This window comes from Echiichthys vipera (genome assembly GCF_963691815.1).
Source record: "Echiichthys vipera genome assembly, chromosome: 11".
Taxonomy (NCBI): domain Eukaryota; kingdom Metazoa; phylum Chordata; class Actinopteri; order Perciformes; family Trachinidae; genus Echiichthys; species Echiichthys vipera.
In genome coordinates this window covers 29,619,185-29,691,273 of record NC_139836.1, presented here as the reverse complement: position 1 = coordinate 29,691,273, position 72,089 = coordinate 29,619,185, and the positions used below count along the sequence as shown (strand labels likewise).

The 72,089-nt window shown below is 42.6% G+C and overlaps 1 protein-coding gene across 1 annotated transcript; it reads left to right on the top strand.

Moving 5' to 3' along the window:
* Positions 1 to 23,862: 23,862 nt before the first annotated feature.
* Positions 23,863 to 68,121, top strand: eno4 (enolase 4; the record flags this gene model as incomplete). The annotated part of the gene is made up of 13 exons (XM_083922491.1): positions 23,863 to 24,030; positions 28,101 to 28,229; positions 42,610 to 42,794; positions 47,008 to 47,150; positions 47,939 to 48,108; positions 48,196 to 48,324; positions 49,929 to 49,991; positions 50,469 to 50,633; positions 50,774 to 50,899; positions 62,549 to 62,723; positions 64,591 to 64,652; positions 67,090 to 67,207; positions 68,042 to 68,121. 13 exons carry the CDS (start codon positions 23,863 to 23,865, stop codon positions 68,119 to 68,121), a joined length of 1,713 nt encoding a protein of 570 aa, XP_083778617.1.
* Positions 68,122 to 72,089: the final 3,968 nt, after the last annotated feature.

Below are 72,089 nucleotides of genomic sequence, written 5' to 3'. Positions count from 1 at the left end.
GCTCCTCCTAGTGGTCCTTGCGTTCTCAGTACCCCCGTACCTGATCCGCCTGATTTGACTTCCATACCTCCCGTGTACCACGATCTGGCTGAGGTCTTTAGCAAAACTAAGGCGCTTTCCTTACCTCCTCACCGTCCTTACGACTGCCCCATTGAGCTTTTGCCGGGATCAACTTTTCCCACAACTCGCCTATATAATCTGTCTGGTCCCGAACATGAGTCAATGGAAACATATATAAATGACTCGCTCAAATCAGGGATCATCCGTCCCTCGTCTTCTCCACTGGGAGCAGGGTTTTTCTTTGTTGCTAAAAAGGATAAATCCCTACGCCCCTGCATAGATTACAGGGGACTTAATAATATCACCGTTAAAAATAAATACCCTCTACCGTTGATCAACTCCGCCTTCGAGCCGCTGCATGGCGCTACCGTTTTCTCCAAACTCGACCTCCGTAATGCCTATCACCTTGTGAGGGTGAGGGAGGGGGACGCGTGGAAGACGGCGTTCAATACGCCACTGGGTCACTTTCAGTACCTTGTCATGCCTTTTGGCTTAACTAATGCCCCGGCAGTATTTCAGGCGTTAGTCAATGACGTTCTTCGGGACATGCTCAACCGCTCAGTTTTTGTGTATTTAGACGATATCCTGATCTTCTTTAAGGACTTGAATGAGCACGTGGTGCACGTTCGTCAGGTTCTTCAGCGTATTCAGGAGAACCTTCTGTTCGTCAAAGCCGAGAAATGCGAGTTTCATGTTTCATCCGTGGCGTTTTTGGGGTATATTGTCGAGAGCCGACAGGTTAGGGCTGACCCTGCCAAGGTCACCGCTGTGACTGAGTGGCCCACAGCTACCTCCCGCTAACACCTTCAGAGGTTTTTGGGTTTCGCCAACTTCTACCGCCGGTTCATTCGCAACTACAGTCAGGTAGTTTCCCCGATGACCATATTAACTTCTCCCTCCACTCCTTTTTTCTGGTCCCCTGCTGCTAACAGTGCATTCTTGGCCCTTAAGAAGCGTTTTTCTTCCGCCCCTGTTCTCGTGCAACCATACACTGGTCTCCAATTCATCGTTGAGGTGGACGCTTCTGACCTTGGACTGGGGGCAGTCTTGTCTCAGCGAGCGGTTTCCGACAAAGAGATTCACCCTTGTGCCTTTTTCTCTTAAAAAACTTTCCCCAGCAGAGAGAAACTACGATGTCGGAAACCGTGAGCTATTAGCAGTCAAACTAGCACTGGAGGAGTGGCGTCATTGGCTGGAGGGGGCGGAGGTTCCATTTGTGGTCTGGACAGACCATAAGAATTTGGCATACATCCAGACAGCTAAGAGACTCAATTGTCGTCAAGCCAGGTGGGCCCTGTTTTTCGGAAGATTTTACTTTACCTTGACCTACATTCCAGGAAGCAAGAACATCAAGCCTGACGCACTCTCGCGGCAGTTTGGACCTTCCCTTCGTCTTGTGTTATGGCTGCTTTAACCTGGGAGATCGAGACCACGGTCAGGCAGGCGCAACGCTCACATCCTGATCCTGGTGGTGGACCACCGGGACGCCTGTTTGTTCCTTCCAATGTTCGCTCTCAGGTACTCCAGTGGGGACACTCGTCACGGCTCTCCTGTCATCCCGGAATCACCAGAACTCTGAATCTTGTTCGTCGCCACTTCTGGTGGAACTCTATGGTACCAGATGGCAAGCAGTTTGTTTTGGCCTGCACCGTCTGCGCTCGAGGGAAGGCTTCCCATCGACCTCCTGCTTGCCTTCTGCAACCTCTCCCAGGTCCTGGTCGACCATGGTCACACATCGCCCTGGATTTTGTTACCGGACTTCCCATGTCTCAAGGTAAAGACACCATTGTGACGATTGTGGATCGCTTTTCCAAAATGCTGCATTTTGTTCCCCTACCTAAGCTGCCATCCGCCATGGAGACTGCTCAGATCCTCGTGGACCACGTATTCCACCTACATGGAATACCTGCGGACATCGTCTCCGACCGTGGCCCTCAATTCACCTCCCGGGTCTGGAAGGCTTTCTGCCAAGCATTAGGGGCCAAGGTCAGCTTATCCTCTGGTTTCCACCCCCAGTCAAATGGTCAGACGGAGCGGGCGAACCAGGATTTAGAAACTGCCCTTCGTTGCATCTGTGCGCGCAACCCTTCTTCGTGGTCTTCGCAGCTTTCCTGGGTCGAGTACTCCCACAACTCCCTAACCAGCACCGCTATAGGTATGTCCCCCTTCGAGGCGTCTTTGGGTTACTTACCTCCTCTGTTCCCGACCCAGGAAGCAGAAATAGCCGTGCCATCCGTCCAGCACCATCTCCGCAGAGTGCGTCGGATTTGGAGGGAGACCCGCGGGGCGCTACTCCGTACGGCAGAGCAGAATCGGAGGATGGCGGATCGTCATCGCTCCCCGCACCCAAGTACCGACCTGGACAAAAGGTTTGGTTGAACTCTCGAGACATTCCCCTGAGTATCTCTTCTAAGAAGCTGGCTCCCCGGTTCATTGGTCCTTTTGAGGTCGAGGCCATCGTGAACCCCAGTTCTGTTCGTCTCAAGCTCCCTGCGCCCCTCAAGATCCACCCGACCTTCCATGTTTCCCAAATCAAGCCCGTCACCTCCAGCACGTTGTGCCCGCCTGCCGTCGCCCCACCACCCCCCCGTACCGTGGACGGCCATCCGGCTTACACTCTCAGGGTAATCCTGGACGTGCGACGGCGTGGACGGGGGTTTCAGTACCTCGTGGACTGGGAGGGCTATGGACCAGAGGAGAGGAGTTGGATCTCGAGATCTCTCATCCTGGATCCGTCCCTTATCCGGGACGATCTGGTTCTGTCAGTGCCCTCCTCTCCTTTGTCTTGTGTGTGTTTGTCTCCCTCTGTCTGCGTTTCCCTGCATGTGCTTCTCCCTGTCTGTCTGTAGGTCCGGTAGGCGTTCCTCCAAAGCTGCAGCCTGTTTCTGATTACACCAACACCTTAAAAGCCTGAAGCTGGCAGGCATGCAGCGCCGGACCGTCGTCGACCCAACCTTGGTAAAACTATTCCCCCCGGACTGGCATCCCATTTCTCGTAGTGATTTTCACGCTCCCCGTTGTAAACTTACTAATCGTGTTTGTGTTCTGTTTTTCTCTCCGTAGTTCCCGTTTTCCCGTCCGTCTCCCGATCTCCCGTCGTCTCCCCGTTCCTGTATTCCCGTGTTCGTTTAGTTAGTGTTGTGTTTGTTTATCTGTAGTGTTTTTGCGTTTGTTCCGTTTGTTTCATTAAACGTTTTATTTGTAACTTTATTTTTGTCCGTGTCTGCATCTGAGTCCACCTTTGTGTTATACCTGTACCGTTCATGACATTCATGGTCACAATAGCTGTGTTTGAAATCGTTCCTTATCATAGAAGTAGTGCACTATGAAGTGTGTACGCCATTTTGTAGTGGTGTTCAAATTCTCTGTGGTTAATTTCATTCACTATATAATCCACTATAAAATACCCACAATGCACAGCTGATTTGACATTGTACTCCTGTATACCACAATGCAATGCGGTCACGATTTACTGGAGAAGAAGAAGAAACAGAAGAGGTGCTAACAGTAACTAGGTATCTGAGAGCTAACTGTTACCAACAACCATTACTCACAAGCTGATTGGTTTCTCCAATCTTACTACTTTTACTGGCTCATGATATGAATAAACAGTGGGCTATTACAGCTCACAATCAGGACACACAACCATTGTTAACAAAACCACACTTTAAAACCATCGAAATTTCAACAATTTTTGGGGATTTAACATTGAAATTAACATGAACATCAATAAAACCTTTGACTGTCCTCCTGAGTACAGGTTTGTGTCTTAAACAGACTGTAAAACGGGTTTACAGCTCTGTTTGTTTACATGATGCTGAACACACCCCCTTCCATCACACATATATCTGTCACACATATATATATCTGTCACACATATCTGTCACACATATATCTGTCACACATATATCAGTCACACATATATCTGTCACACATATATCCGTCACACATATATCTGCCACACATATAGCTGTCACACATATATATATATCTGTCACACATATCTGTCACACATATATCTGTCACACATATATCAGTCACACATATATCTGTCACACATATATCCGTCACACATATATCTGCCACACATATATCTGTCACACATATATATCTATCACACATATATCTGTCACACATATATATCCGCCACACATATATCTGTCACACATATATCTGTCACACATATATCCGTCGCACCTATATCTGCCACACAAATATCTGTCACACATATCTGTCACACATATATCTGTCACATATATCTGTCACACATATATCCGTCACACATATATCTGCCACACATTAATCTTTCACCTTATATATCTGTCACACACATATCTGTCACTCATATATCTGTCACACATACAGGTATATCCATCACACATATTTCCGTCACACATATATCTGTCACACATATATCTGTCACACATAAATCTGTCACACATATATCAGTTACACCAATTCCAGTGTAATGTCCAAAATCTCGTTTGGTCATTCCCTGTACTATAGTGCACTATTTAATAAACACTATATAGGGGATAGTGAGTTAGTGAATGAGGGAATGATTTCAAACACAGCTTATGTGTGTTGACAATTTTTTTTTTGCTCTTTTGCAAACTTCATTGAAACACATTCACCTCTCTACTTCCAGTCCGTCTCCTATATGTTCCCCTCTTAAATCCATACGCACACACGTTCCTATTACACTTCTGCCCTTACTGCAAGCCTGACTTAGAAGATGGACTTCCACTTTCCAATTACAAGTGGTTGCAGCATAACTGTTAGTGACGATCTGGGCCGACAGACCAATGGCTCTCAGCAGCGTCACTACCATGGCAGCTTATCGCGAATGTTGCCACAGACACGGATAATGGAATACTCTGCAAAAAGGCAACAAGTGCTTTCATTAGTGGGTCATATGTTCAACCACCATTGTTTTAACTCACTATTTGATAGATCTTAACTTAAAAGACAATTGAATAGATGGAAATCTTAGGGAGTACAACTTTAAAGCAGCTCTGTGGGAAAAGTTGATGTCACTTTTAAGGGAGGATGTTTGAACCATAGGCGTGGAGTTGCAAAGGGGACAAGTGGGTTTGTGCTGTAATTTGTTGTGATTTATTTGTTTCCATCATTTTTGTATGTTTCCATGTATTGTGTTTGTTATTTCCACTTATTTCCAAAGTGGAAATAAGTGTTCTAGTAATGCTTATCAGCGCTATCCTCTGGGATTATTGTATTGTAAATCATAATACTCATTTGAGTTGTTGTGCTTTTCATTTCCTAATAAAAATCCAATCAAAAAGACCAGTACTTTTCATTTCGGTGGCATTAGCCAATTTACTGACACCATAATAGGGTTGAAGCATGAATGAAATGTTTGGTTGAGTAATTACCTTTTGCAGACATATATCATCATTAAGGAATGTTGATTCAAAGCCTCTTCATACATTAATTGTCCCTGGCCTGATTTGGCATGATCCCATTGTTAGACAGTGTCATCATCATCTTGTTGATGATGTAGAGGTGTCATAGATTTGTGGATCAAATATACATGGCATGAAACAGTTTTCAAATCTAGTAAATCTCTCAACGATATTTTGGAAACAACTGTTTATTAACATTACACTGCAATACACTGCAAAATATCCTGCAGCCCTTTGCTGCATTTCATCTACTTTCTCTCCAGAGTTTCCTGTCTACCCGTGTATATCATCAAGCCAAAAAAGCCCAAAAAGAATCTTTAAAAAAAGCAGTTCCATTTTTTTTCAATTACAATAAAAAGAAGACATGTTTTTTATCCTTGTTTCAGGCGGTTAATTAAATAACAAGGCAATAATAACTCCATATTAGAAGATTAACTAAGGTTAGCTTTTTATTTTTTTTCTAGGTATCTTTTGAAGACTGGGAAGGAGCGTTCTGAATGTTGTTATGTAAATTTGTGTGTTGTCGTAGCTATGGTAACATATGTTGTTGTTTGAGCCAGGGGATGCATGTAGATATTAAACAGAAGAGGCCCCAGAATTGAATGGGGAACTCCATATGTGATTTTTTCCACAAATGTGTGATTACTTATAGACACAAAGTAATCCCTGTCCAAGTAAGATCAAAACCATTATAATGCTGTCCCACCCAGTTTTCCAGACGGTCTAGTTATATGTTGTGATCCACTGTGTCAAATACAGCTCTGAGATCCAGGAACACTAAGCCTGAGATTTTGCCATTGTCCGTGTTTAAATGGACTACTACTACTACTAGTCAGTTGTAGGCTAGTCTTCTCCTACTACTACTAACACTACTACTACTACCGCTTCTACTTCTACTAATACCTCTATTACTACTGCTACTACTACTGCTTCTATTTCTACTACTCGACTGCTTCTACTTCTACTAATACTACTACTACTGCCACTACATCTGCTACTATTACTGCTTCTACTTCTTCTACTACTGCTACCAACACTACTGCTGTTGCATTAAAGGAACCGAATTAAGCTAGTTTAAGTCTTATTTATCAGATAGATCTCAGTTTGTACATGTTAATGACAAATCCTCCATGCACACTAAAGTCAGTCACGGAGTTGCACAGGGTTCTGTCCTTGGACCGATTCTATTCAACTTATATATGCTTCCCATGGGAAATATTAAAAGGAAGCACTCCATAAATTTTCATTGTTATGCTGATGGTACACAATTGTATTTGTCGGTCAAACCAGAAGAAACCGATCAGTTAGCAAAACTTCAAATATGCATTAAGGAAGTAAAAAGCTGGATGGCCTGCAATTTTCTGATGTTAAACTCAGAAAAATCTGAAGTTATTGTACTTGGCCCCAAAGGCCTCTGAAACTCAATAGCTAAAGATATTGAACTTAGGGGCCAAGGTCAGCTTATCCTCTGGTTTCCACCCCCAGTCAAATGGTCAGACGGAGCGGGCGAACCAGGATTTAGAAACTGCCCTTCGTTGCATCTGTGCGCGCAACCCTTCTTCGTGGTCTTCGCAGCTTTCCTGGGTCGAGTACTCCCACAACTCCCTAACCAGCACCGCTATAGGTATGTCCCCCTTTGAGGCGTCTTTGGGTTACTTACCTCCTCTGTTCCCGACCCAGGAAGCAGAGATAGCCGTGCCATCCGTCCAGCACCATCTCCGCAGAGTGCGTCGGATTTGGAGGGAGACCCGCGGGGCGCTACTCCGTACGGCAGAGCAGAATCGGAGGATGGCGGATCGTCATTGCTCCCCGCACCCAAGTACCGACCTGGACAAAAGGTTTGGTTGAACTCTCGAGACATTCCCCTGAGTATCTCTTCTAAGAAGCTGGCTCCCCGGTTCATTGGTCCTTTCGAGGTCGAGGCCATCGTGAACCCCAGTTCTGTTCGTCTCAAGCTCCCTGCGCCCCTCAAGATCCACCCGACCTTCCATGTTTCCCAAATCAAGCCCGTCACCTCCAGCACGTTGTGCCCGCCTGCCGTCGCCCCACCACCCCCCCGTACCGTGGACGGCCATCCGGCTTACACTCTCAGGGCAATCCTGGACGTGTGACGGCGTGGACGGGGGTTTCAGTACCTCGTGGACTGGGAGGGCTATGGACCAGAGGAGAGGAGTTGGATCTCGAGATCTCTCATCCTGGATCCGTCCCTTATCCGGGACGATCTGGTTCTGTCAGTGCCCTCCTCTCCTTTGTCTTGTGTGTGTTTGTCTCCCTCTGTCTGCGTTTCCCTGCATGTGCTTCTCCCTGTCTGTCTGTAGGTCCGGTAGGCGTTCCTCCAAAGCTGCAGCCTGTTTGCTGATTACACCAACACCTTAAAAGCCTGAAGCTGGCAGGCGTGCAGCGCCGGACCGTCGTCGACCCAACCTTGGTAAAACTATTCCCCCCGGACTGGCATCCCATTTCTCGTAGTGATTTTCACGCTTCATGCATTAAAGGAACCGAATTAAGCTAGTTTAAGTCTTATTTATCAGATAGATCTCAGTTTGTACATGTTAATGACAAATCCTCCATGCACACTAAAGTCAGTCACGGAGTTGCACAGGGTTCTGTCCTTGGACCGATTCTATTCAACTTATATATGCTTCCCTTGGGAAATATTAAAAGGAAGCACTCCATAAATTTTCATTGTTATGCTGATGGTACACAATTGTATTTGTCGGTCAAACCAGAAGAAACCGATCAGTTAGCAAAACTTCAAATATGCATTAAGGAAGTAAAAAGCTGGATGGCCTGCAATTTTCTGATGTTAAACTCAGAAAAATCTGAAGTTATTGTACTTGGCCCCAAAGGCCTCTGAAACTCAATAGCTAAAGATATTGTTACTCTGGATGATGTTATATTGTCCTCCAGCACCACAGTAAGGAATCTGGGTGTTATTTTTGACCAGGATATGTCCTTCGATTCTCACATAAAATTAACAACAAGGACTGCATATTTTCAACTGCGTAATATTGCGAAAATTAGGAACACTGTGTCTCAGAAAGATGCAGAAAAATTAGTCCATGCATTTGTTACTTCTAGGCTGGACTACTGCAACTCCTTATCAGGCTGCTCCAATAAGTCTGTTAAAAGTCTCCAGCTGGTCCAAACTGCCGCGGCTCGTGTACTAACTAAAACAAATCGAAGACAACATATTTCTCCTGTATAAGCCTCTTTGCACTGGCTACCTGTAAAATCTAGAATATAATTTAAAATCCTTCTTCTTTCCTACAAAGCTCTTATTGGTCAGGCTCCGTCGTATCTTAAAGAGCTCATAGTACAGTATTACCCGACTAGATCGCTGCGCTCTGAGAATGCAGGGGTACTTGTCATTCCTAGAGTCTCCAAAAGTAGAATGGGAGGCAGAGCCTTCAGCTACCAAGCTCCTCTCCTGTGGAACCAAATCCCAAGTGTTATTCGTCCCCATATTTAAAGTTAAAACTTTCCTTTTTTATAAAGCTTACAGCTTTAAAATTCCTAACAATGTTGTTATTTTTAAAATGATTTTGTTCTGCTTAATGATGCTGCTATAGGCCTAGTCTGCCGGGGGATACTCCTTTTCCTGATACTCTGAGCTTCTCTCCTCTCTGTTTGTATCATTCATGTCTCATCAATGCATGTTACTAATTCAACTTCTTCCACGGAGTTGTTTGTGCTTTGTCGTCTCACAGGTCTCTTCTGATCGTGCTGGTGCCTGCTGCCGTGGTCCTGCATGATGCTTCCTACTACTACTATAAGTATAAGTCATATATACTATTAATAGTCTAATTAACTATAAAAATTTGTAGCCATAAAAGCACCATGAGTGGTATGTCTGACTGTATCGTAGCTGCTATTGCCACTACTCATCATTGATCATGTTTGCCACCATAATTATTATCATTGTCATATTCTATCATCTTAGCTGTGCTTGTTTCTACTATTCTGCTATATTAACTGCCATAACATGTAAGTCATATTCACATTACTATAGATATTATTATAGTTACTGTTACTCTTTGGTTGCTTGCATCTCTGGAAGTGTATCTGTCTCTGTCTTCATGTCTGTCCTTGTCTCTCTCTCTCCATCTGTCCGTCTTTTCTCTATTTCTTTCTCCCTTTCTTCCTCCCCAACCGGTCAAGACAGATGGCCGTTCCTCCACAGAGCTGAGTCTGTCGGACGTTCCTGCCTGTTATATGGAAGGTTTTTGTTGCCACCGTACTCTACAGGAGGATTGTTGGGTCTATGTAAATCATAAATAAGTCATAGAGTGTGGTCTTTACCAACTTTGTAAAGTGTTCTGAGATAACTTTTGTTATGATTTGGCACTATAAATAAAATTGAATTGAATTGAATTGCTACTACTACTACTACTACAGCTATTACTACTACCACTGCTGCTACTACTACCTCTTCTGCTTCTTCTGCTTCTTCTCCTACTGTTTCTACTACTACTACTACTACTACTACTACTACTACTACTACTACTACTACTACTGAGCAGGGGGTCGTGACAACCTACCAGCCCGAGAGAAGCTCGGCGGGGCAACTCCCTGGTCAGGACCACCCGCAGCTCCTAAGCCAGTGCCACAACCGCAATCCACGCCTTCATCAAAGAGGGACCTGTCCGCAGGGCTACCAGGCGTGGCAGCATCCTCCAGCAGAGCAGTGGGCAGGGAAGGGGTGAGGAGGTTCCTAGACGGGCCCTCCAAGGGAAAAGCCACAGGCAGATTGTAGCACCGCAGCCTGTCATAGTGGGCGGTCTGACGAGGAGGCTCTTCCCCGAATGGGCTACTAATCTGATAGGTGGCCCCAACCTCATCATCCCTGTCCATTCGCCGTTGCACCAAGTATGGTCCCTTCCAGTGGGGACCCAGTTTACGACAGCTCTCTGTTTGGTCATTTAACCACACAAGGTCCCCAACATCATATGGTTCATGCCTCAACCTGGTATCATAGTAAGTCTTTTGCCTTCTGCTTGCCGCAATATTGTTTCCCCATGTCTGACTAAAAGCAGTGTCCAAGCGCCTGAGGAGAGAACGAGCAAAGTCCCCTGGGGACCCATCTATTGGCCTGCCCTGCACCAGCAGGCCCAGCACCACATCCACCGGTGTCCAGGCGTCCCTGCCGTGTGTGAGGAAGTAAGGCGTGAACCCGGTGCTGGAGTGTACACTGGTGTTGTATGCAAAAGCAACCTGCAACAGGAAAGAGTCCCACTCTCCCTCACATGACAAGAGCGTTTAAGCCAGCTGGTCAATAAGTGTTCTATTAAATATTTTCACCATACCATCAGACTTTGGATTATATGGAGTGGTATGAGTCTTTTCGCATCCAGCAGCCTGCACAAATGTTTCACCACATCTGATTCAAACTGCCTCCCAATATCTGTGTGCAGCGTTTCCATCACACCATGTTCCAATATGTAGTTCTAAAAGACACGCTCAGCCACTGGGGTGGCTTTCTGATCAGCGATGACATACAGATTAACAAACTTAGTGAAATAGTCCTCAACAACCAAAACATACTGGTCGCCTGTAGAGGTGACCGGCAACTCAAGTATGTTGGCCGCGACACGTTGGAAAGGTCTCTCCGCCTGTGAAGTCCTCATAGGAGCATGATGTCAAGGAACTGGGGACTTCCTCCTTTGACAGGCGTAACACTGATCACACCAAGCTTTAACATCACTGTACATAATGGGCCAATAACAAACACCTCCAGCACGTGCCAAGACCTGTTCATAAGCAAGGTGAGCCGTCAAAAGCGTGCCATGCAGGTGTCCGAGGACCTCAGAGACCAAGACAGCGGGGACCACAACTTGTGTTGTTTGTCCCACCTCAGACAGCCAACAACCCTGTACAACAGTCCATCAATGAAAGCCAGCCGGGGAAACTCGTGCCACAGTCTCCTTAAACTCCGACCAACATCCTTCAACCTCCACCTAGGGGGTCTCTGACCTGCCTCCAGCCAGGCCAACACCTGTCTGATGTCAGCGTCACTCTGTTGGAGCTTCCTGACATTGGAGCCATCCCGTGACAGCGTGTAGATTAGGACTCGGTCCACGCAAGCCTGGTGGTCAGAAGGCGAATGGGGGCTGGGGCTAGAGCTAGGGGCCTCTGTAGAGGTTGTGGTGGAAGGGAGAGTCTCTATGGTGTCCACGGTGTTGGGGTCATTGTCCATGACTGTTTGAGTACCTTTGTGCACAAGAGCAGGGATAGCAACAGGGGAGTCATTGTTCGTTAGCTCTGCACTGAGGTCGTGTCTGCGTGAAAGAGCATCCGTGTTAGTGTGTTGACTTCCACTCTTGTGCTCAATTACCCAATCATAAGGGTCCAGTTCCAGGGCCCAGCGGCTGCGGCGTCCTGTTCTGTCATTATCAATGGTAAGCTGTCGAAGGCCCAATAACGTCCGGTGATCTGTAACAATGGTGAAGGGGCGAAGACCCAAATAGCGCCTAAAATGACAAGCCCACACTATCGCCCACAGCTCCCTGTCATACGTAGACCATCGTCGTTCGGTGAGGGATTGACTAGCATAAGCCACCACCTTCTTCAGACCGTCAGCATCTTGTGCCAACACTGCCCCTGTCGCTACCTGGGAAGCGTCTGTGTATAGAACAAAACGGTGAATGAAGTCTGGGTGACACATTATAGGTTCAAAACAGAGAGCGTCCCGCAGAAACTCAAACGCCTCCTGGCAATATGCAGTCCACTGAAATGGGACATCCTTCCCCGTAAGGTGACTGAGGGGGGCGGCTCGCTGGGCAAAACTCCTCACAAACCTCCTGTAGTAGGAGCAGAGCCCCAGGAAGGCACGCACTTCCGTAGCTGATCTAGGCACAAGCCATGACTTCACCTTCTCCGTGTTTTTGGGGTCAGGGCGAAGCCCCTCAGCCGAGATGACATGCCCAAGGAAGACTACATGATCCCGGACCAGGTTGCACTTTGCCTGTTTGTGTCTGTATATTTCTCCTAAATTCACCAAAGTACGCTTGAGAGATTTGCATATATAAACACAACATTTCAGAAACAATTTAATACAAAAAAATAATAGTCTTAAAGTCAATCAATCAATTGGGGAAGTTTCATGGTGACATCTACTAGGAAACATGTCTACCCTATTTCCCTGTAGTGTATCAAAATGTATGGAGTTGAACAATATGTAATGTATCTTTAAAGGCTGTTTTCTCAAAATTCGTTTTTCTTTTCATCATTCTGAGCCAGAAATCTCCGAAGCAGCACTTACACACACAAAACTACCCATTTACATTTCTATCTTTATTCTGAAGGTTTTAACAGAGGCATTTGTTCCGATATCATTCAGAGCCTGATTTATACAACATTCTATTCCTAAAAGCATGAAGAAATTTAGATTTTTGTTTTTGTTTTATGGCTGTACGTTCTGATTAATGACGTGATAAAAAGAGATATCTGTAAAAACCTTTGACTCTTATTAGTCAACCAAATAAAAAACAAGAATTTGAACCTGGATTCATCAAATGTTCACATTTCTGTTCTGGAAATGTATGGGAATTAGCATATTTTTTTGCAATATCTATACATAAAATTTCAATTGCAAACTTGTACTTGTAAACTTGTAATACAAAAAAATATCTGTCTTAATGACAGTAATCAGGTGGGGAGTGTCATCGTGATACCTTTTAATTATTTTTGTTTCCTCTTCACCTGTAGTGTCTCCCTGTACACTCTGTTTCCTGGGGATGCTCAGTATACTGTGTACGTTGGGAGATGAAGTACTCAGTATGCATCACTAGAGGGCAGTACAAGTGTAGAAACTGGACACAGACCAGGCCTGCCAGCATGAAGTATTAGATAAGGGTTTGGACAAAGAGATCCTAACAGGCTAAATTAGCTGCATCGTAGACTCTTTCACTTACTAATCAAACAGAAATAGTCAAAAATATGAATATACACAGAACTGCAATCTGCATATTTGCAGTGTTGATATACTGTTCAGAGTTCAGTTTTAATTTATTCTTTACTCTTTGTTTTGTTTTGTTTTTTACTCATATTTAACCAGGTTAGACTGGTTGAGATAAATGTTCTCTTTTACAAGGATGAACTGTAACTGTGTGTAATTAAATATTATAATATTAAATACCACAAAATCAGCAGTGGTTTGTAAAGATGACTTCTTAGGGTTCATTCACTATATGTACATATAGTCTGATGTTCCACCTGTACATTTAATATTAATATATAACATTTAAACTTATGAGCTATATTTTGTTATAAATTTGAATAAATAGAATAAAAATATGTGTATTTACAGCATATGTCTGCTGTATAATATAAATCAAATAGAATTTCCTTTATCAAAATTGGGTGCGATCATTGTACTTTATATTAAGCCCTTTCTTACAGTTTCACGAAACAATGGAATATGGTTTATTAAAACAATGTCAAATATTTCCAAATGAGGTATAATTTCTCATTCATTGTTTTTGAAGAATATTAATTTAAATGTAAAGATCAGTAATTATGTGTTACTCAGCCTGCTGATATCTGGCCCGTCTAAAGTAACAACATGTATACCACACTTCTTCATGAAGTCATCCTAAGCATGTTGGAAAAGTGTTCATCAACGAGTCGGCCACTTAGCTGTCTGACTGAAAACACTGCTGAGCTACCTGCACATCTGCACTGATGATCTGATCTGCCCTCAGCTCCTTCGGCACCTCACACTAACAAGCCTTTTTCTACAGGTACATGTCAAAACAAGGATCTTAGAAGAATACAATCCACTCATCATTTTAGGCTTGATATGAATCATGAATCTCATTAAGCACTGTCACCCAGATGTGTGTTATAGGTTTAGAATGACAATTACGTTTAGAAAATTCTTTGTCCTCAGTTGGGGTGATTTTGATTGTGTTTACATGCAAAAATACTGATCCATGTTAAAAAGTCTCACATTTATGATATGATGAGGGCTTTTGTGAGACACAAAACTAATAAATGAAGGTGGTTTATTTTCTTCTGTTTTTAAAAAAACCCTTTAATGTTCTGCTCAACTGTTTGGTAGAGCACATTTTGAGTCACTATGTCTTATTGAACTATGTGTTGAACTTAACTCAGCCTGACTAAGGCATCTCTCCTCTTCAGTTTACGTGTTATGCTAAATAAATCCACTAGATGTTGCTGTGTCTTTAAATAACCTGCCTTTTCAGCTGGCCACCTTCAGGAAGTTAGTTACAACAAAAGTCAGACATGAGGGCTCTGTGTTGGGAAGGTTTTTAAAGGTAGACATGTTTTTTCAACGTATTGGAGGTGTCACTGAACAGATTTATGTAACTGTATACTAAAAAAAAAAAACTGAATATGGCTCAAATAATTGTCGAAAAACATGCTCCAAATGGTGGAATTGTCTTTTTATGGTAAAGGCAATGAAGTGCAGTTAAATTAAAATTAAATATTTTATGTATCTTTATAAATCAAAAAGAAATCTTGATCCTTCATGGTTGTTAGTGATACATTTAGTCCTAGTCCATTACATACATGCTGAAAGTATTTTAATAATAATTAAAACAATGCTTTTTTAACTGCCTGAAAACATGCTCCACCATGTCCTTTTATAATTCAATTCTTAATGAATAATTGTAACAAATAATTGTTATGAGAAGCAAAATAGATTTACTGTTGTTAATCGCATATATATAACGTTATTCTGTTGTTTATTTCATGAAGAAAAAATCCATCAGCATGATTTTTCACCAATTCTGAGATGCTATGAAAGTACTGTAATGGTAAATATCTAACATGAATACGGGAAATAACACTAGTACTGGTAATATTACTAACAACAGGGTAACACATTAACATATAATAACATACGGTATTACAGCATTATAATAGTACATGGTTTCTATTGTTTATCTTTTATTTCAGTTTTGCAAACAACTCTCAACCTTTTGGTAGGCCTATATATTTAAAAAAAAAAACTATTGTTAGTTTTGCTTGTTTTCTCATGAAAAGTTGTCATTTAGAACAGTGGTTCCCAACCTGGGGGGCCCGACCCCCCAAGGGGGGCGTCAAAGATCCAGGGGGGGTCGCGAAGCCCTCTTGATTTTAAGGGGTTTAATAATTTTAATGTAATTTAAGCATTTAATTCATATATGTGACAAAATCAACTAAATCCAAGGGCCACATTAAACATTTATTCGTGTATTTCAAATTTTAGATAAATGAATAAGTTATAGGCCTATATCACAAGGAACAGAGCGTTTGTGACTTGAACGCCTCACGTGCAGCAGTCGTTGCTAGGCGGAGCTAAGGGAGAGATGGCGAAGCGTCAGGTAGAGGAGACTGCGAAAAATGTCAAAAAGAAAAAGAGGGGCTACCGAGAAAGTTATATTGAGTTTGGCTTCATAGAAGCAATGGATAAAATTAGAGCAGAATGTATATTTTGCTGTGAGAAACTGGCAAATGAGAGTTTGAAGCCCTGAAAGCGACACCAGACAACTAAACATCCCGAGACGGTGGGTAAACCCAAAGAGTTTTTCATCAGAAAAAGAGAGCTTGTTGTCACTAGCAGGCCCCAAAACATAAAGGAGAGATTCTTCAGGGCGGGAAGCGACCAGAGGCAGGCAACGGTTTCATCCTTTGAGTGCTCTCTCCTAATTGCCCAAGCCGAAAAGCCACACAACATCGGAGAAACACCTTAAACCTACGTGCATTAAAATGGCTGAGATACTGTGTGGACTGCAGGTGGCTAACAAATTTAAGACTAAAAGTACAAGTTCTGAAGAAATATGTTCTTATCATACACAGGTTCTCCTGATTGTCCAATGCTGTTATTAAATAACTGAAATATAAAGTATTTCATGTAAAAGAAGTTATGATGTTCCTTATTTTATTTTTATTTTCATGGGGGGGGGGGGGGGGTTACAATGGTAAAAATATGGGTCCCTTAAGAAAAAGGTTGGGAACCACTGATTTAGAATAAAGGGGATTTTTACGGGATCTAAATGGTAAGGAAGACCAAAATAAAGATACAACTTACTGTTTTGGTGAATGACTTAGAGCTACATCTTTATCAGTCTGTACTATACTGTGTTTCTAGAACCACACACACACACACACACACACACACACACACACACACACACACACACACACACACACACACACACACACACAGCAGTAACACAGAAGTTTCTAACAATACCCTTAGCTCTCTGTATCACCATCACAGGCGATTCTTCTCCAGATACCAGTCTGAAACCAGACTTTTAAAGCCAACCAATGCTCCCATTCAAACCACACCTGGTCAAGTTTGAAAACATGACTAGGGGATTTTAATTAGACACAATTAGTGGTGGCGACCATGCGGAGAGCTGGATGCACCCCCTTGCTTTTTAGACCGTAGAAAAAAGAAGCTCTAATTAGGCCGGAGGCTACTTTTATTCATGTGACCTGTGGAGACCCCACGCAAGCTGTTTAACGTCACTGCTCTGACAATTCAAATGGGAATTCATTTGAATGAGCTGTGCATGTTGGCATAAACAGACACCATTAAATTCAGTGCAGCGGGATGAGTTGTCTGTGAGCTCTGAATGGCCTGCGTGAATGAACAAGCAGCAACAGGTGAGCAGAGGAGGAGGTGGATGGAGGCGGTGTGCAGCCATGTTTTTTTAACATTAACCTTAAATAGTCCTTAAAATATTAAGCCATGTTGATAAGATTTTGTTGACAAAATTTTCCTGTTATATATTCATTTACACAAGATTGCATGCAGCAGTGAGTGTGAGTATTTTACATTATTGTGGTATTTTTGTCATTAAAACACACCGATGTGGCTTAGGTTCTTTCTTTCTATGAAGCCTCAGGGCAAAACTTCCATTGTCTCTTTAAACTTCTTGGTGGAAAAAAAAAATATATATATATATATATTATATATAACAGTGTCATGTAATATATTTCTTATTTCAGGGGCCCCAACGAAGCCCCTTTAAGGACTTCCAGAACCCCCTCAAGGACTCCTATCGGACCCCCACAATGGGCACCAGCCCTTTAAAAACGGCATTCAGAGTTCTTCTTCCTGTGACAAATTAGCTATCAACACTTTTCATACAGCCCAATTTCATATGTCATTTGTGTCACTTAGAGCAAACTGGCCATCACACATGAATCATTTTCTTGGCAGCTGCTGCAGCTTTTTTGAAAAAGCCTGTAGGCACCCTGCTGTTGCAGCTTACCATCCTCTGGAGGAAAAAAACAACAAAAAGAATGGAATGATGGCCCTAATATAGCCTCAGAGTGTCCAGGAGGAGGCTGGGGCTCAACTTCATTGGCTGAGAGCTGCACCTTTTTAGGATTTAGCATCTTATAGGATGTCTCTTTTAGGCCGCTCTGAATGGGTTTCAGTATGGTGCTGGAAGCTTTGGCTCAAACCGCAGCTCGGCCTGCTGGTCCGGCTGTGGTAGGTAGGCCTGTGCCGTCTAGGATTCGCGGATATACGCTGTTATCATTGTTGTGTTTTCTGTGTAAAACATCTGTGAGTGTCTGAGGGTGAACGCTGGATTTAACAGACAAAAGTGATGCTTCTTCTCCTGTGCGTCCAGGCAGTGGCAGCAGTAACTTTGACAGTGTGACCTGACCTAACCCATTATGGTAATGCACATGGAGACACAACTACAATTACTCAACTACATTTATTTCATAACCTTACTGCTTACTTAACAAAATTATACAAAATATTACCAAAACATGAATTATGATGTTTTATTAAAGATGAAGATAGTATAAGAGTTTATCGATCCCCTGGGGAAAATGCACAATCTATCAAGCAGATACAGTTTATGAAATAGTTCAATGCTGCATTAATGCATTAGTAATTATAATAATATAATATATATTATTCTGTAACGGGCCATTGCTGCATGATACTTACTTTTACTACCCTGTGTAGAGGATTGAAATAGTACTTTTTCCACCCAGGACTGCAGATCTGATGTCAAGATTGGGGGGGACACAAAAGTGACTGTTTTTTTTTTTGCCCGTATGCAGCTCACACCATGTCACCATAAATCACAACTTCATAGAGGTTCATCATATCATTCAAAAAGTACTGAACATGGAAACACTTCCTGTTCTTACAGTTCTTGTTTATTTGTCCTAAACAGCCAACAAAGTATCACTGTTTACTGAACTGTTATATTAGTAAATTATCATTTTACTGAACTGTTATATTAGTAAATCATCATTTTACTGATCTGTTATATTAGTAAATCATCATTTTTACTGTTATATTAGTAAATCATAATTTTAACTGTTATATTAGTAAATCGTCATTTTAAATGTTATATTAGTAAATTATCATTTTACTTCACTGTTATTTTAGTGAATCATCATTTTAACTGTTTTATTAGTAAATCATCATTTACTGAACTGTTATATTAGTAAATCATCATTTTACTTCACTGTTATTTTAATAAATCATCATTTACTGAACTGTTATATTAGTAAATCATCATTTTACTGAACTGTTATATTAGTAAATCATAATTTTACTGAACTGTTATGTTAGTAAATCATAATTTTACTCAACTGCTTTATTAGTAAATCATTATTTTACTGAACTGTTATATTAGTAAATCATCATTTACCAAACTGTAAAATCAGTAAATCATCATTTACTGAACTGTTATATTAGTGAATCATCATTTAGTGAACTGTTATATTAGTAAATCATCATTTCCCTGAACTTTTATATTAGTAAATCATAATTTTACTGAACTGTTATATTAGTAAATCATTATTTTACTGAACTTTTATATTAGTAAATCATAATTTTACTGAACTGTTATATTAGTAAATCATCATTTTAACTGTTATATTAGTAAATCATCATTTTACTGAAATGTTATATTAGTAAATCATCATTTTACAGAACTGTTATATTAGTAAATCATCATTTTACTGAACTGTTATATTAGTAAATCATAATTTTACTGAACTGTTGTATTAGTAAATCATCATTTTACTTCACTGTTATAATAGTAAATCATCATTTTAACTGTTATATTAGGAAATCATCATTTTACTGAAGTGTTATATTAGTAAATCATCATTTAACTTCACTGTTATATTAGTAAATCATCATTTACTGAACTGTTATATTAGTAAATCATCATTTTACTTCACTGTTATATTAGTAACTCATTATTTAACTGAACTGTTATATTAGTAAATCATCATTTTAACTGTTATATTAGTAAATCATGTTTTAACTGTTATATTAGTAAATCATCATTTACTGAACTGTTATTTTAGCAAATCATTATTTTACTTCACTGTTATATTAGTAAATCATCATTTTACTGAACTGTTGTATTAGTAAATCATCATTTACTGAACTGTTATATTAGTAAATCATCATTTTACTGAACTGTTATATTAGTAAATCATCATTTTACTGAACTGTTGTATTAGTAAATCATCATTTACTGAACTGTTATATTAGTAAATCATCATTTTACTGAACTGTTATATTAGTAAATCATCATTTTACTGAACTGTTGTATTAGTAAATCATCATTTACTGAACTGTTATATTAGTAAATCATCATTTTACTGAAGTGTTATTTTAGTAAATCAACATTTTAACTGTTATATTATTAAATCATAATTTTACTGAACTGTTATATTAGTAAATCATCATTTACTAAACTGTTATATTAGTAAATCATGTTTAAAGGGCCGCTGTGTGTTGTAGTGGAGCCGAGCAGAGATGAATGGGATGGCAGAAATACAAGTGTGTCCCTCCTGTGTGTTCCTCCAGCGTGCTGTGTGCCCAGGCAGCATGTCATCATGTTTCTATGAGCAGATGTTTGTACAAGAAGTGGTTTCCGCTGCGGATGGGCAGGTTTACATAAAAACCAATAATGTGACGTCAGACACGGCTGGGAACCTGTGCACTGTACCGAGAAACGAGGGCAAACACGCGCGTTTTTCGTAATGCTCATGCCCTGTGCGGCCGGCACATCCCGAGTGTCGCCGGAGATCGAGTCAAGCCATGTTGACGCACTCGGTCCAGCCCGGAGCCCGGAGCCCGGAGCCCGGATTCCGGATTCCGGATTCCGGATTCCGGAGCCCGAACCCCCGGGTCATGCCTAACACGACCCTGACTCATGGAAAAGATGTTATATTATTTCACTATATTATAATACTGAAAATATAAAAAATCCTCTTTAGTGATGCTTTGCTTTATGTGCACCAAGTTCCATGTATGCATTAATTTACACTTCCAATGATTGTCTGGACGCGATGCTCTGTAGAACGGAATATAGAAAAATAAGGTGTCAAAATAACGAATGAAGTGCCAACAATTATGGACACATGCGCATTACACGTCATAAATTGTATATGGCCTGTGCCACATATAAAGGCCTACGTGGTATAAAATACTTTCAACACTCTGCATTCGCATTTATTTTACAATATAAACATATATTTAAATGAACATACTTTTCTATTAGGCCCAGCTGATTAAATACATTTTAAGAATTGTGGATTATACACTATTAAAGCTGCTGGGTCGCGGAACACTGTTCGAAAGGCTCCGTTTGGAGGATCAGGTGAAGTGAGAGCCGGACACTGTGCCTGGACACAGTCTGCTGTGTCTACTGTAAGAGTGCCTTTTTAGACTTCCGCCGTAAACCTTATTCTGTGTTCGTGAAGGAGCACTTGACTCACTGATCTCTCGTTCTTTCTGGAGGAGAGATCCGCTGCTGTGAAGCTCTCCTCCGGCCACTATCGCTGCCGCTGCCTCACGGAGCCGACGGAGCACCTCCATATGGAAGCACCCTGCTGCAGCTGCAATCTGTGCAAAGTCTGGACTTTAGACTAATTAACAGAGTGAATAAATAATAATAATAATAATAATAATAATAATAATAATAATAATATATAAACACAAGGCAGTGTGCCAGCAAGATCGTGGTCTTTCACGCAGGCGTGAAAGAGTGTGCATGAGGCCAGTGAAATCGGCCTGAAACAATGTGTGTGAGCCCCACTCTCATTCCTTTAAACAAGTGTGTGTGTGAGAGAGAATCGTCCAATATCTCCAGGAGGATCTGGAAGTCAACTCTTGCCAACTTCTGCAGGAAGTATTGAGGTGTCAGGCAGACACGGTCGGAGCACGGAGGGGATTACTTGGACATTTCAATTTCATGTTTTTGGTTTCTTTTTTTGAAGATGGAAAATATTTTGCTAGGGCCAAAATTATTATTATTATTATTATTATTATTATTATTATTATTATTATTATTATTATTGTTGTGGCTAGGCTATTGTTATCCGAGTGTCTGCCCTTTCAAAATAAACGGAGGCCGAATGCCTTGAATTATAATGGACGGGGGATATTTCCAGACTGTATTTTCTCGAGCCATTGTGTGGGACTACATTCTCTCTAATTTGTTCTTGCCTGTTTTTGTGAACAAACATTATATGCCCTAAAGTTTGGAATTCAGCCGGTCTTGTGTGGCCTTGTGGATATCCGTTGTGCGATTGAATGTTTGTGAGTTCAGTTGACAGTCTGGTAATGACTTGACCCTTAAACGCGCCAGGGTTAAGGCCTTTCACTGGGAGTGTGTGTGTGTTGGTGTGGATGAGCAATAGACTTTAATTGCCAATACTTGTATTGATATTTTCCTGAAGTTGCTCACAGCTGTGTCAATTGTGATAGTGTGTTAAATGTGATCAGTTCTATTGTAGAGCTTATCCTACTTTTAATGCCGCTGCTGTATTTGAACGCAGCATCAGGAAAGATGTCCAATGAAATGAGGCACCATTCCTATTGAGTGTGAGGGAAAAAACACAGTAAATGAAGGGATACTTCATTAAAACAGACAGCTGAACAATAATGAATGAAATATATAAAAACCCTATGTGCTTTGTATCACAATCATCTGTTTCCTGCTGTAGAGCAGTGAGTGGTCAATAGAATGTATTATCTGTCTGATAACAGCAGCTTTAGTCTTGCATCACTTATTAGATAAATGAATTTGTGAGTGTATTAAATATGTTTTTTTAACAAGGTTATTTTTTTTTACTTCATTTAGTTAATTCTGTAATTAATTCCTTATTGTATATTTTAACACACAGTGAACAAGCAAGCAAATCAAAATGACAGCATCACCCAAAAAGAAGAAAAACCTAAGAATTAAGCTTTCCCAAGGATCGAGAGTTCATGTATGAGGCCTACATATATAAGCATGTATATAGGATATTACACACACACAAACACACTCAAACACACACACACACACACACACACACACACACACACACACACACACACACACACACACACACACACACACACACACACACACACACACACACACACACACTACATCTATTACACTGTATAAATAAATGCATACACTTTCAAATGAATATCTGTTGTTTTTTTTTGTTTTGTTGCATTTACCCTGAGAGTTGTAGTTGAGTGATGTGTCAGTATGATAGGAGCCATGAGCTAAACAAAATATAACTGCTCTATAAGTCACATGGATAAATATAACATATGGGGATATGTTTGTATCATTTGGTGGTTTGAATCAATATTTAATTCCTCAAATCCTGTTCATCTCATCAGCTAGCAAATCAATACACACCACCTCTGGTATCCCATCTTTTAGCTACGGTGCTGATAGCTTTGCATCCCAAATCTCCTCTGATGGAAGTCTACTATAAGCTGCAGGCTACAAATCCTTCCCTCTAATAGAAGAAGCATTTGACATGTTTCAGTCTTTAAATCACATTTAGGCTACTTTACATCAGTGCTGACCAAAGAGAAGCGTTTTTAAATCTTCAACAAAATAACTGTGTTCATTTATGAATCAATATGTTGTCCTCACTGGAATGTGCGTTTTCCTATTATTTCCTACTCGTTTTTTTAATGTTTCTTCCTTCCAGGAAGCCACTTGTTTTAATTATCATCACACCACATACATTCACTTTGTTATACGTAATTTACTGTTAATACGGGGCAGCTAGGCTACCAATTATAATTCCATAATACAATTTTACTTGCTTTGTTTTACAAAGCATGGGTCACAGACATGGCAGCGAACATTCCATAACTTACCTGCCAAGGTCAATGAATAATTAAATACATAAATAAATGGAACAAATACGGGCATTATCCATTCTAGAGATCCCGTTTTTAGTTATGAGATGGAAAATGCACGGGCATAAATGAAAGGCGGGGGCAGCACCAACGTTACTCTGATTTCCTGGGCTCCTGGTGTTACATGAATGCGCTGTCTCCATGGTAACACACAACAGAAAGACTGCAGGCACCGTAACCTTAAAGATAACTTGCGCCACCCGTGCGATGTCGTCCCAAGGCTTCATGAGCCGCCTTTCTCCGGAGGAACAGGACTTCTACGATCTTAAAAACGCAGCTGCGGAGTTTTACCGGGTCAGCACAGTCCCCCAGGAGATAGAGAGGGCTCTGAACGAGCTCTTTTCCCACAAGCCCGACGACGTTCACGGTTACCTGGTAGGACTTTAATCCCCCTGCTCAAACTGCTGCACGCTAACTTATGCTAATGTTAACGTTAGCTGAATGTACAAACAGCAACCAGTTAATAACATGGATGTATTAAGAGAACCTAACAACCGGTTAGCTGGCTACTTTGGTTTCGTTAAGCAGCTACACTCAAAACCTAATATAGGCCTACCTACTCGACCGGGCGATGCCAGTGCTGCATTCAAGTGCTGAATGAATGTCTTCTTTTTTCTTTTCTTTTTTGAAATTCATGACTCGCCAAATAAAACAAAACAGCCTTCTAGCCCACTGGTTCTCAAACTGTGGTACTTGTGGTACTCAGGCTTTTTCTGGTGGTACTTGAAGGGATCTTCAAAATAAAACAAGGAAACATGAATTACTAAAGTAATATAACACTAAGAAAATACTTAAACTTTTAAGAGCTGTTAAATGTAATCAAAACAAATTCAGCATTTCCTGTCATATTTTTGTTTAATATCAGCCTGCTATGAACCTCACGTTCATGAGTTAGGAGCTAAACTGTAATGGAAGAAGAGAGTGAGCAGAGGTAAAATGATTGGTTTAAAACACTGACATGTCAGTTCTGATGTTCTTCTACAGCGTGGCTGTGGCTGAAGACAGTTAACATAAATAATAAATCATCTTCTGATGCTGAATCAAGCTTCCTGTCCGTAGCTGAAGAGTGTCAGCCTACACTGCTGTGTTTGAACGTTGGTGTTAGTGGTGGGACTGGAGAGAGCCTGGTGGTTTCTGAAGGGATACGTCATGTAAAAAGTTTGAGAACCACTGTTCTAGCCTATCTACAGCACTACACCAATTGATTTTAAGGACACCTGCAACGTTTCAAAAAAGTTGAGACAGTGTCAACTAAAGACTGGAAAAGTTGTGAAATGCTTAAAGAAAACAGGTGGTGGAACATCTCACAATGAATTGGGTTAACTGGCAGCAGATTAGAAACATGATTGGGTATAAAAAGAGCATCCAGAGAGGCTCTTTTTAGCCGCCCACCCTCAATTTTGGTCTGGTCTAAAATTATGCCCATATTAATGTTTTTAGTAGAGGGTCTGAAGATAATTATGAACCTCTTGATTGGTATCCAGAAATTTTGGCGCTCTCCTCTTCCAGGCATGTATGGAAGTGAATGGGCGAATGGACCGCCACACAAACAGGCGAGTGCTGCAGTAACCACTGAGCCCATAGGGGCGTATGAGGAGAGCGCCTGTCTTGGGGACCTGCTGATCTCGACCGACAGACGCATCACTAACATGCCGGCTTATTTACATTTAGCCAAGGCTATGGAAGGAGGCTTGGACACCAATCGAAGATGGCGCTGCTTTGGCGGTATGACACATGTGCAGTGGAACTGGAGCTGCGCTGTTGTTGTTGAAAATTGCAGACCAGATTTTACTGTGCATGTGTCATACCCCCAAAGCACCGCCATGTTTGATTGGTGACTTAGCCTCTTTCTACTAGTCTTGCATCTAGCCCGGGAATGTTGCCATAGACACGGATATTGGAGTAGAAGTGCTTTCATTAGTGGGTCATATGATCAATCACCATTGTTTTAACTCACTCTTTGATAGATAGGAACTCAAAAGGCAATTCAATAGATGAAAATATTACAACTTCAACCCTTAATATATATTAAATGGGTTATAACAGATATTACCCCCTATACTTGTCATGAACAGGGAAATTAACTGTAGCCATCAGTCTTTCGCTGCCAACTTTTCTGGGGAAATCCTTGAATGTCATTACTTCCTCCTGTAGTTTTGCTGAGCAGTTAGAGTTAGAGCAGTCGCCCCATGTAAAGAGGATGAAGGTCCTTAAGGGAACGGCTGCAGGTTCGACTCTTACCTGTGGGCCTTTGCTGCATGTCTCCCCCTTTCTCTCACCCCATTTCCTGTTTGTCCTATATAATGAAAGACTTGAAAACTGCCAAAAAAATAATCTCTAAAAAAAAAAAATTATTTTGAAAAAAATATATTATGTCTGGGGTAGGCCTATTTGGTGTTGTAACCTAACAGGGGTGGGTTTGTGTGTGTGTGTGTGTGTGTGTGTGTGTGTTTGTTTCTGTTTGAGTGTGCACGTGAGGGGGAGAGAGACGAGATGTGTGTGAGTGTTGAAGGCAATACTACAATTTACCATGAATAAGTTTACTATTTAAACAATTCAAAGTGGTGCATAGAATTCTACGTGACACACTTGTTCACTCAAACAGGTTTAAAGATAAATAGATTAATTAACTTGATATGTCAAGTAAAGTTATGACAGAGCAAATAGTTTTGTGTAGCACCTCTGGTCCCAACATGATTGTGCATATGAGACGCTTACATCCCTCTGCGTCAGGTGTCTCAGGGCGCGCTCACACTATCCTCCCGGACCGAGACCCGGACTTTAGGGTACTTGTCCCCCCTCCCTCTCCCCCCCGCGCCCCAGCCCCGTTTGTACTCACACTACCAGGGCCTCGGCCAATACTTCTTGCTGTCCATACGCCATCACGCCGTAACACGTCACATGCATTGATCGTGTGTGTGGCTTTGTTTACAAATCTTTCCATAGACTTCGGAGTTTTTGTGCGTCTTGCCGACTGTTTTTGAATATTTTCATCCGACCAAATCTGCAGTAAACACTCCACCTCCGCATCACACCAACATGAACCTTTCACCGCCGTTGTTGTTGTTGTTAAATGTCCGCGCATGGTCCGTCCTTCTATTTACATGTCCGAACAGGCGGACATAACGCTACTGCCGCAGGGCTCGTGCTCGTGCGCGTACACGTGCGCACGCTCGTGCTCGTACATGTGCAAACGGCTCCGCTAAAGCCCACCTCTTTCAAGCGGGCCGTGGCGGCCCAGCTGGCCCCAGTTGAGCGCGGAGCGGGTGCGCTCACACTACTTAAAGGTACTAGGCTTTAGCTGAAAAACCGGTTTTGGCCGCGGCCAAAAGGATAGTGTGATCACGCTATCAAACTGATCCAGTAAATGGCCGCTGTGGCTGCAGGTTTTCATTCCAACCAAGCAAGAACACACCTGACTCAAATTATTCAACCAACTGAATTGTCTTCACACAGTTGATTTGTTGGATCAGGTGTGTTGTCTTCTTGATCCCAAAACCTGCAGCCACAGCGGCCTTTTACTGAAACAGTCATACTCTAGGTCCTATAGAAGAATACCCTGGAATAGATGACAAATGAATGGAGTAAGTGCTGAGTTAACAGACAGTCAATAATTGTATTGCTTATCACCATGAAACAACATAACAGACATCCACAGCATTGACAGCAATACTGTATATCAAAATCAAATAGAGCCCTTTATTAAAATAAACAAACCAAGTGAAAAGGTCCTTTTGAGTTGGGTGTTCCAACTCTATTGCTTCTCTGTATTGAGGAGGAAATGTTCAACCTCCAAGAGAGAGTATCAACATTTCCCTTTTGAATTTATTAAAATATATTTAAAATTTTGGAAAAGAAATCTACTATTATTATGTTTTTTTTTTTTTTTACCTCTTGTAACAATTTCCTTCATTTCAAAGAAGGGATGTTGGGCTTTAAATGCAACACAGATAACCCAAGCAGCAATTAGTTTATCTTAATCCTTAAATAAAACACATCTATAAATACATTGTTTTACAATATAATCATTTTTTTAATAGAGTTACTACTCTCTCTCTCCCTTTCTCTCTGTATGTATGTATGTGTGTGTGTGTGTGTATTTGTGTGTGTGCGTGTGTGTCTGTGCGTGTGTGTTACACCCTTGGTGAATAAGGAGTTAAAGAATGAACTTTTTGTACGTTGTCCCTGAATGTAATAGTGAAAAGTATGTGAGCTGAATATGCTTATTTAGGAGGTAAATGTTTCTATGTGTAGCAGTTTCAAACACATCCCCATGTGAGAGATCTAAATTACTCTCCAAATAGCTATTGTTAGGTGCTTGCTTATCAAGGGCACGAGTTCTGATACCAGACACTCCGGCTTAATGGCTGAAAGAATCACATAACTTCAAACATGTTGAGGGTATCATTTTTCCTAATTTCTTTAACTATTAACTGTCACTTTAGGCAAATTATTTTACAAACCTATGTGCACCACCAAGGATCAGCAGACTGAAGGGAAAGGAGGTTTATGATGCAAGAGGACAACTATCCATTGAGGCAGAGCTCTTCTGCATCGTCTGCAACAAGGAAAAGGTAAAACTCATGAGTCACATTTTGCCCTTTGGGCTACAGACACAACCTTTCAGTGTAAAAATCAGCACTAGTCTCATATAATTTTAACAGATCAACTGATAAAATGTTAGCCTCCTGAGTCCATCCTCATCCTGATCTCTGAGCTCCATTGTATTTTACTCTCAGATCAGTCTTGTAACGTGCAGTGGAGACTTGGAGCCGTTTGCCAAGTGACTGAACCAATCAGTGTTGGTTTTGAGGAGGATTTAAGAGCGTGCTCACACTATCCTTTTGGCCGCGGCCAAAACCGGTTTTTCAGCTAAAGTCTAGTACCTTTAAGAAGTGTGAGCGCACCCACTCCCCGCTCAACTGGGGCCAGCTGGGCCGCCACGGCCCGCTTGAAAGAGGTGGGCTTTAGCGGAGCCGTTTGCACATGTACGAGCACGAGCGTGCGCACGTGCACGAGCACGAGCACGAGCCCTACGGCAGTAGCGTTATGTCCGCCTGTTCGGACATGTAAATAGAAGGACGGACCATGCGCGGACATTTAACAACAACAGCAATGGTGGTGAAAGGTTCACGTTGGTGTGGTGCGGAGGTGGAGTGTTTACTGCAGATTTGGTCGGATGAAAATATTCAAAAACAGTCGACAAGACGCACAAAAACTCAGAGGTCTATGGAAAGATTTGTAAACAAAGCCACACACACGCGATCAATGTGTGTGACGTGTTACGGCGTGATGGCGTATGGACAGCAAGAAGCATCAGCCGAGGCCCAGGTAGTGTGAGTACAAACGGGGCTGGGGCGCGGGGGGGAGAGGGAGGGGGGACAAGTACCCTAAAGTCCGGGTCTCGGTCCGGGAGGACAGTGTGATCACGCCCTTAAGTGATGAAACGAAAAGAGACTGTTCAGTGTAAACAACTTGGCGGCTCCACGCATGAGATGAGTGCAGCTATCGAGCAAGATGCTTACTAAGGGCGCACTCACACTGTCCTTCTGCACCGCGCCCCGGGCTTTAGGGTACTTGTCCCCCCTCCCTCTCGCCCCAGGCCCATTTGTACTCACACTGCCTGGGCCTCGCGAAAATGCTTCTCGCTGTCCATACGTCATCACGCCGTAACACGTCACACGCATTGATTGACGTCATCGCGATGCGTCACTTTGTTTACAAATCTTTCCATAGACCTTGGAGTTTTTGTGCATCTTGTCCGACTGTTTTTGAATATTTTCATCCGACCAAATCTGCAGTAAACACTCCACCTCCGCATCACACCAACGTGAACCTTTCGCCGCCAATGTTGTTGTTGTTAAATGTCCGGCATTGGTTTTTTCACCCCTCCCCAAAAGATCTCCAAACAAGAGTTTTAAGATGGATCTGCTGAGAAAATAAGAATCATGCGAATCAATCCATCTGGCGGAGTCAGGTTAATAAAATATACTGTAGCCTTCTGCCTGGAAGGTATCCAGGGAAGGTGTCAGGGGTGGGAAGGGGGATGATGGTGATGGTGTCCAGGGAGGGTGTCTGGAGAGGGGAGAAGGAGGGGTGATGGGAGGGATGTCTGGGGTGGAGAGGGGGGTGAGGTGTCCAGGGAGGGTGTCTGGTGTGTGTGTGTGTGTGTTTGTGTGTGTGTGTGTGTGTGTGGGGGGGGGGTGATGGTGTCCAGGGAGGGGGGGGGGGGGTGAAGTGTCCAGGGGAGGGTGTCAAAAGTGGGGAGGGGGATGGTCAGAGGGGTCAGGAGTTGAGGAGCTGGACAGCCCTGGGGATGAAGGTTGCTCTTCTCCTCTGTGTCCTGCAGCAGGGACAGCGAAGACGGCGTCCTGAGGGGAGCCACTCAAACGCTGAGAAGAGAGCATGAGAGGGGTCCTGCATGATCCGACCAGCTAACCTGAGTGTCTGCTGCTCATGGATGGTCGACAGAGTTCTAACAGGAAGTCCAATGATCTTAGAGCAGACCGTGGCTATGCTCTGCAGGCGGTTTCTGTTCTGGAGGCTGGTGGAGTAGAACCGGCCTTGTGATGGAGAACGTGATGATGCTCTCGATGAAGGAGTAGTAAAAGGTCAGGAGGATGTTCTTGCTGACTCCAAAGGAATTGAGCTTCCTAAGGAGGTATTTCCGCTGCTGACATTTCCTGAGAATCTCCTCTGTGTTGGAGGAGAATTTCAGCAGGCTGTCGAAGATGGTGCCCAGGTACCTGTACTCCTCAACTGCTTCAACAGGCTTCCCGTGGATCACGGTGTTTGCTGATGCAGCCAGTTCCCTCTGCTTGTTGGAGAAGGTCACCACCATGTCTTTGGTTTTGTTGACATTCAGCTCCAGGCAGGAGCCGTCACACCACTCCACAAACTCCTGAAGAGCTGGTCTGTGGTGAAGAGATGGGCCTGACAGCAGAGACAGGAGGACGGTGTCGTCAGCGTACTTCACCAGATGACAGTTAGGCTGTGTGGTTCTACAGTCATCGGTGTAGAGGATGAAGAGCAGAGGTGAGAGCACACAGCCCTGAGGGGAGCCGGTTGAGGTGTGTTGGAGGTCGGAAAAGGTGCTGTTGACCAGGACTCTCTGTGAACGGTCGGTCAGGAAGTCCAGTATCCACAGGATTAGCTGTTGGTCCAGATGAAAGAGGGCTGAGAGTTTGTCAGCCAGGATGTGGGGCTGCATGGTGTTAAATGCAGAGGAGAAGTCTGCAAACAGGAGTCTGGCTGAGGTGTTTCGGCGCTCCAGGTGTTTGTGAACAGTGTCTATTATGAATGTTTTTGCATCATCGCCGCCCCTGCCAGCTTGATAAGCGAATTGGAGCGGGTCCATCTGGGAGTGGGTTTCCCTGATGATGTGTTGTTTTATGATCCTTTCCATGGCCTTCATCACAAGAGAGGTGAGGGCCACCGGCCGGAGGTCATTCAGACATTTGACGGCGCTCTTCTTGGGGATGGGGATAACTGTTGAGTGTTTCCATTGCTGGGGGACTATGCTGCTGTCCATGGATCTTTGAAACAGGGTCTGAAACACGCCCCCTAGCTGCTCAGCACAGTGCTTCAGGACGCGGCCGCTGATGTTGTCTGGGCCAGGTGAGCTGTTCTCCCTTGTCTTACTGAGGGCTTTCACCACGTCCTCTGCGCTGAAGGTGAAAGCTGCTGAGTCACTGGGCTTGAGCTTGGACATCGCTTCTTCCAGCTGGGTGGTGTTGTCCTGCTCGAACCTTGTGTAGAAAGAGTTAAGGTCGTTGGGGAGAGATGAAGAGCTGCCTGAAACCTGGATGGTTTTTGTGTTGCTGGCAGCAGTGTTCACAGCAGCCATGTTCTTGAGTCCCTGCCAGGCTGAGCGGAGGTTACACTGCGTGAAGCACTCCTCCACTTTGTTCTTGTACTCCAGCTTGGCAGTTTTTATGGCATGCTTGACCTCTCTGTTGACCTCCTTTTGCCCTCATTTCGGAGCCGGTGAAGAAGACCCTTTTCTTCTTGTTGAGGATCTCCTTGAGCTCTTTGGTGATCCAGGGTTTGTTGTTGGGGTAGATAGTGACCGTTTTGGAGGGGATGATGTTGTCCACACAGAAGGAGATTCACGAACATTTTCCACATGTTCATTAATGTCATCAGAGGGGGCCAGGAGGTTGTCCCAGTCAGTGGATTCAAAGCATCCTTGGAGTGTGATGATGCTTTCGTTGGTCCACTGCTTGATGTTCTTGACAACTTTCTTCACCCTTCTCATGACAGAGATGTAAGCCGGAGCAAGCAGGATGGCATGGTGATCAGCAGAGCCCAGAGGAGGGAGGGCAACAGATCTGTATGCGTCGGGTACTGAACCATAGCACTTGTCCAGTGTCTTCTCCTGGCGTGTGTGGCATGTGATATACTGTTGATAACCTTTTAATGATTTGTCCAGGGAGCAGTTGTTGAAATCACCCAAGATGAATTTGGGAGAGTCTGGTGAAATGTGGTCCAGTTTGTTTAAAGAGTCTGTTAATGTTTTCAGTGGCTGTGACTGTGTTGGCTCTTGGGTGGATGTAAACCAGGATGACAAAGAGCTGAGGAAACTCTCTGGGTAGGTAGAAAGGGCGAAGAGAGACAGCCAGAAGCTCGATGTCCAGGGTGCACAGTTTCTCCCTCATGACGATCGTTGAGCACCAGCGTGTGTTTACATACAGACACACGCCGCCGCCGTGTTGTTTACCGGTGAGCTCACTGTCTCGATCAAGTCTTAGAGGGGGGCCGAAGCCATCAACGTGCAGGGCATTGTAATCATCGTTCTTATTTAACCACGTCTCAGTGAAAGCAAGAACCGAGGCAGTCCTGTACTCATGCATGTGGTTAACGTTAGCTTGTAGCTCGTCCGTTTTATTCCGGAGGGATCTAACATTAGCTAGGACGATAGATGGAAGCGGCCGTTGTTTACATGTCTGCCGTTTGAGCCTGGCCCTGATTCCGCTCTTTCTCTTCCCCCTTCTGGTTACCTTATTTTTCTTGTGTGTGGACTTGTCATGGCTGGTTGAGTTACTCCGCAGTAATTCCTTAGGTAGCAAGTCTACGGCGAAGGCGTGTAGAGGATGGAGTCCGAGCTGCAGTAGGGTCTCTCTGGAGTACGTGTTCCGCTGGTCGTTGTTTCTGCTCACCGTCACAAACTCCAGGAGAAACCACACCTGAAGAATGGCCATGAAAAAAACTGGTATATCCATGCCGAATGGAGAATTAAAGTGCCAGGTGAACTAGGAAAAGAAAAACAAGGAGAAGAACATCCGCGTTGTCCGGCAGTCACAGGGTTAACAGGGAGGTAAACAAAGAGAGCGTCACGAGGGGACGGGCGAGGGAAAAAAAAGGCCGCTTCGTCTATGTAACGTAGTTGAAAAGTTAGAAAATACACTTGGCGTGTGTGGCATGCAAAGGATAAACTACAAAGTAACAAATATATATATAAAACAAGTTGAAAAACTTAATAAATGCTAAATAACGCAAAAAGTTGCTCTGTGCTCGGACCGGTCGACCACACGGGCAGCGACCCGGAACCAGAAGTTCGCTAATGTGGCAGGCTCTGGATATTCAGTTCAGTGTATGCATTAAGCGTGAAGATTTGAAAAATAAAGGTTTAACAAAGGAGATGTGATTCATTAGTGATGTGCTGATGGTTTAAAATGAAAGTAAGGGGCCTCTTCAAACTCTGATGTGAAGAGGCAGTTGGAGGCAAGAAGCGAGCAAATACGGTAGCAATCAGAAAGCAGACCATTACCCTTGACCTTTACCATTTCAATTTTTTCAGTATCACAAAAACCAGAAAGATGAGATGTGACACCATGAACCGAGGTCACACTGAGGTCACACTGAGGGCACACAGCTAGGACTGAGCCAATAGGCATGCATCAGTGCTTTCACTTCACAGTATTACGTAGAGCTATAACATCAATGTCAGGAGGAGGAGGCCAGTTCAGTGCCAAAGATATATAATTATTATTATAATAATTAAATTGTACTAATACATAGCCCAGTATTACAAATTTGCCTCAAGGGGCTTTTTAAATCTGTAAAACATAGGGCATCCTCTGTCCTTACAGCCTATCTTGTATGTTGTATCAAAATACACATGAATAAGATTTACAACAACATAAAGCACAAAATTTAAAACGATTTAATAGAAAGTAATTCTTTACAGATGAGTTTTATTTAAGGATAAAGATAAAAAGCTGCTTTTAAACCGTCTCCTCCAAATACCCCCCAGCAGACTGTCTTTGATTGCAAAGGCCAGTTGCATAAACATAGATCTAGATCTATAGATCTTTGTTTTAAATATAACTTTAAGTCAGACTTGCTATTCATCAGACAGGTTCGTACAGGCACTTCTCAAAATGTCAGGCCCTTTTTGTGGGATAAAAAACAGAAGATCCTATAGCTGTCAGTACAATTTGGATGGGCGTTTGGATCATAATTTTAACAAGTTTCTATTAATGTATTTCTTGTTAAACAAACATTTGTTTTAAAGACATATCTAATAATTATTTAGAAGGTTGATGGTCCTTAAATGATGGTTAGGCCAGTGGTTGTCTGTAAATGACCAACCTGTTATTAGCCAACTGTTTGATCGAGGCTAAAGCTGAGATTTAGTTCGACACAAAAGTGATGTGTATGACTGTACTGCAGCAGCCTCCCATTCAAACTAACGTTAGCTATCCAGCTATCCATCAGTAGAAACTGTCACCAGCATCATGTAACGATTTAGCACACTGACTGTGTGTCTTATGAGCTTCATATCTCACTGTAAAATTCTCAGTAAAACTGCTTAAAAACAGCTTTTCAGCATTTTCCCGTTTCCCTCCGTATATGACACTGTGTTTCTTAATGCAGCCTTGGTGATGTCATGATGCAGGTCTGGTGTATAGACACTTAAATGTACCGGTTCTTAAAGCTTTGCTATGAGTGACTAATGTAAGAATGTCATCCTGCTGTACAATGCCTTATGGGTGATATAAGACACTTCACAAAAGAAAAAAAATGGCCGATGCAACAGCGACACCTAGCAGTGGAAGATCAACACATTTTAGACTTAGACTTAGACTTACAGCGTGCTCACACTATCCTTTTGGCCGCGGCCAAAACCGGTTTTTCAGCTAAAGTCTAGTACCTTTAAGTAGTGTGAGCGCACCCGCTCCGCGCTCAACTGGGGCCAGCTGGCCCTCCACGGCCCGCTTGAAATAGGTGGGCTTTAGCGGAGCCGTTTGCACATGTACGAGCACGAGCGTGCGCACGTGTACGCGCACGAGCACGAGCACGAGCCCTACGGCAGTAGCGTTATGTCCGCCTGTTCGCACATGTAAATAGAAGGACGGACCATGCGCGGACATTTAACAACAACAACAATGGTGGTGAAAGGTTCACGTTGTGTTTACTGCAGATTTGGTCGGATGAAAATATTCAAAAACAGTCGACAAGACGCACAAAAACTCCGAGGTCTATGGAAAGATTTGTAAACAAAGCCACACACACGCGATCAATGCGTGTGACGTGTTACGGCTTGAAGGCGTATGGACAGCAAGAAGTATTGGCCGAGGCCCTGGTAGTGTGAGTACAAACGGGGCTGGGGCGCGGGGGGGAGAGGGAGGGGGGACAAGTACCCTAAAGTCCGGGTCTCGGTCCGGGAGGATAGTGTGGACATACGCCTTCAAGCCGTAACACGTCACACGCATTGATCGCGTGTGTGTGGCTTTGTTTACAAATCTTTCCGTAGACCTCTGAGTTTTTGTGCGTCTTGTCGACTGTTTTTGAATATTTTCATCCGACCAAATCTGCAGTAAACACAACGTGAACCTTTCACCACCATTGTTGTTGTTGTTAAATGTCCGCGCATGGTCCGTCCTTCTATTTACATGTCCGAACAGGCGGACATAACGCTACTGCCGTAGGGCTCGTGCTCGTGCTCGTGCTCGTACACGTGCGCACGCTCGTGCTCGTACATGTGCAAACGGCTCCGCTAAAGCCCACCTCTTTCAAGCGGGCCGTGGCGGCCCAGCTGGCCCCAGTTGAGCGCGGAGCGGGTGCGCTCACACTACTTAAAGGTACTAGACTTTAGCTGAAAAAACGGTTTTGGCCGCGGCCAAAAGGATAGTGTGAGCACGCTGTAAAAGTCTTATTGCGAGGGGGATGAAGCTGTTGTGGAGTCTGGATGTTCTGCTCTTGAAGCTGCTGAACCTCTTACCAGAGGATAGCAGGGAGAACAGAACATGATGGGGGTGAGAGGGGTCCTTGATGATGGACTCTGCCCTGGTCAGGCAGCGTCTGTGTGCAGTCTCGTGGATAGCAGGAAGAGCTGTACAGATGATACCCTCCGCTGTTCTCACCACTCTTTCTACACGTTTCCAGTCTGAGGCGTTGCAGGCCCCAGACCAGAGAGAGATGCAGCTGGTTAAAATGCTCTCTATTGTCCCTTTGTAGAAGGTGGTGAGAATGGGAGGGGGAAGGAATGCTCTTCTCATCTGACGCAGAAAGTGCAGACGCTGCTGTGCTCTCTTCACGAGAGCAGAGGTGTGAAGGGACCAGGTCAAAGTGTCGGTAATCTGCACCCCCAGGAATCTGGTGCTACTGACCCGCTCCACTGCGGCGTTATTGATGAGGAGGGGGGTGTGACTGGGCTGTTTTTTCCTGAAGTCAACGACGATCTCTTTTGTTTTGTTGACATTCAGGATCAAATTGTTCATGTCACACCAGTCCACCAGATGTTTCACCTCCTCTCTGTAGGCCAGTTCGTCGTTGTCCCTGATGAGGCCCACCACTGTCGTGTCGTCCGCAAACTTAATGATGTGGTTCGTGCTGAACCTGGCACGGCAGTCATGGGTCATCAGGGTGAAGAGCAGTGGGCTCAGGACACAGCCCTGGGGGGAGCCTGTGCTGAGGGAGATGATGCTGGAGGTGTTTCTGCCGACCCGCACAGACTGGGGCCTGTCTGTGAGGAAATCTAGCAGCCAGTTACAAAGGGGGGTGTTGAGTCCAAGGGGGGCCAGTTTGCTCACCAGATGCTGGGGGATGATCGTGTTAAATGCTGAGCTGAAGTCCAGAAACAGCATACGCACGTGGGTGTTATTCCTCTCCAGATGATCCAGGCTCAGGTGGAGTGTAGAGGAGATGGCGTCCTCTGTGGAGCGATTGGAGCGGTAAGCAAACTGGAGCGGGTCAAAAGAGGAGGGGAGTTTGGAGATGATGTGGTCCTTCACCAGCCTCTCGAAGCACTTCATCATGATTGGAGTCAGTGCAACAGGGCGGTAATCATTGAGGGTTGAGATTGTGGGTTTTTTGGGCACAGGTATGATGGTGGCAGTCTTAAAACAGGAAGGGACGACAGCAAGTGACAGCGAGGTGTTGAATAGATCCGTAAGGACGTGAGCCAGCTGGTCAGCACAGTCTTTGAACACCCGACACGGTATGTTATCAGGGCCCGCTGCCTTCCGCGCGTTGACTCTACTCAGTGTCCTCCGGACCTCAGCTGTCTCAAGTCTGAGTGCCTGTTCATCGGGGTGAGGTGGGGATTTCCTCGCAGGAGTGTGGTTACGAGCTTCAAACCGACCAAAGTAGAAGTTGAGCTCGTTGAGGAAGTCTGTGTTGTCGTCGCAGGGTAGAGGAGCAGCTTTGTAGTCGGTGATGGTCTGGATGCCTTTCCACATGCGCCTGGTGTTTGTCGGGTCGTGGAAGAATCCCTGGATTCTCTGACCATAGGCACGTTTAGCTGTTCTGATGGCACGGTTCAGGTTGGCTCTGGCTGGTCTGAGCGCCTCACCGTCCCCGGACTTGAACGCTACATTCCGTGCCCACAGCTTAGCACGTACCTCATTGGTCATCCAGGGTTTCTGATTAGCCCGTGTGGTGACAGACTTAGTGGCAGAGACATCCTCCATGCATTTCTGGATGTAAGCCGACACAGATTCAGCATACTCCTCCACATCGATGGTGTTGTCTACAGTTGCAGCTGTCTTAAAGATGTCCCAGTCTGTGCACTCAAAACAGTCCTGTAGTGCTGACACAGATCCCTCAGGCCAGACCCTCACCTGCTTCACAGTGGGTTGTCCTCTGGTGAGCAGGGGCCTGTATGCAGGAATTAGCATAACAGAGAGATGGTCTGATGAGCCAAGGTGGGGGCGGGGGGCTGCCTTGTATGCTGCCTTGATGTTGGTGTAGGCTTTGTCTAGTGTGTTTGAGCCTCTGGTTGCAAAGTCCACATGCTGATGGAAATGGGGGAGAACTGTCTTCATGTTGGCCTGATTAAAGTCCCCGGCAACAATGAAGACACCCTCTGGATGTGTGGTTTGCAAGTCACTGATGGAGCGGTAGAGCACACTCAGAGCCTCCTTGGTGTTAGCACTTGGGGGGATGTAAACAGCAGTGATGATGATGGTGGTGAACTCCCTGGGCATATAAAACGGTCTACATTTTATAGCCAGAAGTTCAATGTCCGGAGAGCAATAACTTGAGACCACGTTAGGGTTATTACACCAACTGTTGTTACTGTAGATGCAAACGCCACCGCCCCGGGTTTTACCGCTGAGAGCGCAGCTTCTGTCCAACCGGAAAGTTGTCAGTCCCTCCATGCGGTGAGCGAATAAGGCAGGTCAATTTCACCATTGAAGGGCTTAAAGAGAAAGCGGACCTCTCACTCCAGAAACTCACATCAATCCTACCTGTCTCTATCATGGAAAGAGTTGTGGATTTCACCCAGAAAGCCCAACTATCTCAGCACAACAAGAGCAAAGAGAGACAAACCAAGAAATTTCACAATTTGCAATCCCGGGACACTGGCAAAAACACAGAAATACTCACTTGGAGGCAAAAAAAATGACTTTCCAGCAAAGGAAGAAACACAAAACCGATGGGTTAAAAATTTGTCGGACAGAGATCTTTCCCACCCAGAGAAGGAGGTCTTAGCCAAGGGCTTGAACTTTGCCATGACACCAAAAGAGGTACCCGTTGTGGAGTTGATTACGGCTACGGAATCAGCTATAAAGAAAAACAACCTTAATGGAACTGAGGCTGAACAGCTAAGGTTGAAAGTGTCAGCAGCGTTGTCCCAGGCTAAGGTCCCCCAATCCAACCTCACCATTGAGGAGAGAAAAGCAGTAACGGCACTGAGCAAAGACCACAGCATCACTATCCTTCCAGCAGACAAGGGTAGATGCACAGTTGTTCTCAATACAACTGATTATCAGGCAAAGATCTCTGCATTACTCAGTGACTCCAACACTTATGAAACTCTGAAACGAGACCCTACCAGCGGTTACAAAAAGAAGGTGATAGAATGTCTACAGCAACTACAAAAAGAAGGAGTCATTAGCAAACCACAGTATTACAGGCTTTACCCCCAGGACTCAACCCCCTGCTTATATGGACTCCCAAAAATCCATAAAGAAGGGGCCCCGCTCAGGCCCATTGTCAGCAGCATAAACTCGGTCACTTATAACATTGCCAAGCATGTTGCCAATATTCTGGCACCACTGGTGGGAAACACCCCACGCCACATCCAAAACTCCATGGACTTTGTGAACAAAGTCCGAGACCTAAAAATGGATCCAGATGAAACCATGGTGTCCTACGATGTGACTTCCTTGTTCACCTGTATTCCAACCATGGAGGCCTTGGCCACGGTAAGAGAGCGGCTCACACAGGACATTTCCTTACAAAACCGAACAAATCTCAAACCAGACCACATTTGCCAACTTCTGGATTTGTGCCTGAATACCACATATTTCCAGTTTAATGGCATTTTTTACAGACAGAAACACGGCTGTGCCATGGGTTCACCAGTGTCCCCTATTGTGGCAAATCTGTACATGGAGGAGGTAGAGGGCAAGGCGTTGAACTCCTTTAAAGGAGTAACCCCAAGCCATTGGTTCAGATATGTGGACGACACATGGGTTAAGATCAAATCCAAAGAGGTGCAAACTTTTACTGAACATATCAACTCAGTGGACAGAAACATCAAGTTCACCAGAGAGGAAGTTAAAGACAACAGCTTGCCCTTCTTGGACTGTGACGTACATATGGAGAATGACAGGAGCCTCCACATAGGGGTATACAGAAAACCCACCCACACGGATCAATATCTACTTTTCGACTCTCACCACCCTTTGGAACACAAGCTTGGCGTTATCAGAACACTGCAGCACAGAGCTGATAACGTACCCACTAGCTCACAGGCTCAAGGGGAAGAACGCAAGCACCTGAGAGGCGCCCTCACAACTTGTGGCTACCCCAGCTGGACCTTTGTTAAAACGGCAGCTGCCTCCAGAAAGAAAACCAAAGTGGTCGAGAAAGAAAAAGATAACAGGAGAAACAACATAGTCATCCCATATGTGGCTGGGGTATCGGAGAAACTCAGGAGGATTTTCAACAAACACTGCATCCCTGTGTATTTCAAACCCGGTAACACACTCAGACAGAGACTAGTACATCCAAAGGACAGAACACCACACCACCACAAAAGCAACCTGGTTTATGCTGTCCAATGCAACGAGGAATGCAAAGATCTTTACATTGGAGAAACAAAACAACCACTGCATAAACGCATGGCCCAACACAGGAGAGCTAACTCCTCAGGCCTGGACTCGGCTGTCCACTTACACCTCAAGGAGAAAGCCCACTCCTTTGATGACAGCAATGTCCAAATCTTGGACAGAGAGGACAGATGGTTTGAAAGAGGAGTAAAAGAAGCCATCTATGTTAAAGTGGAGAAACCATCGCTAAACAGAGGAGGGGGTCTGAGACACCACTTATCTCCAATTTACAATGCCGCCCTTTCGTCCCTTCCCAGGAGATTCAACAATCTAACCTCAAAGGACAACTGTTCACACATGGCCCGGGTGACCCCAATGACTGTCGTTCAGACCCAATAGAGCACTAACGACGTCGAAACCAACTGCCCACCACCGACTGTCACTCTAACGACGGGCGTGGGCACTTGGAGCACAAAGGGTTTCAGTGACATCATCGGCCTTTTGAGAGGTTAAATACCTGGATCTCCACACCAGTTAGTTGGACCAGTCCCAGCCTGGTCAGATGCGTACATGAACTGATGAAGCCTCTTGGATGAGAGGTGAAACGTCTTCCTAGACAAACAACCAGTCCAGTTGTTTTTGACTGAAATTGCTTTGAGGATAACGATGACCTGGACGAATGAGAACATTCACAGGCTTCCCTCCATGCTAACAGCGCTGTCGGTTTAGGTCACAATGTAACGTCTGCTGCATCTACAATTCAGAAAAAAGTGTAATTTAGTAGTTTGAATCAACTTAACAGAGGTCTCTACATTACAAGTATTTCACGCTTAATTTAGTATTTACCTAACATAAATATGTGCAAACTAGAAATATCATTTGCTCCACCCCACAGTCTCTCTGGGTTGGATCCCTCCGCCTCACTTCCCACCACCAGCAGGAAGAGAGCGATTGATAGCTCTGGAGACAGCCGTCAGTTTCCAGGGCTACCTTACGCCCTCTCTGCTGCTGACTCATTTTCAATAACAAGTGAAGCATTAAAGCATAGTGGAATCAGCAATCTAGCTAATGTTAGCTAATTAGCCAGATAAACGCTAAATTAATCATTTAATAACCTAATACTTTATCCACACACTCTTGTCACTGCACAGGTCATGATTTGTCATAGGAGCAGCTTATTTTCCTACCTCAAATTAAGTAAGTGTTAATATTTATGCAACAGAGGGAGGTATTCCAGGCACATCCAGCTGGGAGGAGGCCTCGGGGAAGACCCAGGACTAGGTGGAAAAATTATATCTCCACACCGGCCTGGGAACGCCTCGGAATCCCCCAGTTAGAGCTGGTTAATGTGGCCTAGGAAAGGGAAGTTTGGGGTCCCCTGCTAGAGCTGCTGCCCCCGCGACCCGATCCGGGATAAGCGGCTGAAGATGAGGGAGTGTAATAATTAATGAAAATATTAAATATTTTCTGTAAAATGTGAGCATAGCGGAGTGCAGAGCTGCTGCAGCAGATAGCTTAATTTTTCGAGCATTTGAACATGAGGAACAACAGTGTAAATTTATTGATTATTCAGAAGCTAAAAGTTCAGTAATGTGTCCTCTGTCAAGTTTCCAAGTTTTTAGTTTAGCTGCTTAAAGGGATATTTTGCTGATTTAAAGTGAAATTCCGGCGTAAACTAATCCCGGGGCCTTTTTCGGCAAATACACTCATCAAATAAGCCATTGAGATAATTGTTTTTGTGTAACAACTATTAACGGAAAAATCCGAGAGAGCCGAATGCGGCTAACACTGATTAAATTGGGGCATTAAGGTGAAGGCATTAAAAACGTCTTTTTTAACCACTATTACTGCTGAAAATAACATCAAACCTCTGCAGCAGCATGAGAAGAGTCCCTACACAGAAAACAAAGCAACAATGGGCTCCTTCCTTTGGGATTGACTTTGGTAATCGATTTGAATGGACTTTACTATGAGAGGAGCTGGTACAGGGGCCAGTAGGTAAGTCTGTAAAACACTCTTTTAACAAAAACTCTGGGTTCACTAACTACATTGTTAGTGCTGTCTTCACCGTGGTGCCCCGAGCCAATCAGTGTTAGCCACATTCGGCTTTTAGCGACTCTCCGGGATATCTACGTTAATAGGTGTTACGCAAAAGAATTGTCTTGTTGGCTTAAAAAGAGCCTGGGATGATTATATGCTGGAATTTCACTTTAAATCCAGCTCTCTGTCATGGCAGTGAGACAGAGAGTACATCAATACATCATATAAAAAGCGAAGCAGCCTACAGGGCCTTCAGAGGGGGAGTAAAATGTCCATGCGGGTGCGGGTCTCTAAATCAAAAAAAGAAATTAATTCGGTTAGATGATTTAAGGCATACTGTATGTGGCTTTGGATGGCGTCAGCTTATTGTTCGACTTTTGATAAACGTTTTCCCTATCTTGATGTTCAGAACATGTCCTCAGCTGCTATTTCCAGCCACATTGGGCCTACGGAGACATCATTGGACTGGAAAGCAAAGGATAGGGAGAGGGCTGACCATGTAATGACTGCTGTCCAGTGGATCAATGAATCTCTGAACAACATGCTGAAGGACCAAAACCCCTGTGATCAATCAAATGTTGACCACATTCTCAGGTAGCTTTTTCAACTCACTGTGGAGGGTTTCATCTCTGGAGGGATATTGAAATACTTATCTGTTTCCAGATACTGATCAAATTAAGATTTTTGTGCTTTTTTTTTGTTTCTGTTTCAGTTGAACATTTGGGTGTGTTTAGTAATAAATGCTGCTGGATAAGCTTTTATAAGCTTTTAAATTGTGGGACACCACAATCTTGATCATCTTATCTTGATAAAGAAAATGTCAAATGTAATGTTCATTGAATCATGGAGCTGCTTACTTTTTTATTCAACATTTGTATGTTCTTTTGCTTCAGATATGTTCTCGTGAAATAAAATAGAAATAACAACAACAATAAAATATGAAACAAAATAAAAAGCAAAACCCAGTGGTGACCTGCTGAAATACTTTACCATTGTTTCATAAATGCACAATAGAAATGTTGAAATTCCAAAATTCATAACCTTAGCAACTCTAACTAAGAGTCATTCATATTTATCTGGAACGCATCATCTAAATCATAAATTACAAGGCCATTGTTTGTGCTTTGGGATCCAATGGTGTCACAAATAGTTTACTGTGTATTGACTCCCTTAAATGAGGTCATGCCAAGGTTTAGTGCTTTACACTTGTTTGCCTATTGTCACAGCCTATCATATCATCCTGATGCATGAGCTCCTGTTATTGGTTGTGTCATAACAGAATTGAAAAGCTTAATGAGTATAGGCATCAGTATGGTTGGGGTTGACAATGCTTTATTTATATTGCACTGCCTGGCTTATAATGGATTTGAACAACAAGCAGTAGTTTCATGTACAGCAAGTATACCACGTCCTGCATTACAACGGTAGTTGTAGTACATACTTTGGATAGATTGATAGAGTACTTTTGCAAATTGCAGTTTTAGACTAACATATACTTTGCTATGCTAAATGCAGGTTGCATCCTTAAGTAGAAGCGTCGGGCGTGAGGCGAGATACACCCTGGACAGGACGCCAGTCTATCGCAGGGCAAATAGAGACAGACAACCATTCACACTAGGGGTGGAACGTTTTTAAAAAAAAATCCGTCCATTGGTATGCATGTCACGGTTCGGTACACCTGTGTACCGTTCGGTTTATGAGGTGCAACGTAATGTAAGTCTTCATGACCGCTGTCTTTTCTCACGTATCCGTCTCAGCGCTACGTCTCAGCGCGTCAAATCCCGGTGCGCTGGGAGACTTGCTCCACGCGCTCCCTTTAGGCACGTGGCCACAACGCTACGCACGCTCCCGCTGCGCACGCTCCCGCTACGCACGCTCCCGCTGCGCACGCTCCCGCTGCGCACGCTCCCGCTGCGCACGCTCCCGCTGCGCACGCTCCCGCTGCGCACGCTCCCGCTGCGCACGCTCCCGCTGCGCACGCTCCCGCTGCGCACGCTCCCGCTTCGCTCTTCTTCGTGGGTTTCTGAATCCTCTTGGCAGAAGCTCACTAAGCTCCGCTCTTTTATTGTTCTCAATCGTTTCTGTCTGGTTAAATCTGTGGTTAAAGCACCACATCAATTCCAAATGAATTAACCAACCCTGATGTAGCCTTTATTCAGTCAGTTCAGTGATTGCTGTTTGTGCGCATTTTTGTGAAAGAAAATCTATTTTCTTTATTTGTTCTAAGATTTGATAATGCAAAAGTGTTTATATTCTTACCTAGAAGGCAAACAATTGTTTACCTTTTTGCCAACTACATATATAAACGCGTAAATGTAGCAATGTCTCTCCTACTGTTTCAAAATCTCACTTCACATTCATTTAAGATTGTTACAGTAATCCCTAAGCAAGCTGCCTCATTATTTTTTGCATGATTGCATGACATGTCCTTAAGAATATCTGATTAATAAAATAATCAAATTATTAGGCTTTAGATCTGATACATGGTATTTTTAGAACCTAAAAGAAAAAAAACGAGAAAAAAACCCCGAATCGAACCAAAAAACTGTGACCGGAAAACCGTGAACCAAACAGTGGATTTTGTGAACCGTTCCACCCCTAATTCACACTCACATTCACACCTACGGGCAATTTAGAGTCATCAGTTAACCTTAACACCTGCATGTCTTTGGACTGTGGGAGGAAGCTGGAGAACCCAGAGAAAACCCACGTAGACACGGGGAGAACATGCAAACTCCACACAGAAGGGCCCCAGCTGGGATTCAAACCAAAAACCCTCTTGCTGTGAGGCGAAAGTGCTAACCATACTATTATTAAATTATTGTTGTTACACAACTCCAGATATACAAACAACAAATATTATACAGACTAAACATATATTAGAAAAGACTCAAATTTGTATAGTTTAATGACCACAGGCAGGAAAGATTTCCTGTGGCGCTCTTTGGTGCATCTGGGTGTGAGGAGTCTTCTGCTAAAGGTGCTCCTCTACTGTGCCAGTGTGTCGTAGAGAGGGTGGGAGACATTGTCCAGGATAGACCGGAGCCTGGACAGCATCCTCCTCTCTGCCACGGTCGTCAGGGTGTCCAGCTCCTCCCCCATGACATCACCGGCCCTCCTGATCAGTTCGTTCAGTCTGTTGGTCTCTGCGACCTACAGCCCAGCCAAGAAGATCGCACTGGACACAACAGACTCATAAAACATCCTCAGCATCGTCCAGCAGATGTTAAAGGACCTCAACCTCCTCAGCAGGAAGAGTCGACTTTGGCCCTTTTTGTAAAGACTGGAGCAGTAACAGGCAGCATGCAACTTTCGTGCATGCGCACTTCAGTCACAATTTATTTCCTATCCTATCTTATTTTACCTGTTTATATGCTGATTCTACATGTCATTTAATTCCATTATTGTAAATCTCTTTATGCTGCATTTCTTGTATGAAATACAAGTGAAGTTATTATTATTAATGAATTCCATTTCTGTGGAGCAAAGTACTGGAAGGCAGTCTTCCCAAGTTTAGTATTTTCTGGTTGGAACTGCTCTGGTTAGATTTGACAAGATGTGATATACTGAGACAGCTTTAATAGGAGGTATTTATAAGCTTAAACAATAGTGTGTAGTTCTCTTCTTGTTGCCAGTGAGGACCAGACTACTTATTTATAGTACGTAGGGATGAGTAGGATTTCTCATGCGATGAAATGCAGGGCATAGTGGTAAATTGTGGAATGAGCCCAAGATCTGGCCATAGTCAAGCACAGACATTATTGATGCAGATTTTGTATGGTTTTCTTGTCTTTCTTGTGAGAAAAACAGGATTTACTCTGATATAAGAAAGAAACCCATTTGTTTTGATTTTTGTACCAGCTTTTCCCATTGAGATTTCAAAGTAATCTAAGACTACTACTAACTCAATTCCCAGGTATATATTTATAAGACTGGACAGCTATGAATATAGGACCATTATATGTATGAATGACAGTAGGATGTAAATAAATTGTGAGAGCTTAACACATTTTTTTCTTATCAGCGTTCAAAACAAGTTTGAAATTATGCAGAGATGTCTGAAGTACATGAAAGGCAGACTCTAGACCATAGACTGTATTAAAATAGATGCTGCATACCCATCGAGGTCCGTTCTCTCAACTTGATCCAATCATATTATTCATAAACTTTAACTTCAACCAATAAAATAAAAACTAGCCTGGTACAAAATAATTCACCCCCCTCAGTGTTGTAATGGAGATATGACCTAAACATACAGACTAGAATGTTTTTTTTTTACCAGGCCTTAAACAGGTTTAATTATGCTGTGAAATTGCCTATTTAACATGGGGATCAATGAGAAACTGCTCTATTAATCAAACTGTCCCTCGTGGACACTCGGAGAACTGTACTTTTTGGCACTTCCTTATTGGATCAAGCAGGATGTCGCTGTGGTGGGCGCTTGCTCTAGACATGGCTTGAGAACATCCAACACGGTGTCATCTGTATAGAACTGGATATTATAATATATATCTATTCTGGAGCAATAATATTAATATATACAGTAGATTTTAAGTAACAATGGACCAAGCAGAGAACCTTGTGGCACCTACTCATAAGTGAGGTTGACCTGAGACCATCAGTAGAGATCACATTTGTTCTAGTTGACTGTATATTGTGCCACATATTTTGGAGGTCAGCACTTTCATTTATTCACACATTCATTTGTTGTCTAATTTAAATTTCGCCCCATAAAGAACCATTGTTACAGCTCAGTATCATAGAGCTTGTTGTTTTTGTGATTGTTTCTGTTTCTGTAATTGTGCAGCAATTTCCTCATGGCCCGCTACTTGGAGGAGAAAGACATCCGGAACAAGGAAAAGGAGAAGAGTCATTCACCCAGCGAGCCTGAGGTGCTATTGGCTCCTCCACTGCCCGCACAAACTAAAGAAAAGAAGAGTGTTGATAAAGGTAGGGTAGCAACTAGTCTTTTTCCCTCTAGTTCTAGGTCATCAGCAGCCAAACACTGAACCTACACACGTTTTTGTGTTTGTCCCAGAAAGGGATCATAGAGCTCTATAATGTCAAAGTTTCCATCAGAATTACTGTCCTAGCTACAAGGACAGATGGGATGTACTTTTTACAAAAAGACCTCTATTTATGTTCATTTCTTTTGGTTGGATGACTTGAGTACCTTCAGGAAGGTAAGCTTTTTTGTAGCAGATTTTATTTGTCAAGCCTCGGAGATATGCTAGGATATTTTGTTAACCCAACTGGGCTGTGAAATAACTTTGTAATTAAATGAAATATAATGAAATGCTTTAACACTGCAATGGAAATGTTGGTATCTTGTAAACCCATGAGGGTTGGGCACAAAAATTTAAAAAAGCAATCAGTTGACATTGTTTAAACTGAGTTGCATATTAAACTTGACCTACAATAATATGAAATGTGGCCTAAAGCCTATAAACATATCTTTTTATGACGCATACAACACTAAGCTATTAAAATAATTATTATTGACAAAGTCATATACATCATGTTTTAATGTAAAACATATGTGTGGAAGGCGCTGTGAATCCTAAACTGAACAGTATCTGTTGATAGCTACCGATCATCAACTTGGGGCAACAAATCTTCTTCTGTTTCTCATTTATGTTTCTCTATAAAGAGCATCACCTGAAAATCCAAAATGTGCATTCAGATTCCTTTTGTCAGATGAATGTTTCCTAGTTATTAGTTTTTTTCTTGCATCACAGGCAAAAAGAGCAACACTGCAGAGAAGCCACTTCCTCCAGCAGAGCCACCAGAACCAGTTTTGCCTGGGAGCTTGGCAATTGGCTCAGTGTCTCTGACTGTGGCCAGGACTGCGGCAAATATACAGGGTATCCCTCTCTACAAATACATAGCAGCTCTGAAGAACAGACAGGTTAGACCATGCAAGCAACAACACATGTAATCACACAAACTACACTAGGAGCAACGTGTAATGAATGTCTTAAACCACTTAATTCAGGCTCCCACCTGGTTTCACATCCCTGTCACTTTGGTAACTTTGCTGAGCTGTGGGAAGACTTCTCCTGGGAAACTGAGTTTACTGGAGGAGGTCATCCTGATCCCCAAAGCTGGACAACGAGTCAAACAAGTACTCAGAACTCTTCAAACCTCTTTGTGTAGTCGTTACATGCTCCATCTGTTGGAAGTTAGAATAGACCTGTATTAGTGTTCTTTGTGAAAGTTCCTTTGCTTCCTTTGTTGTTGCTATGGTGTTGTATATTATTATTAGTGTTGCACGACAAACCTATACAAGAAAGGTACCGCGGTACCCTGCCGTTAAAAACAATACTATTTCAGGTTTTATTAGTATCGGTACTTTATGAAAACAGTGTCCTTCTGTAAACGGTTTAAATCGATACAGACCATGGGAGGTAGTTCAGAGAGCTGCAGGTTAGCGGTAGATAACATAAATATCAGCTTGGGCGACTGTGGCTCAGTGATGGAGTGGGTCGTCCTACATTCGAGAGATTGGCGGTTCGATTCCCTCCTCCCCCGGTCGAAGTGTCCTTGAGCAAGACACTGAACCCCAAATTGCTCCCCGTGCTGCGCATGGGTGTGTAAATGTGGTGTGAATGGTCAGATTAGATGCCATCAGTGTGGATGTCAGTGTGAATGGGTGAATGTGACACGTAGTGTGAAAGCGCCTTGAGTAGTCAGAAGACTAGAAAGGCGCTATATAAGTACAAGTCCATTTACCATTTACAAGTCCAAATATCCCCTCGGATATAACGTTAAGTCAAGTAAGTGTTTATTTAATGACAAGTGAATTTGTAGTCTAAACTAACTGAACAAATATTATAAAAACCAAAACATGTACATAGTGCCCCATTATAAGCAAACCATGTGTATAAAAGTATACATAATGTAAATATTCTTGTTCTTAATCCTTCTAATGAACTTACATTATTCCATCAACAAAAAAATTACTTCATTTAGGCTTCTACAGAACCTTTTTCACCAGATTTGCACGAGGCAGTCAGGGGTAAAGCTAACTGTTTAACTGTCTGATGTGGTTCACACATCTCTCTATGTAACAGTTCACACTGGAGACATTAACTTTACCATGAACATGAGCTGGTGTTTACAAGTATGATCAACAACTCCAATTATAATCTATTGATCTACTGATCTATTTTAAGTCAATCAGTGCTGGTAATATAATAACAGCATGTACTTTTTTGGTCAATAATTTATCATTTATGTTGTAAATTATGTTGTTTAAAATGGTCTACTTAGAGCACAGACATCCACCAGGTCTGGGTCATTTGTGTTGTACTTTAGTGCGCTACTGTAGTTTGCGGGTTTTGAACTTTATCAAATTGCAAATTACCCCTTTGTGGGATGAATAAAGGATTATCCTATTTTATGAACTGAACATGTTAAGTAGCTATAAAGCTCAGCAGATTTTACAAAAATATATTGTTATTTTGACTTTTTAAGTTTAGGTGTTTTAATTCATAAAAATAAATCATTTGAAGTTTGACGTTCTGTCATCTAATATTTTATGCCATTACTTTTGATGATGTTGGTATCGAGGTGTCGTTTCAGTATCGGTATCGAGATATTTTAAGCAAGTATTGTACCAAAGTCATGATTTTGGTATCGTGACAAGGCTCATTAGTGAAGCACTTCACTTCTTCTATATTTAATGTTAATGTTTGATAAATGCACTGAACTGAACTTCTTCAACAGATCATCAAATTGACCCTTGAGTTACAGAAGGAGATGATGAGAATAATGAACACTTCAACAAAAGTGGTGAGGGACATTACCATTTATTCACTGTAAGAATAGGACTTGAGTTCACAAAGGCTTTATGAGAGCACATAATTTAAAAATTGGATGCAAGATTCAAGGCCTTTTCTGTTACTGAGCTTTCCTAAAAGTTATAGACAAAACAGGATATTTGTTTTTCATTTTCATGGTCTTCATGCAGGCCTGTAGGTATGTAGAAATGCTTATTAAAGAATTCAATCTATTGGTTACCTTTTCCTTCATGCAGCATTTATTCTGTATACAGTTATTTTTCTGCATTGTTCAATGACCCATAGCCTGAACATTCATAACGTGAACAATGAAGCACACACTTGTCTTCTATTAATCTTGCAATGATATCCGTTTCATTCAAACCTATGAATGAATACTTTGTCATCCATTGTCATTCAAATGCAGCTTCAGGATAGCACAATACTTAGATGATGCTGAAAAGGTGAACTATTCCTTTGATCCCAGGCCACCCAGGCAATGATGTGTGACAGGGGAGCCCTGGCTGTGACCTACGAGCGACTTGAGCAGCCTCTAGATCTGATCACTGAAGCCTGCGCTAATATTGGACTGGCGCTGGGAACAGAGATCCATTTAGCAGTAAACTGTGCTGCCCCCGAGCTAATGGACTATGTAAGTACGAAAGAAGTTGCTTGCTTTATGTGAGCCAAGGTTTTTGGAGTCCTTGTACTTTTAAGGAGGTCAGTTCATATGCAAATACAATACAAGCAGTGAGGAAAATCAAATTTGTTTTCTTCTTCTCTTCCTCTAAGTCTAAAGGAAAGTATGAAATTGCAACAGGAGTTTTGAAGGCTCCAGATGAATTAGTGGAGGTGTACCAAACCCTCATCAGCAAATACCCAGCAGTGGTGGCCTTAATCGATCCATTTAGGACAGAGGTAAGTCCAAAACATTTTCATTCTTTAATCAATATGTTCAAGTTCATGTATAAAGACAACAGTGTTTATATATTGTAGACAACATTGTTTATATACAATATTTCATATTTATTTATCTTTTTTTGTCGTAAAAGTCAGATTCAGGATTCTTCTTGGGTCTAAATAGAGCCCTCTCCACAACGACTTCCTGGTTGATCCAATACGGAAGTGCCAAAAACTGCAGTTCTCCGAGTGACACAAAGATACAGTGACTGGGACAATAGAGAAACTTTTGACTATGTCTCATGGAATATATATACTGCCATTCTTGCTGTCACTAAACGACTTCACACTGCTAGGGCAGCCTCTCTCTCCTCTGCTCTAATCCTTTTGGACCTTTCTGCAGCATTTGACTCAGCAAGATCCTTGTTTCCACCCTCCAGCAATTAGATATCTCAGGCTCTGTACTCTCCCTGCTCACATCCTACCTAAAAAAATGCACATACCGGGTAATTTGGAGGCTCTGTGTCTGAACCTTGTCATCTTACGATTGGGGTCCCTCAAGGTTCAGTCCTGGGTCCTCTCCTCTCTGTACAACAACTCCCTTGGTTCTGTCATTTACTCACATGGTTTGTCCTATTACAGCTATGCTGGTGACACCCATCTTACTCTCTATTTTCCTCAGTCCGACACACTTGCAGCAGAACGGATCTCTGTCTGTCTGACTGACATTTCTCAATGGATGTCTGCACACCACCTGAAACTCAACCTAGACAAGACAGAGTTGATTTTTCCCCCTCGAAAAGGCTCTCCCACCCAAGACCTTACTATCACCCTTGACAACTCTGTGGTAGCCCCCACCCAGGAAGGATGGGTGTGACGCTTGACGACCAACTCTCCCTAACAGCCAATATTGCTGCACCAACCAATCGTGAAGATACATGTTGCACAACATCAGGAGGATACTTCCTCTTCTGAACCAGAAGGCAGCACAGGTTCTGTTCTAGGCTCTTGTCATATCACGTCTTGACTCCTGTAACTCCCTCCTGGCTGATCTGCCGGCCTGTGCCATCCGACCTCTGCAGCTCATCCAGAATGCAGCGGCAAGTTCTCTCACACTATAGCCCTGCTCCGCTCCTTTCGCTGGCTTCCTGTAGCTGCTCGCAACCGCATTGAGACACTAACACTTGCTTATCGTGCTACTAATGGCTCAGGCCTAGCTTAAATCCAGCACATGGTTAAACCTTGTCCACTCCGCTCTGCATCAACCAATCGGCTTGCTGCTCCCTCACTGAGAGGAACACAGAGTCACTTGACTAATTCACGACTGTTTCTGTCCTACACATCTTCAACCGCAGGCTAAAAACGCATCTCTTTCCACTGCACCTTGGCTAAGAAGAAGAAGAAGAAGAAGAAGATGGTGTTTAAAAAAAAAAGGACTTACAGTATATGTAGCACTCTATAGATCTTATTTGAAGCTAATGCACTTACTTAACAACTTGCTCTTCTGGTTTGTACCCTAATTGTTAAATGCACTTATTGGAAGTCGCTTTGGACAAAAGCGTTAGCTAAATGAAATGCAATGTAATATAATATCTAAGAATATAGTATCATTTTAATTATTAGCTGTTCAAATTTGTGAGGTGGCACCGGCTGGCACAAGCTCTACTCTACTTCACTGACACACACACGCACACACACACACACACACACACACACACACACACACACACACACACACACACACACACACACACACACACACACACATTCAAATTCAAATTCAAACAACTTTATTTATCCCCACAGGGCAATTTAGTTTGCAGCCTCAGTCACATAGAAACAAGAAACAACAACTAAAACAAAGACACATACAGCATCCACTCTGTCTGTACTGCAGGGGCCTGTTTCACAAAGCAGGTTTAGTGAAAACTCTGAGTCTGTTAACCCTGAAATGAGGGAAACTCTGAGTTTTCCGTTTCACAAAGGGAGGTAACTCAAACCAGAGAGAGAGGGGTAACTCTAGCCTGTTTCACAAAGAGAGGTAACTTAACCTCTCGTACAGTTACCATGGTAACATGCTCCTCAGAAAACCTGGAGTTTCTCTCTGTCTCCGCCCTCTTTCAGCCACACACGGTGTTTGATTTCCTCATTCATTCAGTCAGCGGGCGAGTTTTTTCGTAGTATAGTTCTGTCGTCTGTTTTTTCCGAAAATCATTGCAAACATCAGACATTATAAGTTATATTAGGTGGCGACTATTTCACTACCATGGCATGTCCTTTTGATAACGATCCTGTGGATGAAGGTGCAGAATTACTGCGTAGAGAATTAAATATTCGTCGGGAGATGATTATCAAACTATTGATTATAGATGTTCTTGCATTTCCAGGCAATTCTCTTTTTGAGCGGTACCGTTTCATATCACAGCAGATATTCTGTGTTGCGCTGCGTTTTTTTGCAAACGGGAGTTTTTGTATACAACATATAAAAATCATTCAGTAGGCCTATATAGAAGTTATATTAGGTGGTGAATATTTACACTGCCATGGCATGTCCTTTTGATAATGATCCCGTGGATGAAGGTGACGCATTACCGCAAAGAGAATTAAATATTCGTCGGGAGATGATTATCATAGACGTCCTTAATATACTGCAGCCATAATAACAAAATTAATGAAATGGATCTTTTGAGCAAGTTGAATGTATTTGACTTAGCGTTTCCTAAATATAATCCCAGCTTTTCTTGCAATTCATAGGTTCAAAAGTGTGTGCTTTTAGTTGGGTTACCGGTATATAAACTACTCCTATAGGTGGAAACAACAGCCTTCTGATCCAGAATATCACCTATAATGCGAGGGGGCTGAATACGCACAACACCGTTTCATGTCACAGTCCATCTCATCCCTCCTTACATTTCCAACACAACCAGTAATGCTCCCATATCCCAGCAGATGTTGTGTGTTGCGCTGCGTTTTTTTGCAAATGGGAGTTTTTTATACAACATTTATATGTTGTATATAACATCATATGGGGGGCAAGGTAACGCCGCCCTGAGGGCATCAAACAGATTTCCTGACCGAGGATGTTGTCAGGATGACTAATGACCTTTCTGGCTTTCTAGATAACTCCTTTTCTAGATACACACACAAAGATACGTAAAATCATAGAGAAAGACCCATGTGAGGGAATTATATGTGTGTAATGGATGCTCTTGACTCAGACGGAGCTTAAGTTATGCCTCACCTATGAATCACCTGTAGTAAGAGCTAGTACGATGTAGTATCTTAGGTTCCTGAAGAGCCGTTATGAAGCTCATAGTGGACAGCTCCAGGGGGCTCTGGCCGACGCCAACTTGTCTTAACTCCGCCTGCACCTAGATAATCCAATATTTTCTGTACCAGGCTGTAAATATTTTAACATGGGGTGTTTTATGGGGATTTGCTCTGTTTTGGAGACAGCCTTAAGTGGACACTCGATGAACTTCAGTTTTAGTACTTCCGCATTGACTTAATTTCTCTTCATACACCAAGGTTGCAGGTGGTTTGTATACATATGTATGAACATGTATACTGCATGTATTTCACTCCAATGTGTATCCTTGTTCTTGTAAACACCGGAGATCAAAATTAAAGAACAAATTATAAATACTTGGATTTTTTCTGAAATACTGTTGTTTTTTTTTTATTAAATGAGAGTCCCAGTTTAATACACCTCTCTGCGCTGCCCTTATCACAGACACCCAGGAAGCAGAGTGGCAGTCTTACACACCTCTCTGCGCTGCCTGTGGAGCACTTTCCAGCTCACTATCCTATACAAACGCTGTCTGCCCCACAATCATTTAAATTAATTAAATCAAAAATTAACAGAAGAGGAGCTTCACAGAAAAACGTAAAAGAAATCAATCTGCGATTTTGCAACAAAGTTGTAAAATAAAATGTGGACTTTTAAACATCAGATCTCTGCCATCTAAAGCTGTATTAGTAAATGATCTGATATTAGATAACCGTATTGATATTTCTGACTGAAACCTGGCTGTGTCATGAAGAATATGTTAGCTTAAATGAATCCACTCCTCCCAGTCATATTAATACTCATATTCCTTGAGGAGGAGACGTTGTATCTATTTCTGACTCAGGCCTATTAATCAACCCTAAACTAAATTATAATTCATTTGAAAGTCTCTTTCTTTGTCTTTCACATTCAACCTGGAAAACTGTGCAGCCAATTATACTTGTTATAGTGTACCGTGCTCCTGGTCCGTACTCTGCATTTCTATTGGAGTTCTCAGAGTTTCTGCCAAATTTAGTCCTTAAATCTGATAAAGTAATCATTGTAGGAGATTTTAATATTCACGTGGACGTTGATAATAATAGCCTTGGTATTGTGTTTATCTCTCTATTAGATTCGATTGGTTTAAGTCCGAGTGTACATTAACCTACTCATTGTTTTAATCACACCCTAAAACTTGTTTTGTCTTATGGTGTGGAAATTGACTTAATAATCTTTCCACAGAATCCTATTTTATCCGACCATTATTTAATAACTGTTGAATGCATATTACAGGACTACTCACCTCTGGGCAAAAGTTTCTACACTAGATGTTTATCTGATAGTGCTACAAAAAAATTTCAAGAAGCAATTCCATCCGCATTAAATTTAAGGCCCAATCCTAATATTCAGGGATTCCTATACTGTAATTGATCACCTTGTTGTCAGTGTTGCAGGCTCACTACAAACAACACTCGACTCTGTTGCTCCTTTAAAAAAGAAGATAATGAAACATAGGAAGTTAGCTCCTGGGAATAACTCACAAACCCGTGAATTAAAAAAGTATCGGCAAAATTGGAGAGTAAATGGCTTTGCACTAAATCGGAGGAATCTCACTTAGTTTGGCATGAAAGTCTAAAAACATATAGGAAGGCCCACCGTAATGCCAGAGCAGCCTATTACTCATCTTTAATAGAGGAGAATAAGAACAATCCTAGATCTCTTGTCAGCACTGTAGCCAGGCTGAGCCATGTATTCCTATAACCCTCAGTAGTAACGACTTCATGACCTTCTTTAATGACAAAATTATAACTATTAGAGACTTAATCAACTTGCTTGACACCAATTTGTTTTTAAACCCAGGCACCTTAGAAACAACTGTACGACCTGATGTATATTTGGACTGTTTTTCTACAGTTGACCTTTCGGCATCAAAGCCTTCTACTTGTCTCCTAGACTCTATTCCAACTAGGTTAGTTAAAGACGTGTTATAATAATAATAATAATAATAATAATTAAAAAAAATCATAATATAGATCTAATCTTGAAGGTGATGCCTTTTTGTATGGGAAGCCAGTGAAGTCCACGGAGGATGGGAGGTGGGCAATGTTGCAAAGGTGGAAGAAAGAAGTTTTGGTGATGTGGTTGATGTGTGACTTGAAGGAGAGTGTGGGGTCCATGATGATACCTAGGTTTCTGACTGGGGGTAGAAAGTGACAGAGTGACCATTGATATAGAGGAAGACGTTCTGGAAGGTGGGGAGGATGGATTTTGGGCCGAAGATGATGATTTCCGTTTCATTGCTGTTGAGTTTCACGAAGTTGTGGTTCATCCAGGTTTTGGTGTCGGTGAGGCAGTCGGTGAGGGTAGAAAGAATGGCGGGAGTAATGGCTTTGGCGGTGATGTACAGCTGGGTATCGTCTGCATAACAGGGAAAGTGAAGACCATGGCGGAGGATAATGTGACCTAGTGGGAGCATACAGAATGAAGAGGACTGGACCAAGCACCGAGCCTTGAGATACTCCATGTGAGACAGGGAGGATGTGGGATTTGTGGTTGTTGATGAAGATGTAGTGGAATCTTTCAGACAGGTAGGAGGTGAACCAGGTGAGGGCGGAGTCAATGTTGCTAATGGATTGCAGACGGCTCAGGAGGATGGAGTGATTGACGGTGTCAAAGGCAGCACTGAGGTCGAGGAGGAGGAGAATGATGAGGGAGCCGGAGTCATAGGAGACTAAGAGGTCGATGGTTAATTTGAGTAGAGCTGTTTCAGTGCTGTGGTGGGTTCGGACGCCAGATTGGAATGTTTCATACAGGTTATTAAAGAGGAGGTATTGCTTGAGTTGTGTTAAGACGGCTCAAGGTTGGAGATGGGTCTGAACTTGTTGGGGTCGTCAGAATCAAGGCCAAGCTTTTTGAGAATGGGGGTGATGGCAGCAAGCTTAGGAGGCGGGGGGACGGTGCCAGAGGTAAGGGAGTAGAAGCCTGTGAATGTTCTCATTTGTCCAGGTCATCCTTATCCCAAAGCAATTTCAGTCAAAAGCAACTTGACTTGGTTATTTGTCTAGGAAGACATTTCACCTCTCATCCAAGAGGCTTCATCAGTTCATGTACGCATCTGACCAGGCTGGGACTGGTCCAACTATCTGATGTGGAGATCCAGGTATTCAACCTTTCACAAGGCCGATGATGTCACTGGAACCCTTTGTGCTCCAAGAGCCAATGACCGTCGTTTGAGTAACAGTCGTTGGTGGGAAGTTGGTTTCGACTTTTTTAGTGCTCTACTGGGTTACAACGACAGTCAAAGGGATCAGAGGAGGCCATCTGTGAACAGTTGTTCTTTAAGTTTAGATTGTTGAATCTCCTTTTAAACCATCTGTCATCTCTGTCCAGGATGTGAACAATGTTGTCCCTTAAGGGGTCGTCCTCCATTTGGTTCGATCCCCAGCTCCCCCGGTCCACATGTCGAAGTGTCCTTGGGCAAGACACTGAACCCCGATTGCTCCCCGTGCTGCGCAGGGGTGCGTAAATGTGGTGTGAATGGTTAGATTAGATGGTATGAAGATGTCCACAGCCATCTGTGTGAATGTCAGTGTGAATGGGTGAATGTGACAAGTAGTGTGAAAGCGCCTTGAGAAGTCAGAAGACTAGAAGGTCGCTATATAAGTACAAGTCCATTTACCAAAGGAGTGGGCTTTCTCCACTTTGGTTTTCTTTCTGGAAGCAGCTGCCGTTTTCATCAAACCCAGTAACACACTCAGACAGAGACTAGTACATCCCAAGGACAACAACCACACACCCACAGAAGCAATCTGGTTTTTGCTGTCCAATGCAACGAAGAATGCAAATATCTCTACATTGGAGAAACAAAACAACCACTGCATAAACGCAGGGCCCAAAACAGGAGAGCTAACTCCTCAGGCCAGGGGTCCGTTTCACAAAGCAGGTTAAAAAAACTCTGAGTTTAACCCTGAACTCTGAGTTGATCTACTCTGAGATAGGAAACTCTGAGTTTTCGGTTCCAGAACAGCAGATTTGCGTTAGGTTGATCAACTCAGAGTAGTTTGACCTGGAGTTAAGCGCGTGCACCACAAGTAAAAAAAGACAGCATCAATGGAGCCCTGATTCGACGAGTCACCATGGCAACGGGGAAGCGGAGGTACGCTACCACTGGAATTGGAAATATTAATGCGCTCATACGGAGAGTTTAAGCAGGTTTACACCGCTGAAGCAGCAAAAGAGAGGGAGACGTGCGGGAGAACATTGCTGCTCAGGTCAGTGCATAAGTTTAAATGTAGTCCTGTTGCAATCACAGTAATATCACAGGGGAAACTGCTTGAGTGGGAGCCTATTAGTTTATTTCATTTAAGTGCAACCCCGCGGGGGAGAAGCGCACTTTGCAGCAACTTAAGATGAAACATAAAAACATACAGGTATTCAAACAGGTAAAACATCGGCACAATCTCATGGTGACGCCTCATTTTGAGCATGCTTTACATGGTAAAGTAAATATTACCGTAAGCAAAAAAACGCAGCGCAACACACAATATCTGCTGTGATATAAGAGCATTACTGGTTGTTAATGTTGGAAATGTAAGGAGGGATGAGATGGACTGTGACATGGAACGGTGTTGTGTCGTATTCAGCCCCTGCCGTGAAATAGACCCCCTCGCATTATAGGTGATATTCTGGATCAGAAGGCTGTATAGGAGTAGTTTATATACCGGTAACCCAACTAAAAGCACACACTTTTGAACCTATGAATTGCAAGAAAAGCTGGGATTATATTTAGGAAACGCTAAGTCAAATACATTCAACTTGCTCAAAAGATCCATTTCATTCATTTTGTAATTATGGCTGCAGTGTATTAAGGACGTCTATGTGCGGTCTGATAATCATCTCCCGACGAATATTTAATTCTCTGTGCGGTAATGCGTCACCTTCATCCACGGGATCGTTATCAAAAGGACACGCCATGGTAGTGAAATAGTTGTCACCTAATATAACTTCTAATGTCTGAATTTTGCAGTGATTTTCTGAAAAAACAGACGGAACTATACTACGCCAAAACTTGCCCGCTGACTGAATGAATGAGGAAATCAAACACCGTGTGTGGCTGAAAGAGGGCGGAGACAGAGAGAAACTCAAGGTTTTCTGAGAAAAACCTGGTCCCGACCAGGTTAGTTTCAGAGAGCATGTTATCATGGTAACTGACCGAGAGGTTAAGTTACCTCTCTTTGTGAAACAGGCTAGAGTTACCCCTCTCTCTCTGGTTTGAGTTACCTCCCTTTGTGAAACGGAAAACTCAGAGTTTCCCTCATTTCAGGGTTAACAGACTCAGAGTTTTCACTAAACCTGCTTTGTGAAACAGGCCCCTGGACTCTGCTGTCCACTTACTTCTCAAGGAGCCCACTCCTTTGAGGACAACAATGTCCACATCCTGGACAGAGAGGACAGATGGTTTGAAAGAGGAGTAAAAGAAGCCATCTATGTAAAATTAGAGAAACAATTGCTAAGCAGAGGAGGAGGTCTGAGACACCACTTATCTCCAATTTACAATGCTGCACTTTCATTCTTTCCCAGGAGATTCAATAATCTAACCTCAAAGATCAACTTTTCACAAATGGCCCTCTGTGACTCGACTGTCATTGTAAACCAGTAGAGCACTAACAAAGACGAAACAACCTTCCCACCAACAACTGTCAGTCCAACGACGGTCGTTGGGACTTGGAGCACAAAGGGTTCCAGTGACATCATCTGCCTTGTGAAAGGTGTAACACCTGAACCTCTTTAAAGGCCCAGTCTTCATCCAGTGGTACTAGAAAACTATAGACCTATATCTAACGTTCCCTTTCTCTCTTAAATCCTTGGCTGAGGTCATCAGGTTGTGGAGGACATGACGTAGAGCAGGGGGAGGGGTTGGATAGGTAGGTGTGAAATGATGTGGTGAGGAGCAGACAAAGGGTCTGTAAGGAGGAGGAGTAGGGGGAGGTAAATTGGCAGTAGTTGAAGGGCAGCCAGCAGCAGAGTCATGTGGGAGATAGGCCGCAGTATCAAACCTATTGAAAAATAGGTTCAGTTCATTGGCCTGGTCAAAACGACCCTCCAACCCCGTTCTACCAGTCTTCTGGAACCCGGTGATGGTTCTTATACCACTCCACACGTCCCTCATGTTGTTTCGCTGGAGTTTGTTCTCCAGCTCTCTCCTATAATTGTCTTTAGCCTCCCTGATTTTAAGTTTGAGTACCCCCTGCACTCTCCTCACCTCATCACGGTTGCCATCTCTGAATGCTCTCTTCTTTTCATTCAGGATGGCGTTAATGTCCTTGGTGATCCAAGGTTTATTATTGGCGTAACAGGTTACAGTCCAAGCTGGGACATTGCAGTCCACGCAAAAATGAATGTAGTCTGCGATGCACTCAGTTAGAACATCGATATCCTCCCCGTGCGGCTCACAAAGTGCAGGCCATTCAGTCACTTCAAAGCAGTCCTGCAGTGTCTCATAAGCCTCCTCAGACCACCTCCTCACAGTCCGTGTGGTTGTAGGCTTCCTCTTCACCAGAGGCACAGAGCAGGGTTTGAGGTGAACCAGGTTACGATCTGACCTGCCCAGAGTGGGGAGAGAAGAGAAGCTTTATGCATCCTTAATGTTAGCATACATCTTATCCAGAGTCCTCTCCTCTCTGGTAGGACAGCTCACGTACTGTTGGAAGGTCGGCAGAACCCAAGGTTACGTGGTTAAAGTCTCCCGACATGATGATGAGGGCACTGGGATGGCGAGTCTGGAGTTTGAAGGTGGGGGTGTTGATAATGCTGCTGGCAAATGTCGGGTTTGCAGAGGGAGGGATGTACAGAACAACAGTGATGACATGTGGGATCACTCTGGGCAGATGGTCAGCAGTTCAACATTGGGGCTACAGAGTTGTTCTTTAATGGTGATATGACCAGGGTTACACCATCTTCTGATTACTAGAACTGCAAGCCCCCTTCCTTTACGCTTACCGCTCTCGGTGCAATCCCGGTCAGCCCGAATGGTGTGGAAGCCTTCCACGAAGACGTTCTAGTCCGTGGTTTCCCCGTGCAGCCATGTCTCTGTGAAACACATCAGACTGCACTCACGGTACTCCGGGTGGCTCTGTTAGTGCCGTTAGTTCATCCATTTTATTGTACATTTCACATAACAACAACTTAAATCTTCTCCTCTCCATAAGCCCGTCCCGTCTCGACCCTCCTCTATTGCTCGACTTTGTTTTTCTCCAGAGTTCTGCGTGGTATATCAGCTGTTCTGTCCGCTATGCCGCCCGGCATTAGCGCGATCAGCTGTTCTCTGGAGTAAACAAAGGCAGTGTGTCCTGGTGGAAGCGGCATTGGTAAAAACAACACACACAAAAAATACGAAAACAATTGAAAGTAACCTTATTGTAGAGAGCGGAACTTCACAGAGTTAGGGTGCAGAAACAGAACAAACAAAAGGAGAATAGAAGTTAAGAAAGTTTTAAAAAGCAAACTAATGGCTGGAGCAGTAACAGTCAGCGTGCAACCTTTGCGCATGCGCACTCATATACATGTTGTGTGGACAGAGGAGAACTGGTCCACAGTGACTTCAGTAATGAGAGGACGTCCAATTTATTTGCGTCTGATGGGAAACATTCTGTTGGGCGTAGGAATGGGGAAAGACTGAACCCAACGTGTGTCATGGTTTGGGGGATGTTTTCTGCAGCAGGAGTTGGGCCTCTTGTACAGTTACATGGCAGGGTGAATGCAAACATTTATGTGAACCTCCTTCAGCAACATGCAATATCTTCACTGCAACTGTCTCCCAATCAGCTGCAATTTTCATGCAAGGCAATGCCCCCTGTCACCTGTAAAACAGGTGAAGCAGTTCCTTGAAGCTGAGAATATTGAAACAATGAAATGCCCAGTGTCCAGATCTAACCACCATAGAAAATCTCTGGAAGATCCTTGGTAACAAAGTAATGTCTAAGAAACCAACTCCAGTTAGTGAACTGTGGAATAGAGTGAAGAAGAATGGACCAAGATCAAACCAGAGCAGTGTGAGAAACTAGTGATGTCCTGTGGGTGCAGATGTGCTGAAGTCATTCAAAGCTGTGGCTTCTACACTGCCTGTTCATTTTTGAATCCGAGAGAAGAAAACACTGTTGAAATCTTCTCTTCTGACACAATGGTTGCTGTTCATTAATTTTTCTTTTTTCTTTTTTTTCACAAAATAAAGGTTGTTGTTGAAAACCTTGGTTATTAAAAAAAACATGCTAAGACAGCAGTGGAATAGCCACAGCTGATATTCTATCAAATTCTGAACAATAATAAAAATAGAATATATCAAGTATTTATAATTTGTTCTCTAATTCTGATGTCCAGTGTATGTGTTTTTGTTCTGTCAGGACATAGAGCAGTGGCAGAAACTGAGCAATGTGATTGGAGACTCATGTTCGCTGCTCTCTGACATCACCTACAAGTCAAAGGCCCCGCCCCTTCCAGGAGTCAGAGGTCACATCTTAAAACACATTCACAAGACAACAGTCAGTGATCTGATCTGCATCACATCAGAGCACCAAGGTAACAGATAAATAAAAAGATAGCAGTACGACTGCTCAGCAATACTGTTTTATACAATACAGAATTCTTTGACTTTCTGACTCTATTTATAAACTATAAGAAGCATATATGCTTTTTAGTTAACTCAAATCCTCGTCAGGAGCAGGAGCAGGTAGAGTTGTCAGGGAACAACAGTGTGATTACACCCAAGCAAAAAAAAAGTATACTTTAGTGTATTAGAAATATATTCAAAATGTTCAAAATATATTATAAATATACTTTACCTTTTGTGCCTAATTTAAAGTATATTTAAAACATGTATTTTATATGTATTTTGAAGTACACTTTTTCAAAAGTGTACTTCAAAAACATGTCATTAAGATCAACTTCAGGGTACTAAAAATAAATATACTAATTCTTCAAAAATACTGCCACAGAGTGGGGAGGGACAGTTATAACCCGTGGAGCATGTGCAGACGCTTGACCCGATCATACTTTGGGAACACAGTTTACATGCAGAAATACTCAGGTTACTGAAGGAGATATCTAGGCCTGTTAGCCCGTGGGACGGTGTTTACATGGCGTTTGAGAAACCGAAATAACTGCCATATTCTGAATATAATCAGATTTTTAAACTGCATGTAAACGCACTGAATTGAGTACACACTAGGTATGAGTTGACTAATCAGTTGCACCAATTATTCTGATGATGTCTCAGGCCGAAACTATTTGTAAAATAGAGTATCAACACGTCACAGCTTATGGAGGAAATACTCAATAAATTCATGTAAAATATATTTCAATTCGGAACATGCTTCCTTTGTTAGATGTATTGTAAAGGTGTCAATGACAGATGCCTTGCAGTATTCTTTTTCATACTGTACATCTCCATTGAATGACCAACCACATGCTCCATATTAATGGGGACATTATATATAATATTATACTCTTTTTCAGGTTCATACATGTATTTTGTGTTTCTAATAGAACATGTTTACATGCTTTAATGTTAGCATGTATCTACATGTAGTAAACAGTCTGTGGGGGAATATAACAGCATTATCTACCATCAAATCACAAATAATGCTTTATAAACTAAATAACACACCTGGACTTGCTATAGCAGTAATGTGGTCCGTAATTAGGGAGTTAGAACAACACAAGCAACCAATATTACAGCTCTGTCAGCCATTAGCATGTAGCTACATGTTGTAAACAGCAGCATGTTCTACTTGAGCTGTGTGTAGCCCGGCATGCTTTTCCTGGAGCTGATAACCTTATTTGAAAATCATGAAATTAAATGAAAATACGCAAAGGTTGTAGAAAAAACTGAAAGAATGCGTTGACAGCAGTGTGTATCCTGAGCAGATCTGTTCATGGGGAGATAGACTGGTTACCCATACACACGTTTACCTCCTTATTTGAAACTGTGGTCATGTTTAGCATTAACATAAGACATTATAACAATATATATAGCAGAAACTAAGTAAAAGCATAATAGATCCACTTAAGCACATTTAGTGCTAATCTTTCTGTTCAGCGCTGTACCCTTTCTGCCTTAGCTATTGCTCCCCAGGAATGTGGTTGTATGAGTTACTTATCCATAGTCAGTGTATTACCTACAGTAGATGATGATTAGAACACCACCAGTTTGGAGAAGCAGGCAGGTCTACACAGGTCAGATACACTTCTGTGCTGAAGTGTGACTTCATTGTTTGAGTAATATATCAAAATCCCCTTTCCCTTCATTGAATATTGCTTCTATGGTGAATTGCTATCAATGCTAATTATGTGTGTGTGTGTGTGTGTGTGTGTGTGTGTGTGTGTGTGTGTGTGTGTGTGTGTGTGTGTGTGTGTGTGCGTGTGTGTTTACCTGTTGACGTGCCAGGTTCAGTGTTAATGGGAACAACGTGCAGTGAACCCTGCAGTGATGACTCTTTCTCAGATATAGTAAGTCTTATTCCCTCTCTTTTCACTTTGTTTCAGGCTTCCTGTCAACATTTGTCTGATCTTGTCTGAGAACAATTGTATCAGAGTATCAAACCTTGTTCCAACCATCTGCAGTAATGATGTGTCGTGTGTAATATCATGAAAAGATCCATACGGAGCTTTATAGTGACTTTCAGCTCATTGTTAAGTCTAGCCCACACTGCATAATTAGGGCTTGGCGTGTCCCTACCTTAACTAACATTATCTAACTCAAAGGTTCTCGACTGTTTTTCAGCCAATGGCCCCTTACAAGATAAAGAATATACAAGGACCCCCTCATGTATGTCCTTGGAATATTTGATGTAGCCAATCTTTTACACTTCTATAGTTTGGTTATGTGAAAGAACAACACAAAATAAATGTGTTAGAAATACATTGCGGCAAGTAACACTGCCTAAACAAAATATAAAAGGCAAATAAAGAGAAAAAGGCTAATTTGAGACACACACACAAACACACACACATGGACGTTTTCCTATCCAAAAGGTCAAAGGTCGACTTCACTGTGACATCAAAATGTTTCATAACTCAGGAACAGAAGACATACTGTCAGATACTGAACTGGTGACACTGATCTTCAAACAGTGTTGATTGATAAGATCTGAAGAAAAATACACATGATAGAAAAGTCTTCACTACTTTATAATTAAAAATTACAATAAGATTCACTGAACTAAATAAAAGAATAAAACATATTTGATGTCATGATAATTTAAATGAATGAATGTGAATCAGTGATTTAGCTAGTATTACTTGTGGAATAATAAACCGAAACAAGTCTATTGATTGATTCTGTAGACTCCAGGTTATAATTGTCTTTATTAAACTGCTCCAGTCACAACTGCACACTTGTAGTGGACCTGTTGCCGGTCAGCTCTCGACTCAAACATGTCTCGGAAAGCTGATTGCTTAACCTCTGCACGTGGCTTTTGATAGAGCATGTGCTGTAGGTAGATGGTTGCCATGGCACTTACACACAACCATCACTCTAGCTTGACTTTACAGTGAAGAAGTCCAGATGTACTCGTTTTTTTGTCTTTATTTTGTTCTGTGCTGAGTTCTCTGCAGACATCACTGCACGTGCTAAGAGACATGGTTTTATATTTCTACTGAAGGAATATGTGCACCAAACGTGGCTCGGATTAATTTTCAATCTTTTTTGGTCAGAAACTGCTCAGAGGGATATAAGCTCAGTATATATATATATATTATTTATTGTAAACTGATCTATTTTATATTTGTGGTTTTCATTGCTGTACCGTGTTTATTGTTATGCATCAAAATACCAAGGCAAATTCCTTGTATGACTGATTTTTATTCCAGCTCCTCAGTGTGGGTATTTGATGATTTTCTGACCTAAACAGAGCAGTGGCCAGTAGCAACTTAATCGAGTCCAGGTCAAGTTCAAGACCAGGTCCAGTTGAGTCCTGTTCAAGACCATAATAGGCAATAGTGTCTTTCTGATGCTAAAATAGTGAGTTAGAGTTAGGATGGATCTATAAACGACATTGATCTATCTACTAACATCAAACTAGTCAAGGCATAGCATTTAGGCCACGTTCTGTTCAACGGATCCTGAATCAGCACTCAGAAACAACTTGACCAGTTCTCAATAGTCGAGTCCAAGAGAATTCAAGTCCAACAAGAGACGAGATCATAACAAGTGCAAGATTTAAAAAAAGTGGTCTTGAGACTAAAGTACTTCAGCCCTGAGATTGAATATCTACTGTATTGATTATCAAGGAATATGAATATGTCAACTTAGGCTCGTGATGGGCATTTTTCAATAATTTCTTACATTTTATAGACCAAATATCTGATGAAGAAAATAATCAAATGATAATAATAATAATAATAATAATAATAATAATGATGGTAATAATAATAATAATAATAATAATAATAATATAATAAATACATATTCATTGCAAATGAAAGTAATCCTTTCACCAGCAAAGTCAATTTCTACATACTTACACTGTAACACCAATGTGTGAGTCGTACCCCCCCAACCCTTAGGTCAGCCTCCTGCTATGATTGGACCCAACCAATTCCTCCTACCTACCCTCAATTTCATTTAAGAGATACTTTACCCATTTGAATCCAGGTCTGTATTATGGCATTGTCGGCACTTTGCTCACATGAACAGTGGTGGAGCATCAGAAATGCTTCATTCTGTGAATTATCGGCAGATCTCTGAGGTTCCATTCTGTGGGGACTGCCACTGAGACAGGCCACACACTGTTCATCTGAACACAACGGGCACAATGCCATGACACAGACTGGATTCAAATAGTTAAAGTATCCCTTTAAATGTCTAAATACAACAGCAAAGTCATCAGCGTAAGCCCAGACAGCGTATGGTGATTTGTGTGTCGCTCCTCTTCTTCTCCCCCAGGCTGTGGGCCTAGGCCTGGACTATGTCAAACTGGGAGGTCTGAGCGGTGCTGAGAGGATGACTAAATACAACCGGCTGGTTTCTATAGAGGAAGAACTGGCCCAACAGGGAATCTTGGGTAGGTTTTTTATACTTTCTTTTAGCTGGACAGAGAAAAAGAAGGCCAGACAAAGCCAGAGAGAGAGAGAGAGAGAGAGAGAGAGGTAGTAATCCTCAGGCTTGAGAACACATCTCTCTCCCTTTTTCTCTGTGTGTTGGATGTGCAAAGAAACTGTGAGGAATGATACAAATGTGTGTCCCCGGATCTGTTAATTGGCCACCTAATTAGACACAGGGACACTCATTTCAAAAAAGCAGGCAAGGGCACTTGAGGGTTAATGAGAGATGAGTACATGTCTGTCTGTCACCAACTCCCATCCCAAAAAAAGTTGAGTGAGCATGTTATTGGTATTTAATATTTGTGTTCATACTACATGCTGAAGCCCAGAGTGGGCCAAACTGCAATGAAAGGCTCTGTGTGCTTCAGCTGCAGCAGTGGAAACATGGTTTCAGTCGTTATCTGAGGCAGGCGTTATCTTACTTTCCTACGCTGCGCCTGCAACCTGGAACAAGCTCCAGCAGAGGCTGAAGCTGTCCAGCTTTATTTCTTGAGGGGACTTCAAACTGCTTTTAGGAATGCTGTTGAGACAGTCTGTCGGGGTCTGCACTTGTACATAACTGAACTTGTACTTAACTTGTTCCTTGCCCTTTGCAGTTTGTACTGTATTATTTTACTGTTTTACTGTTTGTGTTGTATGTTGTGTCTCCTGTATGTTCAGTTAGTCTGTAACTTTGTGTTTTGCTTCTGCCTACCTGAACAGGTCCCTCTTGCAAATGAGACCCTGGGTCTCAATGACATTTTACCTGCATAAATAAAGGTTAATAATAAAAAAAAATGTTGTCTTGTCCACAGTCTCCGGGGAGAAGCACCCCCCTCCACTCTTCAGTGAAAAACCACAGGAGCGGTCGTCTACTGCAGAGGCCTCTGTCTGACAGCTTCTGTTGTAATGTCAGTGCTCCCACATCATATTTTACTTGTGCTGTTATCGCTTACTTACCTGCTGAGTTGATTCTAATCAAAGTGCATTAATCTAGTGTTACCATTGTGGCTTATTTAAAATCTGTAGTAAAAACATCAATATGAAGCTATTCAGAGAGATGCTAAGTGGGTTAACACAACCTTCAATAAAAAACGTTTTTTTTCCAGCCCTCAGACAGCTTATTGCTACTTCAGGAATATAAAGCAGGTATATACAACAACATGTCTGCTTTCAGGTCACAATCAATCATCTCTACACAATTATCCAAACACTGCAGCGCTCATGAGCCGTAACACAGCAGCACAAGCCTTCAGTATTCACTAAAATGGAAACAGGAGAGATCCACAGATGAAGGTCATTATTTCATGTGACCACTACTGCTGTATTTATACTGTTTAGTTGTTTTTTTTAACCAAAGAACTATTCAATTTCTAAAATTTTCAAATTTGTGTTTTTATATATATATAAATACAAATTTGAAAATTTTATATGTATATAATATATATATATTTACACAGAGATTCTGCAGTGCAATAAAGAAGATCCCCCATTATGCTGAACCAAACAACAGCAGCATAATGCTGCCCCAGTGTGACTTTAGATAGTGGGGCTGACGTTCCTGAGGCAACAGAGGCGTGACGTGTAGCACAACAGCCTCTGTGTCGAGTGTGTGTATTCTCGCCAGGCCGACTCTCCCTTTTACACAGATGTCAATTCAGTTCTGTGACTACCTCCGCTGCCGGCTTAACGACAGAACAGCCCCCCCCCCCCCTTCTTCTGTCACCGTACCTTTTATACAGAACGACAAGGCGGAATAAAGGTGCAACCTTTCCGCCTTGAACAGGCTATGTGAAAGGGGCTTTTGTCTACTTGAAACCTCTTCTCACAGTTTGCTCGTCACCAGGTTAAGACCAGTTCAACCATGGAAAACCTCCTTTTCAGATTGTTTTATTTGAATAATGGCAGAAGTCAAAGTATCCACTTCAAATCACAAGGAAAATGCATTTTTAAGTTGAGCAGAAATGTGTTTTATCTGCTCTCTCCTATTCTGTAAATCATCTTGCAACCCTTGGGGGGTCCTGACCCCAAGGTTGGGAACTAAGAACACTATAAAACTCTCCACTGAATGAAATTATTTTTATACTCACAGCTCTAAAAGGCATATTTACCAATCACACTCTTTCATATTGACTTATATATTGAATAATAGCATTGTGAAACAAATGAATACATAAAATTCTATAATCTGACGACGCAGTTAGATATCATATATTTTATACGGGCAGTGCTAAAATAATATATAGCAAAATGATTGAAGAGTGACAAAGTAGTTAATTTATTGTGTTCATTTAGCTAGTGGTAGCTAAATGCTTTAAAAGAACTTTATAAGAAAAGGCTGTAAGAAGCTGTGGGAGAATAAATGCCAGCGAATACACACACACACACACACACACAGCTGTGTCAGTGTTTTCCAACAAAGCCTGCCTCCTGTCTGTTTAGGACGTGTGAGGAAAAGGCCCCTGACTGACCCCTCTCATGGCTCCTCAGTTCCTGGAGGAAATGATTGTGTCAGTGTGTAAAAACAGGAGGGGAGAGGCCTGGAGGAGCATCCGCCCGGCCTGCAGCACAGAAAAAAAGGTCTGCTTGTATACAGTGGTTTCCCTCCCTGAAGGAGCTTCATAGGCACTTTGTGTACCAGCCACATACAGCTGCATCAATGGGCCTGTCAAATTAGTTTTCCCTCATTTACGGCTCTTATTTATTAAACAGACAGAACTTAAGTCTGGAAATGAAAATTTGAAAATCTGAAGATGATGATAGTAGGTCGCCATTTCTTTTTTATTTTGTATGTCAGCTTCACTGAAGGAAGGAAGCTTTATTTTTAGATTATTTTCTGGTTATACATTTGCCTCATTTACTTTATGACAGGCAAATAAATTAATTATCAAATGTTCTTCAACTGATTTCTTCTGAATTCTTCTAGTCTCATTCTGTGTTTTCTTTGTTTGCTGGCCGGGTACACTCAGTGTTGCTGTAACTGACAACCTCTAATCAATGAAGCATGCAGACACAAACTGAGGCTGGACACAGCAGCGTCTCAACTGAGGCAATTACAATGTTTGGGAAAATAAATGAAATGACTAACAGGTCAAATTAAGTGTTTCCCAGACACACTAAAAGGACCTCCCTAATTGCTGGTCCTTGAAGGGACAAGAATACAAAAACAACAAAACATTATATTGTATCGGCGTGTGACAAGGGCGAAGACGGAGGGCTGAGAATGGGCTGTGGGGGAAGAAAAGGACACAGCATGGTTTGTGTAATTACATGTTTTGCCTCCATCTGCGGTGTGTGTACTGTCCGTCGATCAACATCAGTGGCTGGAGCAGATGGCGGAGGAAGGAATTGAGACGGTCATTGACTTTGTCACTGCTGAGCTAGGGAAGATGGAGACAACAGAGCCACTCCTCTGAACCAAAGACTTTATTGCATGTTGGTATACTATTGAGTTATGCCAGGACGGCCTCGGCTACAAGAACCTCATTAGATATTGAGGCTATGAAGAGGCAAGGAAAAAAATCAATACAAAGGTCTTGTCTTCTTTTTTCATTTTACTCCTGCTCAAGCAGGTCGACTACTCTCTGACACTATCCTCGAACGTAATCCAAGATCATTCACATCATCATGCTACTTGTGTCAAGAGAAAATAGAGCAGGGAAAGCGCAATGTGCTCTCCGCACAACTGATTAGTTTAAAGTATCTCTTCACAGACCATTTCCTGTTTTTACCAGCTCCACTGTTGTGACTAATGTGCTGTGAAATAAAATCAGATTGTGACTTCCTGGAGTGAGGGATGCATATGGAAGATGGACAGGAGTCTTTGAAGCCTGCTGCTGCTGACTGTGGCCAGAGAACAGCCACAATGACATTTCCTCCACACTCTGTTCTGGGGGATTGGGAGCTGGAAATTGCACCTCAGTGCTAAACCAAGCCTAAGCTTTAATTAACAGCAGCACACAATGGGTGATGGACATCACCCACAGTTCACAGCTCTCATGTTTCAATCCCTCACTCAAGGAAGTGTGTGGGAAATTTGGGCAGGTGTCGAGGGAAAACAAAACAACACGTCAGCGGTTCACCATTGTGGTTAAATCACAGGCATAGTCATTGTGATTTTCAAAGGGCACAGGCTGATCCTCTGCTCCATACCTGACTAACACCCACCTCTGATTGAGGCTTAAAGGGGAAATCCACCCTGAGACACTTTAACACTGTTACAAAACAGCTAGTGCTCAAGTGTTTGCCATTTCTGGACTGATTGAAATGCTTGGTCTTTTTTTTACGCATGTGCCTTTGCTCATCATTATTATGATTTTCTCCACATGACGACAACAGAATGTGATGACTTGAACTAGTAGTAAAAAGTAGCTAGTTATACCCTGATATCTCTGTTATTTACTAAGAATAAAAATGATGTTTAACAAAATAACTGCAGATGTTACTAAAGTTAACTCATTTGTCTTGTCAAGTTATTGTGGACATTTTCAGTAATCAAACAAGAACACCATATTTCCTGTATCCATATTTTTCCAGTATCAACATTTTGCAGTTTGCCAGATAGGTTCAATACAAATGGTCCCTCATTATGTTGATTAAATTGTAATTTGGGATGCATTTCTTCTCTTAAAATATATGCGCTGTTGCAAATAAGTATAAACATAATTTCCAGGAGAGACATAAATTGCCAACAATCCCCCCGAAAAAAACTTTGACGACAACAAGAACAGAGCCGACAACAATATGAGTTATGTGAGTCTTACTAAGACTATTTTTAACCAAGCTTTAATGTATTAATCTTCATTTCTGTTTAATGTTATAGAAGCGAAAAGAGAAACATGTTGTTGATTATAAAATTAATTA